The sequence below is a fragment of the Lycium barbarum genome, chromosome 7, assembly GCF_019175385.1.
Source record: "Lycium barbarum isolate Lr01 chromosome 7, ASM1917538v2, whole genome shotgun sequence".
Taxonomy (NCBI): domain Eukaryota; kingdom Viridiplantae; phylum Streptophyta; class Magnoliopsida; order Solanales; family Solanaceae; genus Lycium; species Lycium barbarum.
Genome location: NC_083343.1, coordinates 116,920,901 through 116,992,989, shown reverse-complemented (window position 1 = coordinate 116,992,989; position 72,089 = coordinate 116,920,901). Strand labels below are relative to the sequence as shown.

Genomic DNA, 72,089 nt, shown 5'->3' with positions numbered 1-72,089 from the left:
CGTTGGTCATCTTTGTGATTGCGAAGACCAATTCACTGGGCAGAAATTCTAGTTTCTTCGTTTCAGCTCCTTTTTGCCTCGTTTTCACTTGATTTGATCTCAATTCTCTTCATGACTCAATGCGCCTGAAATAGTAGCTATACACACCAATAATAGCCTAATATCATAGATAATGGAAACAAAAACCAAAGCAAAGAGGCTATAATAAGTGGTAAAATCGCCACTTATCACATTGTGACTCACAGGAGGCAATTGAAATTGCTCAGAGAAGTGTGTACAATGAAAAAAAAGGGACACATTTGCGTTAGACATGATGCTGTCAAGCATTTGTTGAAGCTTGGTGTTATTTCCTTGAAATTTGTAAGGTCCGGGAGAAATTTGCGGATCCCTTAACCAAAACTTTGACAAAGAGAATAATACTTGAGACGTTGAGGAGGGGTAGGGCTAAAGCCCATGGATTGGGGTAATATGGTGGATACCCGTTTGTGATCAACCGAAGCCATATAGGCCGTCAATATGCACTACATATCCTATCCCTATAGTGTGGGGTAGTGTTTTGTAAGGTTGAGTTTTACTCTTAATCCATAGCCCGTTGTGGTGGTGAATTTGGGACGCACTTGATAGATTCACTTGAGTTTTACTCATAATGTTTCCATAATCCGTTGTGGTGCTGCTATTGAGAAGCACTGAATGGATTCACCGCTTGATATGAGAAAGGTTGAGCTTATTTTTCTCTTAATGATTTCATAGACTTATGGTAGTCTATGTTGAAGATAGACTTAATGGAATCACCTACGTGAGTGTAAAGGTTTGACCGCCTTTTATGAAAAACTTGGGCTGTTTTTCTAGAGTATTCATGAGACCCGAGGATTAGTGCATGGCCATAAAAGCACTATGTTTTTATTGCAGAGTTTGCATGAAATTGAGGATATAATATGTGTTGTGGGGGTCTCAATTGAAGTCTATTCAGTTCAAGGGTACTTCACTTTTTGGATATTTGGTTGTTGCCTCACTTCACTACGTATCAATTCAAATCGAAAGATATTAGCGCTTAGTTATACCATCCTTCATTTGCCCAGAAATTATTCTTATTCTTTACCATTGCATTAGTGGGGATTGTTGGAATATGTATTCCTATTGTAGAATTCCTACATTGTTAATGCAATGATTATTATAAAAGTGTCTTGATTCATTATTTTTGACATTAAGTATGACTTTATTTTATATATGAATGAATCATTATTTCATATTTGTAACCTACTTTTCAATTTTCCTTTAATGACTGAATTAATTTGCTGATTTGAATTCTCTTTAATTGCTGAGTTAATGGCTCGTTAAGTCCTTTTTGAGACCATCCTAACTCCTGATTTCCTTCACCTATATAAGCATACATCCTTCCTTTTGATGAATATATATATATATATATATATATATATATATATATATATATATATATATATATATATATCTTTTTCCTCTCTCAAATATTATTTTTCATGAGTTTCTGAGCAATTGTATTTGTGCAACTCCAAACTTCCAACCACTAGTGCAAGTGCTTGGGAGTGTTGTGGAACCTTAGGGAGTGACCAACCTTAACGATTTGCACCGGAGTCGGGCCGAAATCGCTTTCAAGGCAATGGCTTTCCACGACACAGCGTTCATCCGAAAATTTTATTCTATCCTTCTGTTCGTTTTACTGAGTAATATTGCTAATATTTCCAACAATTGCAACAATTATGTTAATAAATGACAAATGATATAATTTATAAGTCACATCTCTTTATTTAGTTTGTTCTTGCTTAGATGTTGTAGCAAGAGCAAAAAAAAAAAAACGAAAAAAAAAAAGGAAGATTGATTAACTAATAATTGTGATTCAATATGTTAAAAAAACAGGAGAGTTGTTATCCTCTCATATTTTCTCTAATTTACTCCTTTTTTTTAAACCAAGAGAAAGTTAAACTACGTAATTCATTAGGTCACTTATGAGACCATATACAAGTCTTGGAAAAACTTAGAAAAGAGGAAGTCTTAAAAAATAAAGAAGTGATATTGCTAACATTATAGGCGTGGAAGTCAAATTATCGAGAAAATGATAAAAATGGTCCTTTATCTTTGGTAGTAGTTTAAAAGTAGTCCCTTAAGCATTACTTCAGAAATTTTGATCCTTTAAGTTTGTCAAAAAGTCTTTGTCAGATATTCACCAAACTCTAATTGTTAGATTTAACTGATCATCTGGAAAATAGAAAATATTTAATGGGAACTCACATTTGGAAGTACAGTTTTTGCAGTTTATTATTTGTGGTCTAATTCTAAAGTTTAGTGTAACTTTTTGAGATGTAATTTCTGTTATGTTGGGTCTATATTTGGTGTCTGGTGCATTTCTTTTATGTTGCAGTTTCTGAGATCTTGATGTAAATTTCTGGTGTTTTTGGTTAAATCGTTTTTTTTTCTTCACAATTTCGATTAAATTTTATAGTCAAGTTTGGTAATATCTGACAAGGATCAAAGTGCTCATTTTATTGTCAACTTAAAGGACCAAAGCTGCTCATGGTGATACTTAAGGAACTACTTTGAACCTACAACAAAAAATAAGGGACAATTTTTATCATTTTCTCTCATATTATCCACACACTTTCCAAAAGATAAAAATATTAATCATTCCTTCCATTTTGGGGTGGGTGGTGGGAACCTATTGAATTTTCTTTTATTCGTTAGTAAAATATACTAGATGGTTCAAAATGGCCTTTCCTTAAAAAGGGAATATGACTCTACCATTTTACTTGTAGATATACCAAGTATAATAAAAAGAATTATTGAAACCTTAATTGTTGTCATTCCACCTTATCATCGATCTAAAGACATCTCCAGCGTATGCGGAAGGTATAACTGGAAATAATAGCACGTTATTATATTTAATTGCCAATGATTATTCAACAACAAGAAAAAATAATTGTGAATCATTAAGCCAAGTTCATCTTGTGGTGATATTCCATTAATAATACATTTGAAAAGAGAGGGGAAAAAAAAGAATGACGCTAATGTTTGACTTAGGATACTCGTGGCATTTTTAACTTCAAATTTGTTATTAATCAAATAAGATTAGAGTTAATAATTATCTTAATTAAACAAATTGAAAACCAAATTGTCGGCCTAAAAGTATAAAATTTGAGACATCAAAATTAAATACTTGTATTCGTTCAAATAATTCACCAATTATTGATACTAGTGGCCGACCCTTATAACTTGATACTGATACGTTGACAAATCTTATACAAGCTATTTTATGAATATCATATATGTATTATTGCTCCTTTTATTTTTAAATATCAATTTTCCCTTTCTAATATTCGTGCATATATTATAGTTTATCCTATAGTTGATACTAAATACTACATTTCAACGACGTACTGATAGTAATGGCCAATGTATATACAAATGAAAATACTATAAAATTCCATTCCTATTCTATGGTCTAGCTAATCTCGTACAATTGAGAAATGTAAATTGTGGTCATTCGTAATATCACAAGTTTAAATTATTCCATTGTTTTGTTTGACGGAGTTAGAATTATTATTCCATTGTCATCAATAATGGGAAAAGGGTAAAAAATGCCCTCAAAATTTCATATGAGAAATTATATGTTATTATAAAACCACGTCGGTTTGCATGCATGGCAAGTAGAATTAGAAAAGAACAAATAAGCTAAGAAAGTTCACTCAATCAAGCTAAGGTATCAGGTGTCAATCACGACTTGTTCAGAAAATGGGTCGTGACAATCTTGACCCACATGGCTTTAAGATCTACTGCTAGAAATCTTTATATGCTAGGTTAATATTTCATCTGTCGATATGATATTTACCTTGTGTTACATACACTCAATCTCTTTTAAAAACGTACCATCTTCATTGAGGTTTGCCACACCATTGCATGCATAGTAGCTCTCATGTCGTATGCCAACTTAATAACTATTGTTATTGTTCACTTTGGGTCTAGACCCATACAGTTTCAAAACACATTATTATGGATTAAAACTTACTTTCTCATATACCTAACATTTTTATGTGTTTTATTAATATGAGATTTGTTTAGGACATTGTTACAATATGTAAATCTAGGATTAATTGGGACAAATATTATCGAAAAAATAAAAATTGGCGACGAATAAATTCTATAGCTAACAATAAATTCACTCGCTAATTTTATTTAACGACAGGTTAATTAGCGACGGATTATCAAATTATTCTATGAGCTATGAGCTATCTAGCGGCGAAGCTCATATCTAATTTTCTTTTTTCTTTTTTTTATGCGGTTAATTGTCCACGTGCTTGTTTAAGAAGAAAAAAATATGGATTATAGAGTTGACAAAGTTAGTGGATATGGAGTTTAGAGCAAATATGATAGGTTGAAAGATAAGGTAATGTGGCATAGAATTAGATGTATACCTGAGGTTGGATTTACTGCTTGACTTAAAATTTAAAATGAAGTCAACAAATAGTAGATATTGTAGTTGAACACATGACACCCTACTACCCTAGCACAAACTTTGACCATCTTCTTCGAGCGTCCACATTGCTCCTTTTATATTTGCTAACCAACTAACCAAGTGACCCTTCAAGTTTTGGAACTACTTCTATATGATTGGTTGAAAAATAACTAAGGCGGTCGATTGATAATCTAAAATAAACGGTAAGTAACTGATTATAACAGACTAAACTAAATTGATCATGAAAACATGTATAGTTAAATCTCTCTATAATTGTCATTTGTTATAACAGCATTTCACTAAAATGACCTGATTTTCTTCGGAATTGATTTTTCATATTATATTTTACTTCTCTATAACAACATTTTGCCTATAACAACAATGCATCCATTATAGCGGTACACTCTTTATAAAATTACCTCTCTACAACAGCCATACTCAAATAGCGTATAATAATATTTTGTAAGAAATATATTATGTGACAACAAAAGTGTCGATGAAGAGCCTCAACCTACTGCAACTTAGAGATAGAAGAGTCAACTGTTAAGCACTTAGATAACCTTCAAGGGAAAGCTATTGAATTTCCTTTTGCTGAAAGTTTGGACAAATTCTTCGTTAGTTCAAGCGTTATATTATCACTAAGAGACTAGAATTTACGAAACAACCTACAATTGTAAAGTTCTTACGTCAAAGTTCAAATATTTAAATTCTCAATTAATTTATAATGCATATGTTCCAAAACCGGTAAACCGGAACCGGAACCGGCCGGTTTCCTAACCGGTTCCATAACCGGTTCCGGTTCCAACCGGTTGCCACCTTTACATGTAATGTGGATATAAATAAATAATAGTTAAATTGTTTAAAATGCCCTCATGTGGGTCCTGAGTCGCGTGTCCCGTGGCTTGTATTATTGGAGTTTAAGGTCTACACATTTTTCTGCTATAAATAATAATCTGTTAATTATAAGGACTAAGGAGGGAAAGAGATATAAACTAATTTACTTCAAGCTTGATAGCACCTTTGGTCCTTTAATTAGTGATAAATCATAATTTTAATCTTCTAATATCTAATTAAGCACATTTAATTTTTAATTAGCTGAAGTGTAGTACTGTACACTTTTGATCCCTTTAATTTGTGAATATTCACATAATACTATGATTATTAACTGTTCTATCACTTAATTATTCATGTGTTATGTAAGTTTGTATTGTTTTTTCATATTTGACAGTAATGTAGTTTTAAAAATAATTCTTTTCTACATGAAGAGATAAAAACATATATTATAATTAATTGAAGATTATATGTGTTGAGACAAATATCACAAAGTCTAATCTTAGAATTTATTTGTAACAGAAGGACCAAAAATGTTATTTTTCCTTAATTTAATGTCTAACGCGTCTGCTTCAAAAGGTAAAATACTAACATTATCCTCGTACTTATCCCAAATAGATAAATGAATCATTATATTTAAACCTTGTTATTTTCCAATTTAAAACGTCGATATAAAAGACATCACCAATGAATGCGAAAGGTATAGCTGGAAATCACGCCACATTATTTTTTATCCATAAATATATGCCAATGATTGTTAAAACCAAACCAAGTTCACCTTGTGGTGTGTATTCCAAAAGTACATCTTTAAAATTTAAAACCCCACCACCCCCCCCCCCCCCAAAAAAAAAAAAAAAAAAAAAGAGGAAAGAAAGAAGGAGAAATGACGCTAATGTTTGACTTGAGAGGCTTTGTGCCATCTTTTAACTTCAAAGTAGTTAACAGATAAGTAAGTGTACAAAATGTAATGGAAGATGATTTGGAAATTTTCTGTGTGTATTCTTGAAAAGAAGGTGCATCTATTTATACATGTATCCTAAATAAGAATAAAAGAATAATGTTTAATTCCTATACAATTTTGTCTAAATCCTATTGGCTACTCTCTAACTAACTTTATTCCCTTCTATGTAGATCTGATAGTGACTTGTCCTTGTTCATCAAGATTAATTGATCACATGACTAATATTCATTTATCAACTTTTGGAAGGCTAAGATGCAATCTTGAGAAAACTATGATATTGGGCCATATCCTTGTTCTGCTGAATTTTGAGCCCAATAGTTCAAACAACCCAATACACGAAATAATTGCAGCAGCCCATTAAGACCACACGAAAATTGCATCAGCCCATTAAGACCACTTTGAACACTTAGGACTTTTGTTCGATATGTCCTAAGTTGTTCTTCGGTGAAGACGATATCCTCTCTGTTCATCATCATCGTCCTCTCTGTTCATCATCATTGTTAATTTCAGTAATTCCTACACCCCCCCCCCCCTTCAAGTTGGAGGGGATCGTAGTGACTCCCAACTTGCGAAGAAGATAATGATGCGATGGCCCAGATAAAGATTTTGTAAAAATATCGGCAAGCTGGTCCTTTGACAGCACAAAAGAAAGAAAAATCAAGCCGGAGAGGTACTGTTGCCGGACAAAATGGCAATCGAGCTCAACGTGTTTCGTTCTTTTATGAAATACGGGATTCCGAGCAATGTCAATAGCCGCCTTGCTGTCAGAATGTACAGGCACCAGAATCGGAGAAGGAATCGATAGATCTGAAAGTAAACGAGTCATCCAGGTCAATTCCGCAACCAATCGCCACATGGAACGGTATTCAGCCTCGACGGAGGATAAAGAGACGGAAGCTTGTTTCTTGGACTTCCAAGAAATAGGCGATCCACCCAAGCTAATAAAGAACCCACTTACAGAACGACGAGTGTCACGGCAAGTCTCCCAATCGGCGTCACAGAAGGCAGATAAAGAAAAACTCGGTGAAGCATTGAGGAGAATCCCATGACAGGGGTATTTCTTAAGGTAACGCAACACTCGCAATCCAGCATTAAAATGATCCATAGTAGGTGTTTGCATAAATTGACTCAATGTCAAAACAGCAAAAGATAAATCCGGCCTAGTATGAGTCAAATAATTCAATTTTCCAACAAGATGTCTATAAATGGTGGAATATGATAATACTTCTCCTGTTGTTGCAGACAGTTTTGCTGATGGATCCATTGGAGAAGAGACAGAGTCAAGGTGGGAAAGATCAAATTCATCCAGGAGATCCAAGGTATACTTTTTCTGACTGATAATCATACCATGATCTTCCCTTAAGATTTCCATCCCCAAGAAATAGTGGATGAGACCAAGGTCCTTAATCTTGAATTCTGAATAAAGGAACACCTTAAGATCCCTAATTTCGTGATGATTATTGCTAGTAATAAGTATCTCATCAACATACACTGCAACAATCGAAACCAAAGACCCTGTATGTTTAAACAAAAGAGAGTAATCATTGAGTGAGGCTGTGTATCCTTTAAATGTTAATGCACCAGCAAGCTTGGCATACCACTGCCTAGAAGCTTATTTCAAGCCATATAAAGACTTTCTAAGTCTGCACACCAAACCAGGAGTAGGTGGATCTAAACCAGAAGGAAATTTCATGTAGACTTATTCTTGCAAATCACCTTGCAAGAAGGCATTATTCACATCAAATTGTGAAACATCCCAACCTTTCTTTACTGCAATAGCTAGCAAACATCTGATTGTAGTCATTTTAACTACTGGGGAGAAGGTCTCATTGAAATCAACTCCTTCAGTCTGTATATCTCCTCTTATGACTAGTCGAGCCTTTAACCTCTCTATAGTACCATCTGCATGTTATTTGACTTTGTATACCCATTTACAAGGAAGAGCTTTTCTTCCTAGGGTAAAGAAACTAAATCCCAAGTTTGATTGGATTGTAGTGCCTCTAGTTCATCTTCCATGGCCTTCATCCATCCAGGATGATGACAAGCCTGATTAAAACTGGTAGGTTCTTTAATGGTAGAAACAGAGTCTAAAATGAGTTGATTTGTCTTAGAAAGGGCATTGAAAGATAGAATGGTGGGTGTAGTAGGAGTAGCAAAACAGGACTCTGTAACATCACTAAAAAAATAGTATTACAAAAGTATTCATTAAGGTGGGAAGGAAGAGTTCCTTTGTTTGATCTGGCTGACATTCTGGGTTCTGGTTCAAGTTGAGTGTTAACAGTATGGGTTAGATCAGTAGAGATAGGAGGAGATACAACATATGTAGTAGGATCAGAATGATCAGAAGGGGAATGAGAAGATGGGGAAGGATTAGGTGTAGTTGTCAGGGAACTGGAAGAACTAGGAGTAGACTGATCATGTGTTGCATCAGGATTAGTTATATCAAATGGTGAAGAAGTGGTGTCCAAAAAGATATGTGATGAATGATCTGAAAAAATAGGCAGCTTAGAGGCAGTAGAAACAACAAAAGGGTAATTATTCTCATGAAATTTGACATCCCTAGATACCACAATTTTCTTGGTATCTAGCTCTAACAATTTGTATCCTTTTTGAGTTAAAGGATATCCTAGCAACACACAAGCCTTTGCCCTGTGATCAAACTTACTCCTTCCCTGAGTTAGAGTAGAGGCATAACACAAACACCCAAAGTTCCTTAGGTGATAATAACCAGGTAGTTGTTTGAAAATTATTTCATAAGGAGTTTTCCCTTTGAGAACACTAGAAGGCAATCTATTAATAATGTATGTAGCTGTTAGAATGCACTCCCCCCAGTAAGTAACAGGCATGTTGGACTGAAACATCAGACCTCTTGCAATTTCTAAGAGATGTTTGTGTTTCCTCTCAACAATGCCATTCTGTTGAGGGGTCCCTACACAAGACATTTTATGAATGATACCTTCTGAAGCAAAATAAGCTGCTTCTTGTGTTCCTTTTCCTAATTCTAGGGCATTATCAGTTCTTATCATCTTCACCTTCACATGGAACTATCTTTCAACCATAGAAAGAAAACTCTTGAGAATAGGAAAAGCATTACTCTTGGTACTTAACAAAAATGTCCAAGTTCCTCTACTAAAATCATCCATGATAGTTAGGAAATATCTAAACCCATTGTAAGTAGTTGATTTGTATGGTCCCCATGTATCAATGTGAATGAGTTCAAATATTCCTTTTGTTTTGATACTACTCATAGGAAATGGAAGCTTAGTTTGTTTAGCTTTAGGACACACATCACAGATAAAATCAGAAATAGAATCACAATGAAGGAAATGTAAATGCTTCATTGCTGAAAATGGGAGATGTCCCAACCTTACATGCCAAAGTTTTACATCAGAAGTAGCTTTAACATGTGCAGAAATAGGAACAGACTCTGAACTGGAATTTCTTCCTTTTGGAATTGAAAGAACATTTGCATTAAATAAACACCTAGACTTAGAATCAGTAGGTTCCAGTAGATATAGTCCTTCTCTAACCTCACCAAAAACTTGAGGCCTCTTTATTGAATGGTCCTGCAAGAAACACTTACTACATGTAAATATTGCATCACACTTGATTTGAACACATAACTTATGCACAGATAATAAGTTATACTGGAATTCTGGAACATGAAGAACATTTTTCAAAATAAGACCTGGCAGAATAGGAATGCTTCCTGTATGAGTAACACTTACCTTGAAAGAATTAGGTAAATTAATGTTCAAAGGTATAGGAAGAGGAATGAGAAACATGAATGAATTAGGATTAGAACACATGTGTTCTGATACTCCTGAATCAATTATCCAGGTGCTTGATTTGAGACTGCTAAAAACTGAACTAGAGTATTTAAGAATAGTACCAGCCACAGCATTAGCATTTATGCTTGGATTTCCTGATTGTGCCAGTTTTGCTTGCTTGTATAAATGCATCATTTTCTTGATTTCTTCCTTGGTGTATTGTTGTGCCAGATTGTTGTTGATGTCATTGTTATATCCACCCATTCTTTCTTCCTCCTCATGTGTCACTGCTGTATTTCCCTTGATTGTCCCTTGATAGTCTTTAGAGTTAGTAAACTCAAAATCAGGTGGGAATCTATGCAATCTGTAGCAATCATCATGTGTGCGTCCTGTTTTCCCACAATAGGTGCAGTTAACATTTGGGTTATACTTCTTCTTTCCTTTAAACCTTTGTTGTGGCTTAACAAACCTCTGAGTAGAATTGTTAAACCTCTGTGGTGTGTTTCCTCCTTTGAATGACTGGTTCTTAAATTTCTGAGCATGTTTGCCATTCCCTGTTGCCATGAATGCTGCAAACTCAAAAAATAACTGAGCATGGGCTGTTTACTTAATCCAACAGCCATAAAAGATGCAGAATCAGATGTTGAGTGTGCATTTGCATACACTTCTCTCTGGTTCTCATCATGTAAAAGTAGTGAGTATGCAAGGTCCATACTAGGCAAGGGATTCATCATTAGAATGTTCCCTCTTGCCTGTGTATAAATATCATTTAAACCCATCAAAAACTGAATTAGTCTTTGATCCTGTAGAGATTTTGTTAGTTTTGCTTTACCCTCACACACACAAGGACAGGAGCAGCATACAATGTGTTACGGGCTGCCTTCATTGTGCCTTGGCGCCCGCAACCTGGCGCGCCCGAGTGGGCCAAACGAGTGTCAGCCGCACAGGCAGTGCCAGCCCACAGGCAGTGTCAGTCGCACAGGCAGTGCCAGCCCACAGGCAGTGTCAGCCGTGCGGGAGACGTGCACCAACATGGGTGCCGACGGACGGGAGTCCACAATCATCATAGATACGCTCCATTGCATATCCTAAGAGTAGCAAGGAAGTTCCACAAGTATCCGGGATGAGCCCACGGGTCGTCGACGCACGAGCGACCCCGTGCGAGCCTGAGTGTCAGTCCCGAGCGTTTCCGAGCTATGGATGGAATCTTGGGATTTCGGGTGAACACACCCTTCCTAGGATATTATTGAATGTGCTTACCAAGTTTGGCGTCATTTGAACATCATTTACCTAAGGGCTTGACTTAGCCAAGGAGCAGTGTCAGTGTCAAAGCTCCCCAAGGCCATATCTCGTTCCACGAGCATGGGGATGAGATGAAACTTCATGGAGGAGTGAAGGAAGTCAAGAGAAAGAGTTAGGAACAGACAGCGCCTCATTTGGAGTTCGGATCATTGAGAAAGGCCAAGTATGATTCTCGGGCAGAATCATGTCCAGTGCTAAAACTTGGGCTTTTATTTTTAAAGCATATATAAGGGGGGCAGAGATGTCTCAGCTCAGCCAGCCTCCCCCGTGCGTGCCACCATCAAGCCGCACCAAGTGAGCATCCTTGGGGGCCAACCTCAAGGGCCTGCCTAGGCATCCCCAAAGGGTCCTAGGTACCCATACGAGTTACATAACTCTATGGGCGGCGCTAGGCCACAGGCCAGCGTTGGGCGCCCAACAAGAGCCGGAGGCTTGACGTATGGACCGACCATGCCCTGCGGGCTATCCTTGAGAATGAGAAAGCCCTCCGTGCCGATTGGACACTCGAGGCACCTCTCCTGAGAACCTCGTGTGTTGACTTGTGAGCTTGGCTCAGGTTCAGTCTAGCGAGCAAGGGTCCGTTGGCCTAGAGGTGCAGTCGTAGGGCGACGCTGCACCATGCAAGACGGAAGTATGTCGCGAGGGCCACATTTAGCAAAGCCTCATCATAGGCATACTACAAAGGACACACATGATACAGGCCAAGGATTCAAGAGTTGCCCTACTCAGGTGTCGCACCGCTCAAGTGCACAGGCACCAGACCGGTGTCAAGCCTGAGGATTGGACTGTTCGTGCACCAGCATCGCTCAACACCAGGCGAGGGACTGTCATATCCGTAGCCAACCCCAGGTGTGAGTGCAGGCAAAGACACAACATATGAAACATGCCACAGGGGCATACTAGCAAGGCAAGGCCAAGGCCTTGACATCGACCCAGCGGCACCGCTGAAGCTAAGCCTCCAAAGCCATGGACACAAGATCGTGCCATGAGTCCTGGGACTATCATTAGGCTGGCTCGTAGTCCGCCTGGACTACGGGCGCCGCACGGGCCATTAGTGTACCGCTGACACTATGAAGGAGGCGGCCCGTGACAGTTGGTATCAGAGCACAGAGATCATATCATCAGCGCATTATTGAATGTCAGTGCAGAGTTCCTATTAAGGCAGGAAATGATGTTCTTAATGCCAATCAAGTCAGCGAACCTGATGCCACTGACAAAAGGAGATTGGTTGCATTCAGTTTCCGTTAAAATTTTCTTCATCAACCATAAACCACATTTTTTTTTCCAGAATCAGGTCATTCCATAACCGTTGATTCTGCCTTCGGTTGCATAAGGTGATTTCATGTTGAAGCATCCGAATTTTATCGACGTCCTTCAAGGATGGCTTTCACACAATGAGCACTAAATTCAGAGGGATTCCATTGAGACGCACCTGGCCAGTAGGTAGCACCATTGGGGTATGCTGCTGGGGATACGTCCACATCCATCATTGTTATATAAACTCTGTTGGCAGTCGGTTACAGCTTTATTCAGAGAATCATGGACTCGCTAAGACATCAGAAGGAGACGGTGAGTGCACCAAAAACTTGCCCAGTCAAGGTCTTTTTGTCCATGTACATGACAACTGTATCTTTTCGAGTGTCCTCGATGAAGGGTGGACCATAAGCATTGCCTGAGGGCACACAATTGCGGGAACTACAAACATCAGACGCCTAGCCGTCATAAAGGTCGCAAGCAATGGAAGGCAAGTCCATCAACATCAATGGGCTTATACGCCTAAAGCAAGGGGTAAAACCCCAGCTTGTGATCGTCAAGGTTGCGTGTTACGGGAGGCGAGCTATCGCCAATGACCTATCATCGTTGCGTGTTACGGGAGGGAGAGCGACCTCTAAATTTTGAGCTCTAGACATTGGGTGATACCGAGCTAGAGCGGGGCGCGCCAACAAGCCGCGACAACGTAAGGAAGGACCCGCAAGCAGGCTTCTTTGCGGGGAGTTCATATGTCATAATCAGCAGGTGGAACCATCCACCACGTTTGTAATGGAATGCCAAACCAGTTAAAGGGGGAAACAGGATCAGGAAAAAGCCGAACTACCATGTAGGGAGGCAATGTCATCAAGGAGCCAAACCACTGAGCGTGGGGAGGCACATGTCGCACATTGTGTTGTTAAACTGGAACAACACCAAAACTAAGCTGATTGCATAGCAGGAGGCATTGCGGACAGTCACCAATCCACAACGCGTAGGTTAGGAATTCCATCATGCTGAATCACTAAGGTGAGGAGGCAAAGATCATTGAACAACATAAGAATGGGGAATAGCTAAGCTTCAATTTTGAGAATGTGATCCATCCAAAGTATAACCAGGGGATACCGAACAACCAGGACGGTAACACAGGTACCACACTGGAGAATCGGGCATCAAGCATATGAGGATCAATTTGAGAACAAAGACCTCTGGTCATGCATATAGGAAGCTATCTCCTCTCAAGCAGAGAAAAACATCAAGTACTCACCAGGAGTACGTTGCAAGAGCTCTTCTCAGTACCACAGGGTACTAAACATATGAGTTACCGAAGAGGCCATGGTGCAGCATGGTCTTTCCAGAGGCCACATTATATGCAGATTGGGTTAGAGTTAAGCGTCAAGCAACCACCAATGCCATGGAATAAGCAAGCCGTTATGTCGGTCACAATTTGTCCATCAGGACATTGGCTCAAATTGCAAGTCACTCCGAGTCAAGATATCAGTACTTGACCTTGCTATACACCCAACGAGGTGAGTTGCCCACAAGAGAAGAGGGTCCCTAATAGCATGGTTGGCGAGAGCGCCACACCAAGGGATGCCCACAATAGCCATCAGGCTATCATGTCATGGGTGGCTTTACCGCCATGCCCAATGACCCCTTGGTCGCACCCCATGGCCCCAGTGTCATGGACGACCCCGTGGTCTCGGTCGCACCAAGCGACAAGAATGCCTATTCCAATGTCGCCCCATCGTTTGCTCAGGACCGAGCCCACCAGCCGGCATTGCCCAAAGCGCCCACCTGCAAGAAGCGCCCTCAACGCTTGCCTGCAGTCAGCGCCCAGGTGCCCATGCCAGGCAGCCCGCGCGCAGTGCCCGACCCTCTGCGCCCCAGCGCCTGCGCACGACAGCCTGCGCCCAAGCACGCCCGACCGTGCCCGCACCCCGGTGCGCACGGCAGTGCCATGATCCGAAGCTGCTGTAATGGACCTGCTCTAGTTTAGGTCACTTTTGATGTAAATATAGAGTAGTTTACTTCCTGTTCTTGTATTATGATTTTCTAGTTTTCTTATGTCTACTCCTGTAACTTGGGTTATTTTTTTTAAAGCATTATTAGGGGGGATATAGTCGGTGAAATCAAAAAGCATTCAAATCTTCTGCAAAGGTGTTCTCTCCCCCTCGAACACCCCAACTCTCTTGTAATCAATTCTCTGTTAATACAAGCAAGCAATTTTCGTTTTCAATTCTCTCATTGCAATTGTTGACGACACGATTTTCCTACACGGCACTGACAGTCTAGTCTAGCGTGTAGAGGGGACCTCAGGTTGGCGGATAGTGATCACACGGAAGTCGGATTACTTAGCCTTACGTCGCCCTTCTAAACATCTAAAGAAGGCGCCGCGTAACAATCATCACGATATTGGTGCCATACCAAGGGATTCGCATATGAGTCATCATATCATCAGATCATCGCCAGTCATATGGTCATCAAGTCATCGGCAAACATAGGTTCAGCAGACATGCACCCTCATCATCGGCTATCAGGCCGCCATCATCATCGGCCATCAGGCCGCCATCATCGGCTATTGCCCGCCAAGGGCTCGCCCATCGCTAGCCTAGAGCGCCATTGCTCACCAAAAGGCTCAGCCATCATCCGCCGAGAGCTGCATCGTCCACCACGGGATCAGCTATTACCCGCCTAGCGCGCCAGTGCTCGCTAAGGGCTCGAACATCGTTCTCCTAGAGCGTCATCGCCCGCCAAGGGCTCAGTCACCAGCCGTCGAAAGCTGCATCGCTCTCCTAAGAGCGCCATTGCTCGCCAAGGGCTCCATCGCTAATGTTTCACCAAGAGATGAGATATCTTGGAACATCGGCACTATCATTTCAGTACTGCCGCCATCCATGTGGGGGAGTATTCATCCATTGTAACAACATTGGGTCCATGCATTTCCAATTGGAGGAAAATCTTCCACAAGCAAAACAAAGAGACCGCACCAAACATAGTGGGGGGTTGCATGTGCCATATCAAGGGGTGACAATCCTAAACCGGGCTAAAGATACAAAGGGAGCAGTACATCCACTGGCTGTAAACTAAGTGCCTTAGTCGGGAGAAGGTCTCATATGTAAACTATCAGTTGGAAGCAGACTTCCAAAATGGATTTTCCATTTTGCTACAATCATCATGTGGCTAGCAAGAGTGCCACCACTCAAAGTTAGCCCACCAGAGGATGCATCAGTTGCCGTGAGGATCATGGCGTGGTTGACAACGAGGTCACCACAATGTTAGCCACCAGAGGGTGCAAGCGCGGAGGCGCTTTCCAAGTGAACACCGGGAGGTGAAGTGCAGAGGCACGCTTGGGAGAAACTTGGGGGAGCAGTGCACGGGCACGACTCCATTTTTAAGAAAAACACACAAGGGTTGCGAACCCGCAAGATTTGGGGCCGCGATGTAAAACCCCGAGGGGTCAAACTCCGGGTTGTCGTTGGCGTTATGAGGCATCGGGGACGATGCCTAGCTTGAGTGGGGGAGAATGTTACGGGCTGCCTTCATTGTGCCTTGGCGCCCGCAACCTGGCGCACCCGAGTGGGCCAAACGAGTGTCAGCCGCACAGGCAGTGCCAGCCCACAGGCAGTGTCAGTCGCACAGGTAGTGCCAGCCCACAGGCAGTGTCAGCCCCGCAGGCAGTGTCAGCCGTGCGGGCGACGTGCACCAACATGGGTGCCGACGGACGGGAGTCCACAATCATCATAGATACGCTCCATTGCATATCCTAAGAGTAGCAATGAAGTTCCACAAGTATCCGGGATGAGCCCACGGGTCGTCGACGCACGAGCGACCCCGTGCGAGCCTGAGTGTCAGTCCCGAGCGTTTCCGAGCTATGGATGGAATCTTGGGATTTCGGGTGAACACACCCTTCCTAGGATATTATTGAATGTGCTTACCATGTTTGGCGTCATTTGAACATCATTTACCTAAGGGCTTGACTTAGCCAAGGAGCAGTGTCAGTGTCAAAGCTCCCTAAGGCCATATCTCGTTCCACGAGCATGGGGATGAGATGAAACTTCATGGAGGAGTGAAGGAAGTCAAGAGAAAGAGTTAGGAACAGACGGCGCCTCATTTGGAGTTCGGATCATTGAGAAAGGCCAAGTATGATTCTCGGGCAGAATCATGTCCAGTGCTAAAACTTGGGCTTTTATTTTTAAAGCATATATAAGGGGGGCAGAGGTGTCTCAGCTCAGCCAGCCTCCCCCGTGCGTGCCACCATCAAGCCGCACCAAGTGAGCATCCATGGGGAAAAACCTCAAGGGCCTGCCTAGGCATCCCCAAAGGGTCCTAGGTACCCATACGAGTTACATAACTCTATGGGCGGCGCTCGGCCACAGGCCAGCGTTGGGCGCCCAACAAGAGCCGGAGGCTTGACGTATGGACCGACCATGCCCTGCGGGCTATCCTTGAGAATGAGAAAGCCCTCCGTGCCGATTGGACACTCGAGGCACCTCTCCTGAGAACCTTGTGTGTTGACTTGTGAGCTTGGCTCAGGTTCAGTCTAGCGAGCAAGGGTCCGTTGGCCTAGAGGTGCAGTCGTAGGGCGACGCTGCACCATGCAAGACGGAAGTATGTCGCGAGGGCCACATTTAGCAAAGCCTCATCATAGGCATACTACAAAGGACACACATGATACAAGCCAAGGATTCAAGAGTTGCCCTACTCAGGTGTCGCACCGCTCAAGTGCATAGGCACCAGACCGGTGTCAAGCCTGAGGATTGGACTGTGCGCGCACCAGCATCGCTCAGCACCAGGCGAGGGACTGTCATGTCCGTAGCCAACCCCAGGTGTGAGTGCAGGCAAAGACACAACATATGAAACATGCCACAGGGGCATACTAGCAAGGCAAGGCCAAGGCCTTGACATCGACCCAGCGGCACCGCTGAAGCTAAGCCTCCAAAGCCATGGACACAAGATCGTGCCATGAGTCCTGAGACTATCATTAGGCTGGCTCGTAGTCCGCCTGGACTACGGGCGACGCACGGGCCATTAGTGTACCGCTGACACTATGAAGGAGGCGGCCCGTGACAATTGACATGAATTGCATCTAATTCATCCCATAATTTCTTGAGTTTGGTGAAATACTTAGCAACATCATCATTACCTTGAACCAGACTTGTTATCTCCTTTTGTAAGTGATAGAGTTTGGCACCATTTGACCTCCCAAACCTTTGCTCTAGACTTTCCCATAGTTCCTTTGCTGTCTTAGAGTGTATCACACTATCAACAATGTCTTTTGTCAATGCATTTGTCATCCAAGTAATGACCATATCATTGACACATGACCATTGCTCATATTCTGCAGAGTTCATATCTGGAGATTTGCAAGTTCCATTGATGAAACTAAGCTTCTTCTTGGCTGACAGAGATAAGAGGATAGATCTTCTCCATCCCGGGTGTCCCCTACCATCAAACACACTATTAACTAGTGTCATTCCTGGTGAATCTGAATTATTGAGATAATAGGGGTGATTGGCGTCATATGTGATTGTTCTTTCAGTGCTGCCTGTTTCAGCAGCAGTTGGTGTTGATTGAGGCATTTGACTTCACTGAAGAAGAGACACAGAATACGAATTATGATGATATTTGGATTGGATCGAGCTCACTGCTTTGATACCATGTACAAAATGTAATGGAAGATGATTTGGAAATTTTCTGTGTGTTTTCTTGAAAAGAAGGTGCACCTATTTATACATGTATCCTAAATAAGAATAAAAGAATAATGTTTAATTCCTATACAATTTTGTCTAAATCCTATTGACTACTCTCTAACTAACTTTATTCCCTTCTATGTAGATCTGATAGTGACTTGTCCTTGTTCATCAAGATTAATTGATCACATGGCTAATATTCATTTATCAACTTTTGGAAGGCTAAGATGCAATCTTGAGAAAACTATGATATTGGGCCATATCCTTGTTCTGCTGAATTTTGAGCCCAATAGTTCAAACAACCCAATACACGAAATAATTGCAGCAGCCCATTAAGACCACATGAAAATTGCATCAGCCCATTAAGACCACTTTGAACACTTAGGACTTTTGTTCGATATGTCCTAAGTTGTTCTTCATCATCGGTGAAGACGATATCCTCTCTGTTCATCATCATCGTTAATTTCAGTAATTCCTACAGTAAGATATAAGATTACAAAACTCGAATAGAAAAACTAAAATTGTTTGGCCTAGAAGTTTTAATTAATGATCTCGAGATTTAATACTTATATACATTCCAATAGTTCACCAGTTATTGATATAAGCAGTGACCTAACTTTACATTTTTTATTTTGATACTTTGCTAAGTTTACTAAGTAGTAGTTTTTTTGCTCTAATTACGAATATATTTTTATGGATTTGAAAGTCATGCATTGTTGTTCAGTATATTTTAATGCCTGTTCATGCATATGATAGCTCATCCAATTGATACTATAGTCTATAGCTATAAGCCTATAATGTATATATGAACGGAATATGATACGCAACAGTTTAAAAATAAAATACTATTGGTGACATTTTTATGCCTATTTTAAGAGGGCAAGGCGGTTAAACCTGGTAATTAAATACAGATAGGGTTTAAACGTAAATTGTGACTCGTTCATAGTATTAACATTTAGAAATAGTACTCTCACTTTCAGGCGGTTATCTACTAGACTACTTCCCACTTTTTTGAAGGTTTATTTGATAATTGTTTTTTCTTTGTGGCAGAAATCAGTTTATTTAATCAGAGATGATATGAGAAATGTTAAAAGTTGAATATGTTTTTCTTTCGAAGTGAAAGTATTTTAAAAATTGTGTGGTCGATGTTTAATATAACTGATATTCTCTAAAAACATAGAATTGACAAGTCGATTGAGAATCTTTCTAATAATAACACTTTTGATCCCTCCATTATTGATAAATTATGATATGATCCTTTTAATATTTATCTCTAAGCATATTGGATCTCCAATTAATTGAAGTAATTCACTTTTAATCCTTCGGCTTGCGACGTTACAGAATTACCAAATCATCAATTATTATATTATTGTACTTAGTAATCCATGTACAATATTAAGTTTGTATCTTATACAATATTTAAGGGTAATATAATTCTAGAAATAATCTAAATAAGTAAATATGATATGTTTACTACATAAAGGAACTGAAACAAACATTTTTATTAATTGAAGGTCAGAGATACTAATTAAGATATCACAAAGACTAGAATCAAAATTTAACAATAATTGACCGACTAAAAGTGCTTTTATCTCCTTTTTTTTTTGATTTTTTTTTTATTGACAGTGTTAGAAACAATTGTTGATTTTCATGAATCTACGGAAATACTAAAAACATGATTATCATAATGTGGCAAATTATTACTGATCATCAACAACTCTCATTGCAGCTGGTAACTGAAACGAATAACAGTTAATTTTCTGAGATAGATTCGTCGTGACATATGCTATTTTATAATTTATAATAATAATGAGTCCATAAGTCATGGCCAATAAAAATTTAAATATGCCGAAGATACTAATTAAATAATGTATCTTGCTCTTACAATAATCATCTTGAAATGCATTATTTTTAGGTCACTGAACTTTCAGACAAAAACTAGACAAATTGCCGATGTATCAGATCGACCAACCATCTTTCATGATGTCCAAATTTTTTGAGATAGACAAAACAAGACACGAATTTCATGCGAAATATGGTTTTTTCTTTTTGCTAACTGAAAGAAAATACATTACTCCATCCGTCTCAAATTATTTATCATTTTTTTTACACCCCCCTTTAAAAATATTAATTATGAGGGGTATTTAACTAACATTACTCATATCTATGTCTAATAGCCTGTTTGGCCAAACTTCTAAAATCAACTTATTTGGAAAAGTGGTTTTTGATAAAGTACCTCTAGCAAAAAACAGTTTGTGTTTGACCAATTAATTTTAAAAATACTTTTGAGTAACAATAAGTGTTTGATCAAGTTTTTAAAAAGTGCTTCTAATAGCCTGTTTGGCCAAGCTTCTAAAATCAAATTATTTTAAAAATTACTTTTAGCTAAAAGCAGTTTGTGTTTGGCCAATTAATTTAAAAAATACTTTTGAGTTGCAATTAATGTTTGGTCAAGCTTTTAAAAAGTGCTTCTAAGTGTATTTCTCAAAAATACTTTTAAAAAAAGTGTTTTTGGGCAAAAACTATTTTTTTTAGCTTCTGAAAACTGCTTCTGCTACTTCCCAAAAACACTTATTTCTCTCAAAAGCTTGGCAAACACCTCACTTTTTAAAAAATAAGCACTTTTTAAAAAAATAAGTACTTTTGGGGGAAAAACAAGCTTGGCCAAACAGGCCATTAAGTATATTTTTCTCAAAAGTGTTTTTCAAAAAGTGTTTTTAAGCAAAAGCTATTTTTTTAGCTTCTGAAAAACTGTTTTTGCTACTCCCTAGAAGCACTTATTTTCTCCTAAAAGCTTGACCAAACATATCACTTTTTTGAATAAGTATTTATTGGAAATAATAAGCATTTTTGGGGAAAAATAAGCTTGGCCAAACAGGCTATAAATTATAATCTCTCTCTATTAAATGTATACTCTATTTATTTGTCTTCTCCTATAATGACAAAATTATATTAAGGGTAAAATGGAAAATGATAATTAATTGTGTCTTGAACTCCTAAAACGACAAATAATTTGAAATAACTATTTTTAATAACCACGCTAAATAATTTGAGATGAAGAGAGTAATTTAAAATGTTAATCTGGTTCATTACAAATTTACAGTAGTTAACTGAACGAAAGTTATAGTTCAAAATCTATCCTCACAGAATTATAACAAACAAAAACGGAAAGAATCATCAAAGATTAACGATTATCTGGAATCTACTACTCAAATAGTCACTTAACTATACAAATTTATTTACTAAAGTAATGTTTATTTTATTTGTAACAGAAAATCACTTATTTTGGGTGCGACCCTTTTCCGGACTCTGTTAACGCAAGATGCTTTGTGCACCGGGATGCCTTTTATTTTTATTTTTATCCCACACTACTGGAAACATAAGTTTTTTCCACCGACATTCAGTATATTTGTGTTATAAAACATGATTTTCCCACCTCATTCCCACCAAACCAGCTCGCTGGAAATACACATGGTACGTGGGAAATAGGTTCCAATTGAAACGCTGTTCCCATTGAAACGCTGGAAAACTTCCTGATTCTTTCGTGTGAAAACACTACTACTATTTAGATTTTCCCACCAACATTCAATAAAAATAGTCACTAGAACATTTTTCAGTGAAAAATTTCAATGAGAAAATAGTAATAGTTTTTTTAGTAGTGCGAACGTTCATCACCAAACCTATATGCCGATCAAACACTCCATTAATTATGTTAAGATTACTTATTCTGATATGGTTCATCAAACACTGCATTAATTATATAAAATTGTTTTTCTTAATCCCTTGATGCAACCAAAGATTACATTGTTTTAAGGTAATATTATTTAATTTAGTCCCTCAAACTAAAATGACCCCTTAATATTAAAATTGATGCGAGAATATGTCGAAAATCGACAACCTTCCCCTTATCATCCCGTGCCTTCACAAGTTTCCATTTAGTATTAAAACAATATCTCTAACTTTGAACTATCATAGTAAACCAAAATCAAATTACGACATTCGACTGGACAAAACTCAGGAAAGAGACATCTTTTAACAGATTGCAAGTAATTAAAATTCAAATTATTCTCCTTTACTTATCACAGTACTATTCCATTCAAACTGACATTCAATTGAAAATAGGATTAAAGGAGTCACGGGCTAGCTCATGAATTGCTGCGGACAGAATTGATATGTGGGATTAATTATAAAGTTGTCAATGAACGCACTACTAGAAACAGATGCGTTTCCCACTGACAATCAGTGGAAAATTTATGTCATAAACATGATTTTCCAACCTCATCTTCACCGAACCAGCTCATTGGAAAAACGCTGGGTTTCGTGTGAAAACACGCATTACTATTTTTTTTTTTTTATAGATTCAATCAAAATATCGGTGGGAATAGCCACTGAATATTTTTCAATGAATAATTTCGGTGGAAAAATAGTAAATTTTTAGTAGTGTCGATTACTCACAGAAAAATAATTTCAAGATTGAAGAATAATATGTGGATAGAGTTTAACGTGAATATTATAGTTATAATTGAAATAATAGGAACGAGGACATAGGATCGTCAACGTGTGGCTAGTTTTGCTGAGGTATGTACTGACTGGCACTACTTACTCTGAAATTTAAAATGAAGTCAAATTATGGTAGTAGTTCTGATTTTGATTATTTTAACACGTACAAACTTTAGATACTCATCTACTTTGTCTCTTCAGCCTTGGCCGCTCTTATTGCTCCAGTGCTCCTACACAGTTATAATTATAACTATTATTGTTGTTGGGGTAGTTGTTGTTATTATTGTTGGTACCGTATTGAAAACTTCAGTTCGGTAATTTCCGTTTTCAACAACACTAACAACATACTCAATGTAATCCCACAAGCGGGGTCTGGGGAGAGTAAAGTAAGATAGAGAGGTTGTTTCCGATAGACACTCGACTCAGAAAAGCAAATCAAAGCTGTCCGAAAAAGGAAACAATAGAAGCCAATGCAACATACTAAATAAAGCATGAAAAATTAGCAGTATGAAAAAAGGAACAATAACGTAACTACCACCAAATTCTTCAAGGAACAGTTCTTCAAGCTTCAAATTCTTAATCTGTTAACGGAACTTCATGTCAGTTCAGTAACATAATCCTACTAAGAAATAGCTACAAGCAACCAATCATATATAATAAGTCGGACAAATAACTTTGACTAATGAGACATGTAATCTGCTAATACATATTAAAGTACACTAACAATGTAATTTTCATTTTAAAATCCAAGTAGAGTTATGACGAATTAATCTTACCCAAGATGTATCAACAGCTTTCATAAAAGGATGAACAGAAATTTAAAAAGAACTCATCAGAAGCAACGATAAGAAGAATGAGCTTGAAAAAACTATTCCTTTCCAGGAAATATATGCCTCCGTGTGAGTGAATGAAATAATAACAATAATTGCAAGCTTTAATTAAGTTTGGAGGAAAATGGGGGACCTGGAACCATATTTTACTGTGAGATAAATGGGTGTCAAGGCAAAAAATTAGTTGGAAGGAACCATTTTCACAAGTTCATAATGTCACTAGTTATTAGAAATCTATGAAGCTCTCTCACACATTTTTATTGCACATACTTTTGTAATTGAAATCACAATATCAAGGCCACTAGGCAAACATATGCACTAAGAGAAGACTCTATACATCTCTTCTAACAGTGATCACGCAAACTGCCAAAAATGTGGCATTAGAAACTAATTAGCACCCCTATGTGCATTAGATAATTTTCACCTTAGAAGCTACTATGCTCTAAGGTTGTTCATGCCAGAAAAACAAGTTAACTTTAGATGTTCCCCATCTAGTAGTGAGTTTCGCCCAAAAGACGAGTTAACTTAAGATGTTTACTTATAAGTTCTCCAACTAGTAGTGTAAGATTCTCTTACTTTCTACTTATCCCTTATTTTTAGCACATGTGCACATTGTAACATAGAAACTGAAATAGATTAACCTCACATTCAACAGGTGGAGTAAATGCTAGATCAGAAATTGTTTTAGCATAGGCATTAAACAGGAAAAGAAAAAAAAAAGTAAGAACTGAAGCAATACTGGTGTGAAACTCTCCTGTAGTTTGTTTCTTGACCGGTGGTTTTCCATTTGTATTCCCAACTTGTTCTTTCTCCCTTTCCTTTACTCTCTATGTCATCCATGCGTCTTTTTAATTATATTTGTTTTCTTTTCAACTCCTATGTTTACAACGCACATCAAAGTAATAGTCTGCCACTTATAATAACAAGAATCCATACCTTCAATTTTTTAGTTAAAAATGCTCCTTGATGAACTATTCCCAATTGCTCTTGTCTACTCCCTCTGGCACATCTTTTCTACATGTCAAACAACACAAGTAGAAAATATAGAACTTAGACTATATAGATAGGGATTACCTTATAGCATCAAGGAACTGCTTCTCGCAAGCATCTGAGCTTTTCATTTATTTTCTCCTTTCACAGCAAGGTCACAAATAAGATACTGAAGATCATATATGATGATACATGTCTTTTTCTACTTTGGATTTGATAGAATTTGTTAGTGATTAATACATGAGATAACTCGACAGCAGTAACACTATATATTGAATTTAATGCAATCATGTCAGGACTAAATATGAAGAATACTTAATCTTTTTGTCAAACTATGATCTCAGTAGCTTGGCCTCTGTTTTCTGAAACATGAAAAACTTCTCTTGGCTTCTCCCTTCCTGTAGTAAATGAACTTGAACATTATTTACTAAAGCTTGACAATTTAGAATCAAAAAGTATTCCTTGTTGAAAAAAAGACCATATGGACCCAATAAAATTTCATTTCAAATGAAGTTACGATGTTCCAAAGACAAGTTATAAAAAATGGGAGAACTTCACTCAATATAGAAGGCACTCCATGTTTAATAAATCCCAACAGAATCATTAACTGATTCATCCATCTATTATTTTTTGCCAACAATGAACTAACAAGTTATCATGCAAATGAAACAAATAATCAGATATTGCAAACCCTACAGAAGATCATTCATCTCTTACCCATGCTGATCTCACAATTTTACTCATATCATTCAAAGCTCAAAATACAAGAACATTTCCAATCGTATTTTAGAAATCGCATACTTTCTAATAATTCCAAAAGAAAAAAAAAGAGTTGTTTAGTCTATTAAAATTATATTCCATATAAATTAAATAGAGTTAAATATATTAAACTTGTAGCAGTTGACATTTACCTAAATTGACAATTGATTTCTACTTTCTAGGATAGGGAAAGAGAATTAGTTAGGGACCAGCGCGATAAAGACTGCTGAATTCTAAGGCACTCTCTTTAAACAGTATGAGCATTAAGCCCAATAATAAGAAAGTTACATCACTTTAAGGGCAATAGTTTCAGCTAAACAATTGTCTGGATGGAGAAAAAGTGACTCTTGGATAATGAGCTTAATTTGGAACTGATGGAAAATAATCTTCAGTCCATCATCCTCAACAGCTAAGCCAAACGACAAAGCACAATTTTTCAACTTCTGTTTAACTTACTTTTGACTAGAAAGAAAAGCTTGTCATGCAAAGGATAGGTAACAGGGGGAGAAGGTATCGGTCATATTCTAATTTACATGCAAGCTGAGATATGGTCGTTTTAGCATTGAAGTGATAAGTAGGTATCAAATATTTTGAAATGCCACTACAGTGATTTTTATATATATTAGATAAGGTAGATATGACTCATATGAAAGCCAAGTTGAAAATGAAAACATTAAAGAAAAACTCATGAAATTGAACTTTCCTCTTCTAAAATAAAGTGATAGAATAGAAGTTTATCACTCGTCTTGCTATAAACCATCTTACAACAAAATGAACATTAAATTAGTATTGCTCCGCAGAAAATTAGGGGCAACTAAATCTTTGAGGTGAATAAGAAGATGAGCGAACAAGATAAATATGAGTTAAAGGAAAACTGCAATCTTTGAATAAACTTCTCCAATTATACCAATTATATATATATATATATATATATATATATATATATATATTTTTTTTTTTTTTTTTTTTTTTTTTGTGGCATCAAGCATGGCCAGCCTCCCTTCTCCAAAAGGCATATCCACTAAAGATTTTGCTAGCACAACTTCCGCCCAAATTTTTAACAAAGTAGAAAATGAGAAAAATTAAAAGCTTGAGAGTGATATTCTCCTCGGCGGTGGAGATTGAGAGGTCAATCTTAGGTACTCAGGCTCAAAGGAAACAAAAGTAGAAAATCCTAACTTTTAGTGACTCTTATCTTATGCGGTTTAGTATTTAATTTTGTGGAATATATCGCGCCTCTGATTTCCCGCTTAATTGTTAGAATTACCGACCGGATACTGTAACTTTTATAGGTGAGCTAAAAATTAACTTAACGACCAGTAAATAATTTGGTCGTTGTAAATATACATGTAACGACCGGATTCACATCCCTCGTTAAGCGATGGTCGTAAAAAGTCAGATTTCCTATATATATATATATATATATAACAACAGAAATCGAAGGACAAGAAACTACAAGAGTAATACGAAGCGTGACAACGCTCAACTACCTACTAGCCTTCTACCCTGATCTGTGTCCTCCGATCCATGACCTCCTATATACGGTCATGTCCTCGGTGAGCTGAAACTGCGCCATGTCTTGCTAATCACTTCTCCCTAGTACTTTTTGGTAGCCAACCTAGCTCTCACACCTCCGTATAGGAGCATCTGTCCATCTCCTCTTCACATGCCCGAGCCATCTCAACCTCGCGTCCCTCATTTTGTCCTCCATTGAGGCCACCCCCACCTTGTCCGGATTTCTTCATTTCTAATCTCATTTCTCCTTGTGTGCCCACACATCCACCGCAACATCCTCATTTCCGCCACCTTCATCTTCTGAATGTGAGCGTTCTTCATCTTCGATTTTTTATTGTTAAAAAAAATTAAATTATTACCATACCAAATTAATTCGGTATGGTTCAATATTTTTAAGTTCGATTTTGATATTTTGTGGTACGATAAATCGGTAATTATAGTTTGTTCGACTTCGACTTACATATACTCATATACGAAAGAATTATCACTTCGACTTTTCAAAAAACATCTCAATTACATTATACTAGCACCTTACACATATAAAAATATTCAACAGAATACAAGCAATTCCCTTCGTTAATAAACTATACAAAAAAGACATTTCAATCAAGATGAGTAATCAAAGTTCCAAAGTATTTACAACATTAGCCAATCCTTTGTCAGATAACAAATGGCGTTAAATGAGATGTGATATGTAGTTTTGTTATAATACTATTTTATATACTTGTTACTTTGTTAGTAGTAATAATATAATTTATATGGGTTAGAAATGTAACTAGCTAAATATTTCGGTGCAATAATCGGTATTTTTTTTTTATATAAATACCGAATACCATATCGAATATCAATTTTTCTGAAAATGCATATCAAATACTGTAATATCAAAACCACGATTTCGAAAATTTCAATTTCGATGTGGTAATTTGATATCTACCGAAGTACGGCCCACGGGATTCAACCAATTGTCTTGATCGTGGAATATCATTGAGAAATAGAAATTCAGGTTATCAAAGAATTTCCTGCGATTGTTTCTAGTATGGAATGAGTCAATCGTCTAGTTGTTATTATTGTTGTAGCTGCTACTCAATACCAATGCAATGATGTGTTTGACGATAGTTAGACGAAATGCTTAGTGCCAATTTAACTCTCTGTTGTGCTCTTACTAAGTTAGTTTAAGGATACGAATTAATCTATTTTGTACATTGTGGATAAAATTTACTTTTTCTTGAAGGTTACGTTGACATTCTCTTTTCTTCTTTTTTAAAAAGATTCTCATTATTGATATAGAAACGGTTGAAGAAGACCAGAGATCCAATATTATTGGTGATCAATCATGTACCCCTCTTTTCTCTTCTTTCCCTTTTAGAACAAGGGAGGAAAGAGAGAATTGACAAAAAAAAAAAAAAAAAAAGGACTCAACATCTAGGCTCATAAGCGAATTAACTTAATATGAGTAATAATAATGGAAGATGGGGTAAGGTGAGATATTTGATGTATCGAAGTAATTCTAATGATTCAACAATCTTATTATTTAAATCCGAAGTTTTTAGTTATTTTAACTGAATGATTTTGAGCAAAAAAAGAATTAAGTGATCAGTTCTTTTCTATGATACAAGGAATACTTACTGTGAATTTACGGACTTTTGTTTTTTACTGAATTAGATGTAGGGCTTGCTCAAGGGATTATTGCTGGTCAAGCTATAGAGAGAGTTCTTGATTCAACACACTTCTACTGTAATGATTGGGTAGAAGCACTATTATTTAATATGATTAGATCATCAAATCTTTTATTTCTCATAAGAATTCTTGAATGTTCAATTATACTGGCCATGGGTCTTTTTTCCGGAGGTTTACGGCCATTATGTGGCATAGGAGTTACATCCCTTACAAAAGTTAATAGAATACCAAACAATGAAGTAATTGCTGTTATTACTTATTTGCACTAACAATAATTATAATACACTAGTGTCAATAATTGCTAGTATATTTAATCACACAGACTATTCCTTTATACTATGACTTGACTTGTAAATAGAATATTGATTATTGTTATTATTTGCACTAACGTGATAACGTAAGTGCCTTCCTCAATACTGACTAGACAAAAGGTTCACGTGGCTCCTTAGTATAAATATTGAACACATGGTTAATAAATCTTGATATATGAGAGCATTTAGTTCAAGATTCAACCAAAACACTTCAAAGAGAAAGTAAAATAAAAAATAAAAAAATGTGTTCATTGCCTAATAATGAGAGCATCAGCATCGAGCTGCAACAGTTGCAGCTCGATGTTGATGATACTAATGGAAGGCATCAGAGAACTCAGTGGCTACTGAATTCTCCAGAGGCACCAAGTTTTTGCAATGAGCTCAAAGAATCTGTTTTGCCACAAAAAAACAATTTTTTTCGTTCAAACTCAAAGCCATGCAGAGCTGGGGTTTTTTCATTCTTGCAAGGGTTATTTCCAATCCTTAGCTGGGGAAGGAATTATAAAGCTACCATGTTCAAGCATGATTTGTTGTCTGGCTTAACTCTTGCTAGTCTCTGCATTCCTCAGGTATAGCAAATAAAGATATGGTTTCAATTCTTGAGTAGCGTGTGTGCGACCAGTTCATCAATTAATATTCTTAATCTGTTAGAAAGAGCACACTTTTATTTACTTAATTACGTCTTCAGTTCTCTCATGTGTGTGCCTGATTATGCAAGAACTCTGCTTGTTCTGATGCCATGTTGTTTGTACAAGAATATTTGTAACGGCTTAAACTTTTAGATGGGATGGTCACACGATTTAACACTAATATATATGTTTTTGCAGTTTTTGTAATGTTGAATTTAATGAGTATACTTCTTGCAGAGTATAGGATATGCTAATCTTGCAAACCTTGATCCTCAATATGGCTTATGTAAGTTCCAAATCCAGTTGTAGCTTCTTTTTCTCGTCTCCTTTTTTGGTTGGGTTTCTTTATGTTTAGCTTATATCTTTTTTCATTTTTATATCTTTTAGACACTAGTGTTGTTCCACCATTGATATATGCCGTTATGGGGAGTTCGCGTGAGCTCGCTATTGGCCCTGTTGCTGTTGTATCGCTACTGCTTTCTGCAATGATAACCAAAATTGTAGATCCTACAGTTGATCCTATTGCTTATACAAGCCTTGTTTTTACTGTCACTTTTTTCGCCGGTATATTCCAGGCTGCATTTGGCCTATTAAGGTAAAATTTTCTTATAAAATGTTGAAAAGGTTGTCCTTTCGGAATTTATAAGTTTTAATCTTGATGTATGTGCAGATTGGGATTTCTTGTTGATTTTCTTTCACATGCTGCTATAGTTGGATTCATGGGAGGTGCAGCTATTATAATTGGTCTTCAACAATTAAAGGGTCTCATAGGAATTACTCACTTTACTAACAAAACTGATGTGGTTTCTGTGCTGAAAGCTGTTTTCAGGTCATTTCATGATGAGGCAGTAAGTTTCTGATCTTTTTTAGGGACTTTTTCATTTTTGACCCATCGGCCGAAATTATGGGTGCTAGCCGAATATACAATACTTATACACTGATTATATGTATATTTTAGGTATATTATATGTATATTTATACTTGATATATATGAAACCTATGCAGTTGCTGGCTATTTTGTTAATTAGATCACCGAAAGGCATTGGACTGTAATTATCTCTCCTTTTTTTTTTTTTTTAATTGGTCTTTCACTTTTTCATCTTATTCTCTGCTTACTGATTTCTATTTGACTTGTTTCAGTTGTCTCCTCTGAATTTCATACTTGGTTGTTCATTCCTCATCTTCATCCTAGTAACCAGATTTATAGTAAGTAATAAGGTCTACGCGTTTTTCATCGATCTATTTTGGCGATTTTTTCCTGTTTCATTTAATTAATATATTGGCCACCTGAAATACTGCAGGGTAAAAGGAATAAGAGACTATTTTGGCTACCAGCTATTGCTCCTTTGTTATCAGTGATAGTATCCACCTGGATGGTTTATTTAACCAAGGCTGATCAACATGGAGTTAAAATTGTAAAACACTTCAAAGGGGGTTTGAATCCAAGTTCAGTTCATCAATTACAGTTCAATGGTCCACACCTTGGAGAAGTCACGAAAATTGGACTAATTACTGCTCTCGTGGCTCTAACTGTCGGTCCTTACTCTTTTTTCTCCCTTGTTTTATTTCCTAAAAATAAGTAAATTTGGAGGATTCTTAATGTGGAAATGGTCTTGGTTTTCCTCAGGAAGCTATTGCTGTCGGACGATCTTTCGCTTCGATGAATGGCTATCATCTTGATGGGAATAAAGAAATGGTAGCCATGGGTTTCATGAACATTTTGGGATCTTTAACTTCTTGCTATACAGCAACTGGTGAATTCTCAATTCTTTACTTATTTTTTAATATACAGTCAAACCTCTCTATAACAGCATCCTTTGTTCCGATATGCTTTGTCTATTATAGCGAAATGTTGATATAGAAAACATATAATATAACAAAACATGAAAGATCGGCTCAACAGAAAACATGGCTATTATAGTGAAAAGTTGCTACAATAGAGTGACTGTTATAAAGAGGTCTGACTGTATTATACTCAAAATCTTGAATATCAATATGATAAGTCATACAAATTCTGTTTTGCTAATAAATTGTTACAGGTTCGTTTTCAAGGACAGCTGTGAATTTCAATGCAGGATGTGAGACTGTGGTATCAAACATAGTTATGGCAATCACAGTTTTCATATCCCTGGAATTGTTAACCAAGCTTTTATACTACACTCCACTAGCTATCCTTGCATCGGTTATCTTATCCGCGCTTCCTGGATTGATCGACATAAATGAAGCGTATCATATCTGGAAAGTGGACAAGATGGACTTTATTGTTTGCATTGGTGCCTTTTTTGGAGTAATGTTTGTATCTGTCGAAATTGGCCTTCTAGTCGCGGTAATTAAAGTCTCCGTCTCTCTGGATTTACAAGAATTTACTCAAAATTATATAAGAAAACAACTTGCACTAAACAAATGTTATACTTGTCCCCTCAAACAAACATCTTGTGACTCACATGTAAGTAGTCTAATTAAGTAAAAACAGAAGAAATGCCAAAAAGATGGATAGCCCTCTGAGTCATTTGTGGGTTCCATGCTAAAATGGAATTTTGGCTCTTGTCCTTAAAAAATAGAAGACTCATGTCAACTCTCTGGTCATCTGTCTTTTTCATTGCAACTTGAAACTAAACAAAGAGTAAAAACATCATCCAATTAAAATCAAATCACTAATACCTGATTGATAGTATAATTTTAGTAATGTGTATTTGGTGTATTGCAGGTTAGCATTTCATTTGCTAGAATAATACTGGACACGATTCGAGCAAGTACAGAAGTACAAGGAAGGCTTCCTGGGACGACAGACACATTTTGTGACATTACACAATATCCAGGAGCCACTAGAACTTCAGGCATCTTGATCATCAGAATCAACTCTGGTTCACTTTGTTTTGCAAATGCTACTTCCATAAGAGAAAGGTATATAATTATATAACTCAAGCATTTTTCGAGGTGAAAATTAAAGAAATAGAAAAGAAATAAACTTAAAGCCTACTTAATTGTCACTTATTTTGTAACTTTGTTTCCAGGGTGCTGAAATTGGTGACACACACAGGTGATAGTGAGGAGAACACAAAGGAAAAGGTTCATTTTTTGGTTCTTGACATATCCAGTAAGTTTCATCACTAGTAGAATTTCCAAATGCTCTTCTTCTTGTTTTCTATTTTTTCCCCTCAGTTTGTTGTAACTACTAAGAATATCTTGATTTCGTTGGTTTGCAGATGTAATGAGTGTGGATACATCAGGAATATTGATGTTAGAAGAGCTGCACAGCGAATTGATTTCACAAAGCATACAAGTCAGTCTCTCATATTTTTTTCTCAAACTTATGCCAGAATCATACAAAGAGTTTATCTCACAGTACACACTAATAATAGTATCTAACAAGGTGAGCCATTAAGTAAAAGTAAAGTTGCCTCCGTCTAACCTATAGGTTAGGGGTTCAAGCCGTAAAATCAGTATGCATGCAGGGTACTGGCTACACTACACCCCCTTCGGGAGTAGCTCTTCCCCAGAGACTGCATGGATGCGGGATGCTTCGTGCACCAGACTGACCTTTTACATTAATAATATCTAGATTGTTATAATATTAGTTGTAGCATGTTATCTTACTTTTTAGGTTACTAATTCTACTTATTACCTACGTGCAATTACCTGTTTATACTAACCCTCATGGTGTCTTTTTCCATTCTTTTTTGCAGTTAACCATAGCTAACCCAAGATTAAGAGTCATTAACAAAATGAAGACAGCAAAATGTTTCGACAAACTAGGAAAAGAATGGATTTTCCTTACTATTGGTGATGCTGTAGATGCCTGCTCGAGTCTCAAAATAGCTGATCATAGCTCTACCAATTGTTGACATCTTATGTTATTCATGTTTAATTTCCTGTGTATATAAAGCATTGAGAGCAAAGGATGGAGCCACCAATTATGTATTTTATGATATTTATAAAGTTGATAAAAAAAAAAAAATCTTGAAGGATTATACTCTATCATGAAATTTGGTTAATCCGAAGAATAAGAGGAAGAAATAATCATGGGTTTGGCAAAAAGAAGATTTTCCTCGTTAGGAGTATCTCTAAAAAAAAATATTCAATACCCTAACACACAATATCTTGGAAAATTTTCCAAAAAAATAAAAATAAATAAATAAAAAAAATCAAATCCCAAAACATAAATACTAATGTTTTTAAACTTTTCTAACAACACTCACTTTGTTTAAATTCACTTTTAATAGGGGAAGGAGGAAGCACGTGCTTTGTCTGATGTTTGTCAAAACTGAATACAGATTAGATAATTTTAATAAATAGGTACAAATTAAATGGTATGCAAATATGTATCCTTGAAATTTTTACCTTTCAATTGGTTAAACTCTACGGCGTTGTAAATGTGATAACTAAAACAAAAAGGTTCATCTCCATACTTCCTCAATTCCACTTTTAAGTTGCTTGAGTTAGTGGTCAAAAATATACTTGAACTATCACTCTTTTGCGAGTTTCAGATCACAACTATCAGATGTTCCCTTTTCCTACTTAAACCATCACCATCTATCTATTAAATCACACCTCAACTATCAATTGTTCCATTTTTCTACCTGATAAAACACACCTCAACTATCAGTTGTTCCCTTCTCCTACCTGATAGGGCTTAGGGTCTTCGGGTAGGAAAAAGGAACAATTGATAGTTGAAGTGTGTTTTAATACATAAATTGTGTTACACCTCGAAACTTTAGGGTTGCTGAGCGGTGAAGGGACTAACGTAAGTTAAGGTGAATATGAAGTCCCCATAAGTCAGAAGGGACAATTAATAATCCTAATTAAGATTCCAAAGAAGTTAGCAGCAAGAAAGAACAGTTCGTAGAATGAACTCCGACACAGTTCAGTGAAAGGGGAGTTCGACGGCCGTCTCTTGTACCGTCGAACAAGTCGACGCTTCGTCGATTGTACCGTAAAGTTGATATGGGGTGAAGACCACTCGACGGACGGATCGACGCTCCGTCGTTCATATCAACGGACTGTTCTTCTCACAGTCGAAATGAAGAAAATGACAGATTGCTCACTGGAAATTTAACGTCATCGACGACCAGATCGACGCTCCGTCGATCGCTCCGTACATCTTGATCGGGACTGATTTCATGAAATAATATAAGACCCTTCCCTCATTTTATTTCATTTCATTTTCATTCTCTCCACACCCAAGAACTCTCTAGAACCTTCTCCACCATTCATCCACAAGAAATCAAAGGAAAACCATGATCAACTACACCAAATCCATGAAATCAAGTGTATGAAACCCATCAAAAGCTCATCTAAGTCAAGAAAAATTCAAAAGAAGTGGGTTAGGGTTTTGGTGCAAGGAAGGGGGTTCCACTCAAAAGCTGTTCATCCATCATTAGGTAAGTTTTATAACTCTTCTTCAATGGTTTGAGAGATTAAATGATGAAATACTTGAATTGTAGAAAGACATAGCAAATGGGTCATAAATGGGTGAATAGTGCAATGGTTAAATGGTAGTCGGATTGAATCATGAATGTTGATGTGTTGTGATTGTGAATACGTTATAAATGACGTTTGTATCATGAAATGAGTATTATATACGCGAAAACGCAATAATGAATTATAAGAATAAATGTGGGGAAAATGGAGAAAAGTGGTGGATTGTGGTCAATGTATATAAGTGATGATTGTTGACTACAATATTGTGAATGTTGTTGTGAGCGTTGGGAGTTGATATAGATTATGAGAAGAGTAGTATAAACAAAGGAAGTGCTGCCCAATTTTCTCTAGAAATAGTAACGCGTTCTCTTAGTCGATTAACTAACGTTAATACGAATTCTCTCGTGAAGGTAGCAACGTGACATTGGAGGGGCACAAGTGAACGAGAGATTAGTTAAACGATAAAGGTATGTGAGACTAGTCCTTTATTTCTATGGCATGAATCTTGTAGCATGATTTCCCTTCTCCTTCATGAATTTCCCAAATACCGGAAAGCCTATGACCCCAATTTGCTACACAAGGTAATGAGTTAGAGTATGCAAATGCTAGATGTTCATAATATGATGTTTCTAAAAATGTAAATGATGCTATCCATTGCCTACACTCACCTTATACATCATTCCCTTCAAGGTGAGGCAGGATGTAAATGAGTGCCCATAAGGAAAATCGGGGGATCACGACCTTACGTCACCCCGATCCAGTTGTAGTTGTCCTCAAAGCTTAATGAATGCTCCGGCAATGAATGTCAACTATGATAAGATTATGATACATTCTTGAGATGCGTAATGATTGATTTTGTGATAAAAAGATTCCACCGTACCTATTTCGCCGGGCATGTCACCGCTAAGGCGGGCTGCTATGTTTTACACCGAGCCTAATGGGCCGGGCATGATCACCACTAGTGGGCGGCTTGAGATGGTATCCCGGACGCGGGAGGCATGGACGCGGGCTGATGTTATTGACTATTCCACCGTACCTACATGGTCGGGCATGTTTATATTTATGTGTTATGTATACATGAGATGATAATTATTACGAGAGTAAGCCAGCATGTATTAGTTTCTTTATGATTCACAGTCAGTACATGTTGCTCTCCATTGACACCTCCTTATTTCATTGATGTATTGTTATGGTTTGTGCCTCTCATACTCAGTACAATATTCGTAATGACGTCTGTTTTCTTTGGACGCTGTGTTCATGCCCACAGGTAGACAGGGAGGTGAGCTTGATCCAGACTCCTAGCCGTTGTCAGCTGATTGAGAGCACTCCATTGTTCGGAGGTGCCTATGATCATGTTTTGATATATATGTACATGTATGTTTTGGGGCACGACGGGGTCCTGTCCAGTCCATATGTCTAGTACTCTAGTAGAGGCTCGTAGATACGTATGTGTGGGTAGTATGGTCTCATGATGATATGATTATACGTGTATGTATATTATTATTTCAATGACCAAAAGGCTTGTGTATATGAAACTACTTATGCTATGAAAGACGTTTCTTATGAAATGAACATGATAGCTAGTACGACGAGGGATGCTCGGTGGTTAGCCCCGGGTACCCCGTCGCGGCCCCTAGGCGGGTCGTGACAAATTGTGACAATTCAAGTAGGAAAAAAGAATAGCTGGTAGTTGGGATGTGAAAATCGCTAAAAAATAATAGTTCAAGTGTGTTTTTTTTAAAACTATTATCTCTTAATGTTGTTGATCAATTTGACACAGTTTTCGTGATGCATTGTCCCCTAACTCTTTAGTTACTTCCTTGCCTTTTTTTAATATACTTATCCAATTTTCAGAAAATAATTATGCATGTTCATTAAACTAGATAATAGTGATGAAAATAATTTAAATTTTGATTTCCAAAAGTTAAAATATTTAGTGTAATTTGATAGCCAACTTTTATAAACTTTACCATCAAAACCAGCTTAGGGTAAAAAATGCCCTTAAGCTATTCAGAATTGAACAAAAATGCCTTCCATTAATAGTTTTGCCTAAAATCGCCCCTGTTGTTAATAATTTGACTAAAACATGCCCCTATTGTTACTTAAATGGAAAATGCACTTTTCCTAATAAACATGTTGTTTCTTTTCTTTTTAAACACATTCTTTTCTAGTAAAAATATTATTTTTAAGAAATCCTTTTCATGTTTCTTTTCTTTTAAAATTTAGCGGGAAGTAAACTTTCTTCTTCTTAATCTCATTTTATTAATTTAAATAAAATAACCCCGCATACTTTTTTAACTAATAATATAGGTCATATATATAAGATCGTAGTAACCCTATCATTAATTTTCATTTAGATAACAATAAATTCTTTTTTCTAATAAGGAGATATTTTATTTCTTAATCTTTTCTGAATTGAAGTTGATAAACATTTGCTAATATATTTCCAGGTTTTAAAGTTAAAATGAAAGAAGGTCAACAATAACTCAACGATATATTAAAGATATTTTATAATTTGAAGCAATGTAATCAATTTCCGTGTTTATGGCATTATAATTGTTGTATCTTACTTTAAAACTAGACATTATATTAGCAAATGCTTATCTTTCCTCAATTAGGGAAAGATTAAGAAAATAAAAATATTTCCTATTTTATTAGAATTCTTTTATTGTTATTTAAATGAAGATTAATGATGGGTTAGGGTTATAATGATTTAATATATATAACCTATATTATTAGTCAAAAAAGTATATGGCATTAATTTATTTTAATTGATAAAATGAGATTAAGAAGAAAAAAATTACTTCTCACTTTTTTATTAGTTAAAAGATTTTAAAAGAGAAGAAATAAGGAAAGGGTTCTTTATAAACAATATTTTTATAAGGAAGAGAACATGTTTTAAAAAACATAAACAATATGTTTATTAGGAAACAACATTTTTTACCCAAACTATTAACAACAACAACAACAACAACATATCCAATATAGTCCCACAAGTGGGGTTTTGGGAGGGTAGAGTGTACGTAGACCTTACCCCTACCTATAGAGGTAGAAAGGTTGTTTCCGATAGACCCTCGGCTCAAAAAAGCAACTCCAAACAGGCAAAAAAATAAATAACGGAAGTGAAGAAGCCATGTTAAACATACGAAAAAAGAACAGTAACTACAAGTAGTACAAGAAACAATAGATAATAACAAACCTCGAATGGCAAGAAACTAAATGAGTAATACTACAACTACTAGCGAGACAACACTCTACTACCTACAAGCCTTCTACCCCAATCAGTGTCCTCCACAACCTCCCCAAACTATTAACAGCAGGGACATTTTTGGACCAATCAATGGAGGACACTGCTATTCAATTTCACAAAGTCTAAAAGCACTTTTCACTTTTTTCCAATTTCAAAATCATAGAATTATCGAAAAAGACTCATAAATACCCCCTAGCTTATGAAAAAAGGCTCATAAATACCCTCTTCCACCTTTGGATCTAAAAATACGCTTAAGATTTGTTTTAGGGCTCAACCATACTCTTCAAACTAATAGATCAAATTTGACTATTTAAAAAGCGCGACATGTTTAATTGGTGGCATGTTTTAATTCAGAATAATTAAAGGGATAATAGCATTTGGTCCCTCAGTTATTGATGAATTATGATTTTGGTCCTTGTAATATCTATTGAAGCATATTTCACCTTCAATTAATCAAAATGTGTGTTTCTGGTCCTTGTATGTAAGAAGGATGTTGTATTTGAACTACTTTTAGAACATTATTACCGACAAATATGGAGTAGCAATACAAGTTTTACATAACAAATGGGTAATTAAGTGATGACATGACTAACAATTATGAAAAAATTATGAATATTCACGAGCAAAGGGATCAAAAGTGCACAGTTCAATTAATTGGAGGCTAATATATTTAGTCAGATATCAGCAAGACTAAAATTAGAATTTATCAGAAATAATTGAAGGACAAAAAATGCTATTAACCCATAATTAAAACCCACCCAAGTTGAAAGCCCAAACCTGTGGCTGACCCGACCCGTTCTCACCTTCAAAATTAAAGCGAAACATTCTTTTTCTCCTCATTAGAAATTAGAACTCAACGATCTGGAGCACCTGTGATTAAATGATACATTCAAGGTAAGTTCCTTCCTCCTCTTCTTTTTACTGCTTTCGTTTCTCAAAATTCTCCATTAAATTTAAGCTTTGTTATTTTTCCATCAGTTGCATTTCCAAAATTTGTTTTCCAGCCTTTTATCAAAAGTACAAATTTTTGTACTGTTAATTCTCAAAATGGGAAAAGATAACTTTTCTTATGAGAAGACAATTTCTACTCTCATAATAAATAAAATACTATTTATAAAAATTCCTCATATGATGAATATAATTTAAAGCAAATCCAAAAAAGTAGTAATAACAATAACTACCTGAAATCATACTTATCAATTTTTTACCAAAACTTCTCACTTAAAAGTTAATATTTACCATATCAAAACAATATATAATGATTTCAAAATTTATCAAATTCACTAGGTATTTCTAAATTACGATCCGTAAAATGTTGCCAACATTCCGAATTTCAACGAAAATTGTTGTCTTCCATTCATTTAACCTCCAATCCTTACGAAACCTCTTTAACACTATTTTAAACCATTTATATCCTTATGAATGATCTTTGTCCTCCGAGTTCATAGAGGGTACCCGGTGTTCATGGGTCGGGTTGGGTTGGTTTTTGGCTAAACCAAAATCAAAACAATTTAGTCGGTTTTAAATTATTAAAACCATACCAAACAAAATATAATAAATATTCATCGATTTTGTTGTTGTTAGTTTGGTTCGATTTTTAAGAAACTTATTGGCATTTTTCTGTTTCATTTTTTTATACTATTAGGAATGACTTTTCCAACATATAATCCGTTATTATCCTTTTATTGGGGGAGCTATAATTGTCACACCCCGACGAGGAGTATGACGGGCTCCGCCCCGTGGGACGGAGACCACCTAACTTAACGGTTACTTTGAACATCATATACCGTAATTCAAAGAATACCTGCACGCAGAAAAGGCCCAACATAGAAATATCCAATAATCCAACATCTCTATGCATAAGCGAGCCGACAAGGTCGCTACAACATCACGGGTATCATAAATCCAGCAAGGCTAACAGGATAGTATCACAGACCAAAACAATGTCAACATGGCCATATACAATACTTACATACCCCACTGTGTCCATGAGCCTCTAAGAGTGTACATATAAACATCTATTACACTACCAGATAAGTACCAAAATAGCAAGCACGGAGTAGTGGCACTTATTGACACCGCTGAAGCTGGAAAATCCTACTGCGATCGCTCTTCAATAACCCTGTCAGAGCCTGCAGCCCGAAATGCAACATCCCATGCAATGAGACGTCAGTACGGATAAAAGTACTGAGTATGTAAGGCTTGAAGCAATAACATAAGTAGGACGGTAATATAAATAGAGTAGAGGTAACCTGTCATTTGAGAACTTACAATATGCAATGCATGAATCTTAACACCATAGGTAAGTAAGCACATGTATATAATGTATATATATCATATAAGTGTTAGTGCTGCGGAACGTGCAGCCCGATCCATAAACGTTAGCGCCGAGGAACGTACAGCCCGATCCATATATATCACATGTTAGTGCTGAGGAACGTACGGCCCGATCTATAAATATAATATGTTAGTGCCGAGGAACGTACGGCTCAATCCATAAATATCACATGTTAGTGCCGAGGAACGTACGACCCGATCCATAAATATAATATGTTAGATATACATAATGTAAATAGTGTGCATGAAAGCTCATATGAAGGCTACAACTTTATTGGAGTGACGTAAGGTCGGTAGCCTCCGATTTATATTATGGAATTCGTGTCGAATCCAAAGAAATAACTTAGCGATGACAAACCTGGTAACATTCCAAGAATCAGTCAAATAACTAAGACGTTAAGAGTTGAGCTACATGTCATAGGAATGGAGTGAATTTTATTATGGAACGCTCATATTCATGCTCTAGTTGGATCCGTGCCAAGGAAAGAGAGAAATGAACACCTTACATACCTTATTCGTCAAGTCACCACTTAAAGTATCCTTTACTCCGATGCTCGCACTTCACCCGAACCTATATAGCGAGGAACATATCTTTAATCATACTTCCATCATATTCCTATCTCAACTTAGATGTACTAGTTATTGAAGACTAACTTTGGGTTATGAAAATTTGGGCAGCATTTCCCCTATATTATCTACTTCCTCCAAATACCAAAACAACTCCCAAACAATACCAACAACATCGACAGCAATATCATCAAGATTCTACAAGATAAATATGCACAATTTCATCCAAAACTTTCTTCAAACCTCAATCCATACGCCAACAATACCAATGCAATAATTATAACACTTATTCTCGTAATATTCCTAAATCAATATTAATAAAAAGAGATTCATACCTTAATTTTGCTAGAATAGCAGAATCTTCAATGTTTACTTGAATCCAAGTCAACTCCAACACAAAACAAAACTATAATCGCGACTATACGTTACCCGGACCTCGATTAATACTCCGTCACTTGAAAATTATGTAAAATCCTTACTTTGTGGTGTATATAAGCTCTCCTATGTTGGTTGAGCTTTCTAGAATATTTGGGAAATTTATTATGGAGAAAAAGAGGGGTTTTAGCCCTTATATAGTGGGTTAGAGTCAGTTGGCACTGTAGCCCTGCTCTGCCCGCCTAACTTGTAACATCCATAATTCTCTACTCCGACGTCGTATAGTCGAGTGGTTTGTTGCGTTGGAAACTATACTTCATAACTTCAATTTAGGCTTTTATTTCACTTCAAAAATCCTCGTGTACCATAAGTTATTCATTCCTCAAGTAGGGCCAAAGTTACCCCTCCTATTTCCTTCAAAATCCAACAAACTTAATTTCCTTGATTCACTTGCCCTCCAATCCTTCTGCAACCTATTATATAAACTTAAACCCTCATAAACATAAGATAAGCACATCTAATCTCATATACCTCCTGAAGGGTAACTCGAATCTCAACATACGAAACTACAGGGTGTAACATCCTCCCTTCCTTTTAAAAAAAATCATCCTCGAATGTTGGAATACTTAAGGGATAATCATACATTTCAAATTTTACGAAACTTTAATAAAGTATATTTTACAATTGGGGCACTGCTAATTTCCTGCTTATCACAACTTCCCATTTATATGTCTATCGTACTCAACGACACATAAATATGCAGTAATTAGAATGATATTTCCCATCACAATGATTCTCAAGGGACTAAATATGACTTTTACCTTGTAAGTGATTTGCGGATAAAGCAGCATCTTGTAAAGATTCCTCCGAAATAGTATCATCTGTGGCAGGGAATAAATGGGGACACTGGACTTCATTTCTGCTTCAGCTTCCCACGTCATCTCTTCCTTATCTTTACTTATCCATAGAACCTTTACTGAAGCCACCTCTTTATTTCTGAGTCTGCGGACTTGTCGATCAAGAATAGCAATTGGTTCTTCCTCGTATGTCAGATTTTCTGTAACTTGTATATCATCAACAGGTACGATTCTGGAGGGATCTCCAATACATTTCCTCAGCATGGACACATAAAAAACTGGATGAACCGCTTGCAGTTCTGATGGCAGCCTCAACTCATAAGCCACCTGGCCTACCTTTCAGACAATCTTATGACGTCTGATATATCGGGGACTGAGCTTCTCTTTCTTACCAAATTGCATCACACCTTTCATAGGTGATATTTTCAGAAACACCCAATCTCCTACCTGAAATTCCAATTCTCGTCGTCGTACATCAGTATAAGATTACTGACGACTCTGAGCTGTGCGTAATCATTCCTGAATAAACTTTACCTTTTCAATAGCCTGATGGACAAGGTCTAGCCCGAATAAGCTTGCTTCTCCGACTTCAAACCATCCGCTAGGAGACCTGCACTTCCTGCCATATAAATCCTTATACAGAGTCATTTTGATACTGGCAGGATAGCTATTGTTATAAGCAAACTCTATCAGAGGCAAATGATCATCCCAACTCCCTTGGAAATCCAGTACACAGGCTCATAACATATCTTCCAAAGTCTGAATAGTCCGCTCAGCCTGCCCGTCTGACTGTGAATGGAAATCCGTACTAAGATTTACTCGAGTCCCAAGGCTTTCTTGAAAAGATCTCTAGAACTTTGCCGTAAACTGAGCGCCTCTGTCTGAAATAATTGACACCGGAACACCATAAAGATTTACAATCTCCTTAAGATACAACTTAGCATAATCTTCAGCAGCATAGGTAGTTCTTACTGGCAAGAAATGGGATGATTTAGTTAACCTATCAACGATCACCCAAATAGAATCGAATTTACGACGAGAACGGGGAAATCCCGTGATAAAATCCATATTAATCACTTCCCACTTCCACGCTGGGATCTCCATTTCTTGCAGTAAGCCACTGGGTTTCTGATGTTCGATATTTACCTGTTGGCAAGTGGGGCATTGAGCTACGAAGTTAGCAATATCATTCTTCATACCATCCCACCAATAAAATCCCTTGATATCATGATACATCTTGGAGGATCCGGGATGGATTGAATACCGGGAGTAATGAAATTTTGACATGATCTTGTCCTGAAGCCCGCTTACATTTGGAATGCACAACCGACCTTCATATTTAAGAACCTCATTTGAATCCAGTTCAAAGGCTGAGATCTGATTTTATTTCACTCCATCTTTAATGCTAGCTAAAACTGGATCCTCACTCTGCTGAGTCTTTACATCCGACGTAAGGGTCGATTGGGATATATTCTATAAGGTAATCTCAGTGTCTTCTGATCCCAGTAGGCGAACTCCCAAATATGTCGGGAGTCATAAGCAATCACCTTACCATTTTGCATCAATACACATCCCAGGCCGGTGCGTGACGCATCACAGTATACAGTGTAACCCTCGGTGCCTTCTGGAAGGGTGAAGACAGGAGCAGATGTTAACTTGTCTTTCAATTTCTGGAAACTCCGCTCACATGCTTCTAACCATTAAAACTAGGCCCCTTTCTGAGTTAATTTTGTAAGGGGAGATGCTATAGAAGAAAATCCTTCCACAAATCTCCGATAATACTCCGCAAGACCCATGAAACTTCAGATTTTTGAAGCTCTTGTTGGCCGGGGCCAATTCCTAACTGCTTCGACCTTCGCGTACAACCTTTGATCTCGCAATGTTTGCAACACCTTTCGGAGATGATCAGCATGTTCCATTTCTGAACGAGAATATACCAAGATATCGTCAATGAATACAATAACAAAAACATCCAAGAAGGGCTGGAATACTGTGTTCATTAATGCCATAAACGCCGCAGGAGCATTGGTCAGTCCAAAAGACATAATTAAGAATTCAAAATGCCTGTATCTCGTTCGAAAAGCTTTCTTTGGAATATCTTCTCCTTTTACACGTAATTGATGATACCGTGACCTTAAGTCAATCTTCGAGAAGCATTTGGCGCCCTGTAGCTGGTCAAACAAATCATCAATTCTAGGCAACAAATATTTGTTCTTGATAGTGACCTTATTCAATTGCCGGTAGTCGATACACATTCTTAGTGAACCATTATTCTTTCGCACAATTTACACTGGCGCTCCCCACGGAGACGTGCTGGGCCTAATGAAGCTCTTATCCAGCAAGTCCTGCAATTGCACCTTTAATTCCTGCAATTCAGTAGGGGACATGCGATAGGGTGGAATAGAGATAGGTTGAGTGTCCGGATACACGTCAATATCAAATTCAATTTCCCTTTCGGGAGGGAGACCTGGCAATTCATCGGGGAATATGTCCTGAAATTCATTAACTACAGGAACGGATTGCAAAGTCGGCGGTTCGGCTTCGGTGCTCCTAACTCAAACCAAATGATAAATATAGCCTTTGGAAATCATTTTCCGGGCCTTAAGGTAGGAAATAAACCTACCCTTTGGAGCCGGAGTATTACCCTTCCATTTGAGGTCTGGCTCACCCGGAAACTGAATTTTCACAGTTTTGGACTAACAATCCACATTGGCATAGCAAGAGGCTAGCCAATCCATACCCATAATAGCGTCAAAGTCCACCATTTCTAGCTCTACTAAATCAGCTAAAGTTTCACCATCACATATCATAACCACACACTTGCGATAAATTCGCCTCGCAACAACAGGTCCTCCGACCGGAGTAGAAACTAAGAAAGGCTTAGACAAAGATTCGGGCTTAATACCAAACTTATCAGCAATATAAGGAGTAATATAGGATAGTGTGGAACTCGGGTCAATCAACACATAAACTTCATAGGAACAGATGCATAAAATACCTGTCACAACATCCGGGTATGATTCAAGATCCTGTCACCCGATAAGTGCATAAATACGGTTTTGGCTGTTGTCGGAACCTACCACCTCACCTCTTCCCCTGCCTCTACCAGCTGGAACTGAAGAACCTTGCCCGGAAGGGTGAACAGAAGATGAAGAGCCTACGATCGGACCTATTGGCTGTGCTGGACCGCCTCCGCCGTGAGTCGGACAGTCCCGCATAACATGACCAGGCTTCCCACAAGAGTAAGACACCTCATGCCCTGGCGGCACTGGCCAAAGTGGCCCTTACCGCACTAATCACAACGGGGCAGTGGGGGCCTTGCCTTGTTATACCCTATTTTAACCAGAGTCAAAATAGTTTACAACATCCCGGTAATTTCGGGGTTAATTAAAGTTAAGGGAGTCGCCACCTAATTATTTATGGTGAATTAGGGCACCTAAGGTAATTAAAGTAATTATCTAAAATTGATTTTATTTTAAAGTCTACGAAACAAAAAGATCTGAGTAAGGGTTCAACTAATCTAGAGGGAAGGTATTAGGCATCCTCTAAGATCCATTAACAATGGTTAACCGACCGGACTTATGTTAATTAATTAAGGCTAAAAATGCAGATATAATATTTTAAATATTTAAGAAAATATCTTGTAAGTATTGCTAAAGTTATAGATAGAAATAGAATGCTATGTAAAATAAAACTTTTAGGAAAGTAATAATTGCGTAAAAGAGTTTAGTTATGAATAACTGAAGAAAGCGCGGGATGGTGCAGCGTTTTATAAATATTTGGAGAAAAGAAGTTATGCCGTCTAACAAATTTAAAGAGTCATTGTAAGATTAATATTAATAAAATTTTGAAGGTTTTATAGAAAGTCTATTAGTTCAATATAAACTGTGTAAAAGGTTGTTTTAACAAATACGTATTTCAAATGTTGGAAAGGAGCTGAAGTGGAACAGTTATCCATGAAAACTATTTCATTTTTTTTATTTCTCGAAACAAACTAACGTTAGTGTGTAAAATTTCTGATGCTTTGGAAGTCTATCTTTCTTTCTAAAAATGCCAAACTTATGAGGAATAATTAAACTCACTTGATTTAAGACCTAAATTTGCTAATTAAGACATCCTAATATAAAATAGGCTCGGTTAAACATAAGCCGCAAAGTATTTATTATAATCACACAGCTAGGTAAAATGTTAGTCACACCAACATTTAAACAAGCATCGGAGAATAAAATAAGATGACTAAAGCCATATTTGGCTTCCATAGTAGAGTAGAGTTCTCAGCGGTTCACCGTTTGGCTAGCCACTCTCTTTGTTTTCTGTTCGGATAAAGGTCGAGAGAACGAGAGCTGAATAGAAAGACGCATGCAAAGTCCAAATGCCGCATAGTCTCAAAATGAGACTGTTCAGATAATGAATCTTTATGAAGACTCCATTTCGCTCCGAAGTGTACATGTAAAAAATAAAATAAAGATTAGTGATATCATCTAACAGTTCTATTGAAATACACAACTAGTTGAAGGTAAAACAAGAATGCAAAGCATGACAATGACAATGAGGCAGATCGTGTTTGGACCTGCCCTGTGATCTCCAAACGTAATCAGATAGAGGACCGAATGAAATGTAATTTCGGATGTGAAATAGGCCAGCTCAAGAAATGGAAACAGCATTCATGCAACCCAAATACACTTGAAGAAGCGCCGGACATAGAGGGGTGAAGTTTCATTTCCAGTTTTAAGAACTAAGTAATTAATTATTACTACCAGACTGGTTGTATCATCCACTGTATGAATCACTTACATCCATTTTGCCCGCAGATTTAAATAACACAAGGCATAACCTATCTTTCTTATTTATCTTAGTTATTAGACTGAAATCAGTAACAAAGCATTTAAGCATAATAAATTATATGAGTCAATGATAGAAGAAGGTGTCCAAACACCATACCAACCAAACAACCCACTGAGATCAAGCATATCAAAAGAAGTGGGATTTCGTCTCTTTTCAAAGATACAAGATCAAATAGCATTCTAATTTTGTAAAGATCTAGTATACTGCCTGCACAACCTAGTCTTAGCTATTTATTTAGGCAGCCAACAAAAACATGACATAAGGGCAAAGATAAAGCCAAATATCCTTAAACTTTCTACCAAGGGCAAATTTGTTATAAGACAGAGAACAACTTCACTTTAAAAAACCAAATGATGGACGACAGAACCACATAGGGTCTTCTAATGCATTTCAAGATAAGAAAAGAACAGTGGGGTTGAGATCAAGAAAAACTAATTCCCTTAGAGGTCACTTTTTAAAACTATAATATGAGCAGCCAACACTTGGAATAGGTTTTAATATTTAGAAACATATCAAGTCAAGCTCTTCAAACACCAACTGAGATTAAATGAAACCAATTGCAGCCCGAGACTTAAAAAAAACAGAAGATGTTCACTGAAAATATAGAAGTTGAATAGAGGATGACACTTTGTGTTTGAAAGACAAATGATTTAACACTTTGCAACAGAAAAGCACCTTCGAGTAGTAATCTATTCAAAGCAGAGATTCTCCGTTTCCATTCAAATAACTCAGAAATCAGGCTTCGACAAGTTGTAGGGAGAGATTAATCTTAAATTACTACCAAACATCACTTCCGAATAGAAGACTAGTAAGGAATCAATAACTTCAATTGCTCTAAGCCGAATAGAAGACTAGTAAGGAATCCATAATTTCACTTTCAAGATTGATTATGAAAAAGACCAGATATTTTAACAGTACCAGTTGTTTTAACAGCAGCCTAACACAAAATAGGGACTTAAGACCAAATGAAACCAATAACCAACATAGACAAACAAACCCATATTAACTAAAGGACAGACTTGTAATGCTAAATTACTAACAATGCCATACTAACAACTAATTCATAAATATTCACAAACATATAGTAAGCAGACACCGAAATAAATCCATAAGTAGAATAAAACAAGCTAATCAAACTGCCAAACAAGACAGACACACATAAAGGCCTAATTGGAAGTAAAAAATGATTTAAAGGAGAGGAAATCACCTTTGTTGGGTGCAGTGAACAGGGGTATGAGTCTCGAATCTACATTCGAACACGACGAACCCGAACTTGTAACAACCTTTCGAATCGAAAATCTCAATATCAGAAAAAATAGTATCCTCTTGTTTGAAAAGAAATTCTGTTTATCTCAAAAAAAATTCAATGTCAGTCCCCCCTCAAAAATAACCCGAGATGAATATTTATAGTAGAATCCCTGGGGTTTTCTATGGTTCGAATTTTTTGGGCGGGGTTTCGAATTTGAATTCCCTTTTCAAATCAGAATGTTGGTGACACGGATCAGCCATAAAGGGAAATGGACAAAAACCGTTTAAAACATGTACTCGAGAAAATCACAGGAGTTGATAAAGAAAGATTTTCCCTTCCTAAATGGACAAAAACCATTAAAGTAAATTCAGATTGCGAACAGAAAAAGAGGGGAAAAGAATAAAATAAGCCCTTCAAGGCTGTAAATCTGAAAGAGGGACGTTGGGATAATTAATTTTATCCCTCAAATGACCATGCACGGTCTGTATTCAACAAAAGCTACTGTGAATCTTGCTAAATTTATCGAAGAAGAGAGAGAGAGGAGACAACAAGGTGTGGTTGTGTGTGAATTAAGTTTGATCCAAAAATGGGGTAGCAAAGTCTTGTAATGGTGAAAGGGGATTTGGGTTTTCACTGGAAATTGAGGGGAGAGGAAAGGTAGAGAGAAGGGCTGAGCAGAGGGGGTGTGCGGCGGCGTGAGGGTTTCAACCCTAGTAGAGAGAGGGAGAGAGATGGCCTTTTAGGGCTGTTTGGCTGAAGGCTTAAGCCTTTTTGTATTTCGTGGAATTGGGCCGGGTCAAATCCTTAAATGGATTGGGCTCGGTCCAGATTGGATGGAAACAGAATGGGGCCTATATACAAGTATATATACTTGATATACAGGTATATGCGTGTATATAGGTATATATACAGGAGGACTTGACACTTGTTTTAATTAATAACCAAAATTTAAGAAAAGACTCGTTAATTTAGACTCTTAATCATGACTAAACAAGGTTAATTAGATAGACCAAATTAATATTTTGGGCTTCTAAATTAGATCAAATATATTATGTAGTAATAATAATAATAACAATAACAATAACAATAACAATAATAATAAATTTCATAATTAGCGTTAATATGATAATCTTATCATTAGTATATAAAATATAAGCAAAGTAATAATAGAGTAAAAATATTACCTAAGTTATATCTTATGATCAATACATAATAAGTAAGTAGCGATGTACGACGTATTAATACTTAACAATATTAATATAGTAGTAGAAATTATAATAAAGTAAGGACGAAAAATAAGATATTTGATTTATTAATAACTTAGAAGCTCAAGAAAATGAATTGGAATAAGGAGGGACGAAATTGGGTGTCGACATGCCTGACTCGATTCTCCCCTGTAAGAAGGGGCTGACGCTTTCGAGCTCTGGCCTAGTCCAGAATAAGTGGCTCGATCATAATGCTGCCTCTGGGACCGGGAAGGTGTGCTGACTGCTAAAGGGGCTGATCTTCTATAAGAATAGAGCCTATAACTTTCCTGATAAGCGCTTAAATAACCTGCGGATCTGGCCCGCTTATAACGGCCCCTATTCGGGTCTTGCTCAGTCTGCTGTTGACGTTCAAGGTCCTCCAAATTTTGAGCATACGCCTGGATACGAGCAATGTCCATGCCACCTTGTAATGAAGCCGTTATACAGTCCTTAATCAAGTGAGGCCCAAGTCCAGTCACAAAACAGTGTACCGTATCTTCCATGTCAGCTACCATCATCGGAGCATATCTAGCCAAGGAGTTAAACTTCAAACTATATTCCCGGATACTCATATTGTTCTGACGAAGTAATAGAAACTCATTAGCCCTAGCCCGGCGAACCTCAGCGGGTAGGTAATGATCTAGAAAGGCCCTGGTAAACGCATTCTGCCCTCTCGACTGTTGCCAGGACTCATATCATACTGCGGACACATCCCACAGTCTATAAGAAGCTAGCTCCACTAACTTTGTATCTGAAGCATGCATTACCCTTAAAGCGCGACCCATTCGATCTATGAAGTTTTGAGGATCATCCTTCGGGTTTGTCCCCGTGAAAATCATAGGGTCCAAAGTGAGGAAGTCACGCACGCGGGAACTAACAGCCCTGTCCGGAAGGCCAGCCTGTCGCTGAGTTTGAGTAGCCACCAATCTAGTCAATAATTGGACTACATCTCGCAAGTCCTGTTCTGTAGCAGCGGGAGGAGGAGCTGGAGGTCTGAGGAGCCGGAGGGACTGGAGCCCTATCCTGCTCTTATGTAACTTATTGAGTAGAGGTAGCATGCGAGGAGGCAACACTCTGAGCCTCGCTATGCCCTAATTCAACTGGGGGTACTCGGCTCGGGCCATCCCCAGCAGTGCCCAGTATTCTGCTGACTTTCTTCTTCCTCGAAGGCATCGCTGAAATTAAACACGGAAAGATTAGATAGTTGCATTCTTAACTTAGCTCTATCGCACGATCTAACTCATGAAGAAAAGTGTCTTCCTAAATGCCCTGTAGCCTCCTGGCTATAGATATGGTGCACGACATACCGATAACCAGGACTCTACTGGACATGGCTTATAGACATCCCGGAAACTAAACTGCTCTGATACTAATTTGTCACACCCCGATGAGGAGTATGACGGGCTCCACCCCGTGGGCCGGAGACCAACTAACTTAACAGTTACTTTGAACATCATATAACGTAATTCAAATAATACATGCACGCAGAAAAGGCCCAACTTAGAAATATCCAATAATCCAACATCTCTATACATAAGCGAGCCGACAAGGTCGCTACAACATCACGAGTATCATAAAGCCAGCAAGGCTAGCAGGATAGTATCACAGACCAAAACAATGTCAACATGGCCGTATACAATACTTACATACCCCATTGTGTCCATGAGCCTCTAAGAGTGTACATATAAACATCTATTACACTAGCAGATAAGTACCAAAGATAGCAAGTCCAGAGTAGTGGCACTTGCTGACACCGCTGAAGCTGGAAAATCCTACTGCGATCGCTCCTCAATAACCCTGTCAAAGCCTGCAGCACGAAATGCAGAGTCTCATGCAATGGGACGTCAGTATGGATAAAAGTACTGAGTATGTAAGGCTAGAAGCAATAAAATAAGTAGGACGGGAATATAAATAGAGTAGAGGTAACCTGTTATCTGTGAACATACAATATGCAATGCATGAATCATAACACCATAGGTAAGTAAGCACATGTATATATGTATGTATATCATATAAGTGTTAGTGATGCGGAACGTGCAGCCCGATCCATATACGTTAGTGCCGAGGAACGTACGGCCTGATCCATATATATCATATGTTAGTGCCGAGGAACGTACAACCTGATCTATAAATATAATATGTTAGTGCCGAGGAACGTACGGCCCGATCCATAAATATCACATGTTAGTGCCGAGGAACGTACGACCCGATCCATAAATATAATATGTTAGATATACATAATGTAAATAGCGTGCATGAAAGCTCATATGAAAGCTACAACTTTATTGGAGTGACGTAAGGTCGGTAGCCCCCGATTTATATTATGGACTTCGTGTCGAATCCAAAGAAATAACTTAGCGATGATAAACATGGTAACATTCCAAGAATCAGTCAAATAACTAAGACGTTAAGAGTTGAGCTACATGTCATAGGAATGGAGTGAATTTTATTATGGAACGTTCATATTCATGCTCTAGTTGGATCGGTGCCAAGGAAAGAGAGAAATGAACACCTTACATACCTTATTCGTCAAGTCACCACTTAAAGTATCCTTTACTCCGATGCTCGCACTTCACCCGAACCTATATAGCGAGGAACATATCTTTAATCATACTTCCATCATATTCCTATCTCAACTTAGATGTACTAGTTATTGAAGACTAACTTTGGGTTACGAAACTAACTTTGGGCAGCATTTACCCTATATTATCTATTCCTCCAAATACCAAAACAACTCCCAAACAATACCAACAACATCGATGACAATATCATTAAGATTCTACAAGATAAATATGCACAATTTCATCCTAAACTTTCTTCAAACCTCAATCCATACGCCAACAATACCAACACAATAATTATAACTCTTATTCTCGTAAATATTCCTAAATCAATATTAATAAAAAGAGATTCATACCTTACTTTTTCTAGAATAGAAAAATCTTCAATGTTTACTTGAATCCAAGTCAACTCCAACACAAAACAAAACTATAATCGCGACTATACGTTACCCGGACCTCGATTAATACTTCGTCACTTCAAAATTATGTAAAATCCCCACTTTGTGGTGTATATAATCTCTCCTATGTCTGCTGAGCTTTCTATAATATTTGGGAAGTTTATTATGTAAAAAAAGAGGGGTTTTAGCCCTTATATAGTGGGTTAGAGTCGGTTGGCACTGTAGCAGCGCGCCCTACTCTGTCCGCCTAACTTGTAACGTCCATAATTCTCTACTCCGATGTCGTATCGACGAGGGGTTTGTTGCGTTGGAAACTAGACTTCATGAACTTCAATATAGGCTTTTATTTCACTTCAAAAATCCTCGTATACCATAAGATATTCCTTCCTCAAGTAGGGCCAAAGTTATCCCTCCTATTTCCTTCAAAATCCAACAAACTTAATTTCCTTGATTCACTTGCCCTCTAATCCTTCTGCAGCTTATTATATAAACTTAAACCCTCATAAACATAAGATAAGCACATCTAATCTCATATACCTCTTGAAGGGTAACTCGAATCTCAACATACGAAACTACAGGGTGTAACAATAATTTTCTTGGATTATGGAGAAAATGTCTTAAGATCCATAAGGTTTAATCAAGTGAATAAAGTTTATAAGAAACAACTTCTTTTTAGGTAAATCTCATTGTTTTTTTTTTTTTTTGAAAAAATGAGTTTGAATTCATGAATTTCTTTTAAGAAATGGGCTTAAGGTTTAAAGTTCATTAGCCTAAGAGAGACAAAAAAAAATTGATGAAAAAGTAAATAAAGTATTTAAACTATCTATAAAAATTAATATGTTGTGTATATATATATAAAAAAATAGTGTATATTATTTTACCCGTTTGGTTTGGTTTTTTCTTCGTTTGCTTTAGGTAAAACAAAATCAAACAAAATATTATTGATTTTAAAAAAAATTAAAACCAAGCCAATCAAAACCACACAATTTATTTAATAAGCTTGGTTCGGTTCGGTTTGGGGTTTGGATCGATTTTCAATCAAACCGTAATTAGCACCCCTGTGCTTCAAACTAAAAGATCAAATTTGATTCTTTAAAAAGCCACGTGATATTTTTTAATGGGATAATCTCTATAATATAAGATCCAGCATAAAATATTACATCCACTTACTTATATTTTTAATTTACATATGAATAGCAAACTTTGTTTTTTGCAACATATTTATACTACGATATGTAACATTATACACTTAATGTAGACAATATATCAATCTTGTATAAAAGTGTATAATAATGTATAAGAGGGTCATCTCGGGTAAATATTTTCTCCAAATAGACATAGAGCGTTATTTTCCCCTTTGTAATTGATCCCACAGTTTAATTCAGCTTAATTAAAACCCAAACCTATGCCTGACCTGGCCCAACCCGTTTTCACCTCCAAAATTAAAGCGATACATTCTTCTAGAACTCATCGATCTAAGGTTGTGCTGCTCCTGTGAATTAAACAATACATTCCTTCTTCATTTTCTTTTTACTGCTTTCGTTTCTCAAAATTCTCCATTAAGTTTTGCATAAAGCTTTCTTATTTTTGCATCAGTTGCATTTCCATAATTTTTTTTCCTTAAATAGGCGGACCCGACCCGACCTGACAATAGAAGAAATAATGGGCAAAGAAACCAAAGAAGAAGCAATTAAAAACCCTAATAATTTCAAATCGCTAACAAAAGACCAATTTCTCTCACGGAAGCGTCAAAAGATAACTTCTTTATTTACCGTTGTTAATTTTTACTTGTGTGAATTGCGCAATTATAAGGGGATTATGTTAGGCTTTGTTTTTCCGGTGTTTTTATTTCAGATGTATTGAGTTTTATGAGATTACACTGGGCATGCTGTTGTTGTTTAAAACGGAAAAGTGTTAGTTTTGCCCTTGTACTCTCAGAAATAAGCTATATTTGCCCTTTCTTATACTTTTTCAACATATTTGTCCTTGTCATCCAACTTTAAGGTCATTTTTGCCCCTGTATTCTAAAAAAAGGTCATATCTATCCCTACCTAGTTAAATCTTCATGTCCACCTTGATTTTTCTATGTTGCGCCTACATGGCGCCTTCGTGGCTTTTTTTTGAATTAAATCCACTTAACCATTTAAGCTCTTTTAACCCGCCTGCTTGACCCGTCCCACTAACCCACTGAAAATTGATGAAATAATTTATCATGGTGATTGGTCAGTTTTGACTTTTTAGACGTCAGATCTTGGCCATCGGTGTCTTAGATTGAAAAGTACTTAATTTTTACATTTAGATTCAAGTTTATTCTTCATTCAATTAATTTTACTGTTTTTGGAGTTGAGAGTCCAGTATTGCAATTTTCTGTTCTATGAAAAACAAAAACTAAGAAACATGTATTTAAAGCCTTGACTGTTGTAGCACGGCTGGATTTCCATATTCAGGACAAAGAAACTAAAATCCAGTGAGACTTTGTATGAAATAGCACTGGAAGTGTTACATGGAGGAAAATGCGCTTTTTAGGAAAATATAATTATGTGGAGAACTTCTTACGAAATGACAATTTGGAAGTGGAGAACTAAATGATTAAAAGAGAAGGAGGTGAATCTGAATTCAGCAAGGAATTAGAAATTGATAAAGAGGGGAGAAGAGTCGTCGGAGGTGTAGAGACTCACGGCAGGGGGGAACTAGATGAAAGAAAGATTATTTCATTAACTTTTTAGTGGGTTGGACGGGCGGGTTAAAATAATCTAAATGGTTAATTAGATTTAATTGAAAAAAAATCCACATAGGCGTGACATAGGAAAATCAAGGTGGACATGAGGATTTAACTGAGTAGGGATAAATATGATCTTTTTTTAGAGTACAAGGGCAAATATGGCCCTAAAGTTGGATGGCAAGAGCAAATATATTGAAAAGATATAACGAAGGACAAATATAGCTTATTTATGATAGTACAAGGGCAAATCTGACCCTTTTCTGTTGTATAAATTTAGTAGTAAATTTGGTTATAGTGTTGTTTTATTTCCTTTCAATAAGATAAAGAAATAATTATTGTGGTATTGAGTAGGGCAAAAATCTTAAGCCCTCGGACTTTGTCATATGCATCTTTCATATAATACTGCTGACAATGGTCTTAATGTTGGCTAAAACGGTCGAAAGATACTCTTAATATGATGTGATATTATCCGCTTTGAGCAAGCCCGCACGGTTTTCCCCAAAAGGTCTCACACCATTAAGAGTATCCAACACCTTATAAGTTGTTCTTTTTCCTTTTCAGCTACAAATGTGGTACTTTGTTCGCACACCCAACAATCTCTCCCTCGAACTAAGTTCCACATGGCTCATTACCATAATTCACGGGTTAGAGATTAAACATGTTTGTGTGCCACCCACATGTTGTGTATGTGTCTTCAAAGTTATGGTCATAAACCGGCCCATAGACGGGCAAAGACACTAAGAAGGCCTACGCCATACTTCACCATCTTCATACTTGTCCCGCTAAACCATTGACTCTGATACCAGTTGTTGGCTAAAACGACCCAAAGATACTCTTAACATGGTGTGATATTATTCGCTTTGGGCCAATCCCGCACGGTTTTCCCCAAAAGGCCTCACACCATTAAGAGTATCCAAAACCTTATAAATAGTTCTTTTTTCTTTTCAGCTACCAATGTAGTACTTTGTTTGCACACCCAACACTTAAGACATTGCCAGACATTACCAAACATTGCCCCCACAACATGCTTCCTACCTGCATAGTGCGGTGTTGTCCCACTAGTGCACATATAGACCAATAGACCATTGCTTGCAAGGCTGACCCAAGTCATGCTCACAAGACAACACACGAGGCTCTTAAGAGTGGTACCTCTAGTGCTCAATCGGCACAAAGGTCTTCAATATATTAGTTCACGAGAAAAATTCACACTAAATCACCCAATATGACTTCATAATAAATGCATAATCTTTCTTTTGCCTGGTTGTCAAAAGAATATTAGTACACACATGACATGCATATCTCCTTATCAACAAAAGAAAAACGTGTGACACGCATATCTCCTTAACAAAAACAAAAAAATGTGTGACGTGTGTTATACCCCATTTTAACCGGATTAAATTAGAGTACAACACATTGGTGATTCCTGTTTTCTTGTTTATTTTACGGAGTCGCCACCTAATTATTTATGGTGAATTAGGACACCTAAAGTTTATTAAAGTTATTTTTTAATTTAGCTCTGTTTAAGGTCTGCGAAACTTTAAGATTCTAGGTAAAGGTTCAATTAGTCTAAAAGGAAGGTATCAGGCACCCTTTAAGACCCATTAACAATGGTTAACCGACCGGACTTATAATTAATCAGGCTAAGTGTAAATATAGTATTATAGAAAAGAAAATAGCTTTATAAATATAGCTAAAGTTACAGATAGATATATAGAAATGTTGTTTGAAAAAATAGGATTTGTAGAAAGTAATAATTTGTATAAAAGAATACTTCTAATGCTATTTTAAAATACGACTTATAAATGTTGTTAAGGTTTTAAACGAAAGTGTATTGTTTAAAATAATACTTGTGGAAAACATAATAATTTGCGTAAGAGAAGATTCTAAATGTTAAATGATACTTAAAGATATTGCTAAGGCCCTGAATGAAAAATATTGTAATGTTATTCAAAAAATAAAATTTGTAGAAAATAGGATGATTTTCCTATGAATAATAGCCTTTTAAAAGATAATTTGATAAAAGTGATCTTTAAGTAAAAATGATATTATATGAATATGAATGCCTGGATTTATGTTCTTAAATATGATGAAAAGGCCATGAATTTCTTTCCGTTTTTATCATTCTTTATTTAACAAATTTCGGCTAAAATTATGTATAATTGGGTAAATCTTGAAAATGTTTATAAAAATACAATTGGATTCCTATTTAACGACGTTTTGAAATTCATGAGATAGTAAGAATGAAAGATGATTCATTTAACTCAAAAATATATAGTCATATTATTTGAAAATCAATTACTCGAATAGATGTTATAGATACTATAGATAGTTTAGAAAATAGAAGTGAATGTAATTTTGTGGATTTAACTACCCATTACTAAACTAAAACCCTTAACGTCACTAAGGTTTATCTAAATTAACAAACAAGGAAAAAAAATGTTAGTCATACAATACACATCAAATGCACACAAAAAATAAAAATAGAGGAATAGGTATGATGTAAATGGGATCAGCCCATTAAGGAATGCTGATGTCCGCTACTGTTGGGCTTCGGCCCAGCAGATTTTATTCATATGTTGTTGTGGGCTGTCTCTGTCTGTTGGGCTTTGGCCCAGATGTTTATTTTTTCCTTGTTTGGCTGCGGATTGGGCTGATGGGGAGAGAATTTCATGTTGGGCTTTTAACCCAACACCGAATGTGGGAAATGACAAGTTCCTAGGACTCGCACGCGGTGGTCATGCATAAAACGAAATAAAAGGATTAGTAAAGTGAAAATATACAAAAAAACATTAAAGTGAAAATATACAAGACATTCTTCAGATAGAGTGCAGAATAAGGACAAGATGTATATATGCCAACAACAGCAGAGGGAGTCAATCGAATCCATGACAGAGCAATACATGCGGTGACACACTTAAAGGCAACAGAACAGTCATGATAGCATTAGGAGACATAGATTTAGTCATGGTGGGACTAGAAAGAAGCAAATGTGAAGAATTAACAAGAAATGCATAGAGAGATCAAAGACTGATTTAAAATTAAGGTAGTATGATATATGGATGCATTTGAAAGAGCTATAAACTAGGCATAAGATCACAAATTGATGGAAAGTTGATCACGGTACCGAAGAAAACAGTCACAAACCATATACAGAAGAAGCATGGCCAACTTAAGTCCAGAACATGAGATATGACATACGAATGGAACAGAGTGACATAGTGTTAAGTTGAGAAGAGTGCAGTGATCCAATTAGCACAATCCAAATAGCACAGATAGATTATTAAAAGGGTAGGAATAGTCACAGAGATTTCCTTATATCATACTTCAAAAGTGAAACCAAATAAACATTTTCTTACGGACACTTCACATGATTTCTGATTTGGTTCAAGTTCCCGAAAGAACTTCATCCAAACAAGATTATCAGCTTTGCACAACTTTATTCGAATGTAAGCCTAAAGTTTTCAATCGCAATACTGAAATAAAATCGTTAATGGCTGTTGAGACAGAGGCTGGGAGATGACAGAATTCCTACTGATTCATACTTGACTTGAATAAACTATATTTGACTTCAATTTAACCAAACTAAGCAACATTTAAATACAAACAACCTGAACAGTCGTAGATAAGTGACTACACATACTCGAACAGACTACCAGTCGCACTAAACAGGGAGGAAACCTGAACAGGCTCGCAGACTAGCTAAATTGGGCATGGATAGGTTTAGACTAAACCAAACAGTATCAAGAAAATGAACTGATTTACACACATAGCAACAATCATGAAGCAGAAACTCAGATTAAACTAGAAAATACAACAAGGCTAGTCTAATAATTAGCCAAGACAATAAGCTAAACATGTTAGGTGGCAGATTGAGATTAACCATTCTGGCAACTGAGCTAATAGTGAGATAATGCAGGATCAAATACAACTAATCTGGTTTGAAAAAAAATATACTAATCGAATAAACTAGTATGCCAAACTAAACAACATCTACCAAATGAGCTAAACTAATCATACGAACACGAAGCAGAAATTAAATACCAAACAAGATGAAATGGATGTCTGAGACCAACTCTCTTTTCATATAGGCTTTTATAGGAAATTCTTTTTAATGAACTGAAACCAGACAACATTCGGGTTCACTCGTTCTCATAAAGTTTAAACATCAGCTCCAGCAGACACGAACAGAAGCAAACAATCATACATGTGATGAAGCAAGCATACAAAATCACATCTAGATTATACGGCACATGACTAAAAGATGGCATCAACAGGTGACTTCAAACAACATTATAAGATTCAACAAAGTACTAACACGATACCTAAGATATACACACCATGGTGTGTATACCGGATGTATATCGAATATATACCTACTGTAGATCCTATGTATATTCGGCTTTAAACAGATTCTAAGTCCTGGAAATTCAGTCTAAGCATCCAAACTACAGTATACATCTTTCAAATTCGGTTTACCAAATACCAACCTATCCTAACAGCATCCAAACATCAAACAGACAACACGACGACAAGGAAACTACATAATTAACTGACCAGAGCAAAAACTAAAGACCGAAAATGAGAAACGTATCAAGATTCACCTTTTTTGTGTGCAGTGAACGGGATGTCGAGGCTTCGAATCTATACTCGAACGCGACAAACTCGAACTCGAAGAACCCGATTAAAGTAACAAAAGTTTCCAACCAAGAAAAGTGATTATTGGTTGTTCTTTTTTTTCGAATAATGCTATCTTTGATGATTCAAAATTGTGTTTTGTAGGGAATCTTTGGTTCCAGATCCTTTCAAACGTTGAATAATCCCCCCTCAAAACGATTCCCCCAAGATTATATTTATAGGGTTTCATTTGTAATTGAGGCAAAGAGAGGAGCGTATGAGAGAGACGGCGTGGTGGGGAAAAAGGGAAGAGGAGCGGCGGTGGTGGGGTGAGTGAGACGAGGGAGATGAGGCGGAAAAGAAGGAGAAAAGAAAGAGAAAGAGGCGGAGAAAAGGGGAAAAGAAAGAGAAAGAGAAAGGGATTAGGTTTAGGAAATAAAGGGATGGGCTTGAACCGAGTCGGGTCGGGTCATGGTAAGTTTTTGGGCTGGACCGGGTAAAAGGGTAGTGGGCTGAATTATTTTGGGTAGGGGAATGATGTGGGCTGGTCTGAATTAATTAGAGTATGGGCTGATAATTTGGGCCATTTATTTGGCTGAAAATTGTTGATCCTTCCTCCTTCATTTAAATAATTTTGGGCTTCTAATTTAATAACTAGTACAATATATACTATGTGAAGACAATTAATAATTAATATGTAGAAAAAATAAGGTTTTAACAAAGTGTTGTCTTGTAATTAATTTAACGAGTCCACCCGAAAATGAAACGATGACGAACATTTAAAATTTGTGATAAAGTAATGCTCGTAATGTTGAAAATAAAAGTAGCGAAAAGAATAGTAGTGAAAATAAAGTATTTAGCTCGTCAGTAAATTTAGACGCCCGAGTTAATAAAAATTAAATAAATGAGGGACAAAATTGGGTGTCAACAACGTGTATATCTCCTTAACCACAACCCCCCCCCCCCCCCCCCCCCAAAAAAAAAAAAAAACAAAGAAAAAATGCGTGACACGCATATTTCCTTATTAAAAAAAGAAAAAAACGCGTGACACACATATCTGCTTATCAAAAAAAAAATGCGTGACACGCATATTTCCTTATTAAAAAAAAGAAAAAAACGCGTGACACACATATCTGCTTATCAAAAAAAAAAGCGTGACGCATATCTCCTTAACAAAAAAAGAAAAAAAGAAAAAGAAAAAATGCGCGACACGCATATCTCCTTATCAAATAATGAAACAATGTGTGACACGCATATCTCGTTAACAAAAAAAGAAAAAATGCGTGGCACGCATATCTCCTTAACAAAAAAGAAAAAGGCTTGATAAACATATCTCCTTATTTAAAAAAAAAAAAAAAAACGCGTGACACGCATGACTCCTTAACGAAAAAAGAAAAAACGCGTGATTCGCATATCTCCTGTTAAAAAGAAAAAACGCGTGACACTGACACACAGCGATACAAACACTACATCATCATTCAAGGTAAAATATAAACTCCTTGTTTTCTCTGTTAACACCAAAATCAATTTCACAAACACATTAGAAGTAGAAAAAGGTAATGGAAAATTTTGTTTCTTCTACTCTATTTTATTGAAGTCTTGCACGACTATTATATAAAATGTATACTTATATTTCACATCTCATTTGCTTCTTTTTAAAAAAATAAAAAAATAAAAAAATTCAAGAGGAGTGGAGGTTGGTCGTTACACATTAAAACTTGTTCTATGTAAGGTTTATACGTTAATTTTCATTCCTTAATGGTTTCACCTAGTTGTTTTTATCAGTTTAATTCTTTTTGGATATTTTAGGTAAACATAATTCTAGTGCTATTTATTTTGATGTTTTCCCTTTAAAGATTTTACCATGTTATTAATTCTTGAGATATGATTTTGGACAATGCACCAAGTGGGAAGTTGGTACCACCAAAGGATGTGGTGCAGCGGATGCAGCTGCTCCTCTCTTAATCAGAGGTCTCGAGTTTAAGTCTTGGGTATGAAAAAATCCTTGGTAGGGAGCGCTTCCCCCCCCCCCCCCCCCCTCCCAAATGGGGCCCTACGCGGCACGAATTCGGATACAGTCGGGCTCCAATATGGGTACTGGACACCAAGTGGGAAGCCAAAAAAAAAAAAGTGGGAACTTGGTCATTGTTTTTCTTTTACTATATGTTTATAAATCGTTGATTCTTATCCTCTCTTTTTCTTCACGTGGCGTCATGTACCCTCATTCGGATTAATTTGGATTTGCGCCTGAAAGTTTTATTTTGGAGGTATAACTATCCCTACCTTAGGTAACTCTATTTTCAGGGCTCAAAATAAAAATCTTTTGGAGGAATTAATTACCGCAACAACCTCCGGTGATTTCTTATTGTTGATAAATTGCATTACGATAATTTTACAACTCAGGTTGGAATCAAGGAAGCATTTTTCATGCACTTAGATAGTTGTTATTGAAATTAACAATTTTTAGATAGATTGACTTGGGTTATGTCAAAATTGTCCCGCCCAAACTACAGAACTTGAATGGATTGGGTTAATCATATTTTTATTAGCTAATTTTATCTTTCATAACTAAATATATTTGAGTGAACTAAGACAAATCAATTCGATAAGGTCAAAATGGAGCAACTTATCGGAGAAGAAGGAGGGGACGGAGAAAGCAGTGTTGTCATGCAAAACCAGCAAGACATCTCTTTACAAGAAAATAACCAACATAACCTGGAAGACCAAAATTCAATTAACTCTGAAGCAGTAAGATGATACTTCTAATGTGTTCAATTTTCATATGATAATTTATTGAGTAGTATATTCCCATTTAAAGTTATCACTCTCCCTCTTTTTATTTTCACATTATTCTCTTTTTGTTTTTACATAATGCTAGACAACAGAGGAATTTTTTGATGAGAGGTCATTACAAGAACTCATGCAAATGCTATCAGACAATCTTGTCAACCTGATGAATTCGCCACTGCACCTAAAATTATTTTTCAATATGTGATAATTATCAACCTTAATTTTAATCAGTTAAACCACACAGATTCTAAACTAAAGTAGCAAAGACAATAAGTCAAGAAGTCCACCTTGGTACAAGATCGTCTGATAGCATTTGGATGAGTTCTTGTAATGACCTCTCATCCAAAAATTCCTCTGTTGTCTAGCACTATGTAAAAAGAAAAAGAGAATAAAGCGAAAGTAAAAAGAGGGAGACTGATAACTTCAAATGGTAATATACTACTCAATAAATTATCATATGAAAATTTAGCACATTAGAATGATCATCTGACTACTTCAAAGTTAATTGAATTTTGGTCTTCCAGGTTATGTTGGTTATTTTCTTGTAAAGAGTCGTCTTGCTGGTTTTGCATGACAACACTGCTTTCTCCGTCCCCTCCTTCTTCTCTGATATGTTGCTCCATTTGACCTTGTCGAATTGATTTGTATTAGTTCACTCAAATATATTTAGTTATGAAAGATAAAATTAGCTTATAAAAATATGATTAATCCAATCCGTTCAAGTTCTGTAGTTTGGGCGGGACAATTTTGACATAACCCAAGTCAATCTATCTAAAAATTGTTAATTTCAATGACAACTATCTAAGTGCATGAAAAATGCTTCCTTGATTCCAACCTGAGTTGTAAAATTATCGTAATGCAATTTCCAGAGATCAACGATAACAAATCACCAGAGGTTGTGGCGGTAATTAATTCCTCCAAAAGATTTTTATTTTGAGCCCTGAAAATAGAGTTACCTAAGGTAGGGATCGTTATACCTCCAAAATGAAACTTTCAGGCGCAAATCGAAATTAACCTGAATGAGGGGACATGATGCCACGTGAAAAAAGAGAGAGGATAAGAATCAAAGGTTTATAAACATATAGTAAAAGAAAATCAAGGACCAATTCCCCACTTTTTCTTTTGGCTTCCCACTTGGTGTCCAGTACCCGTATTGGAGGCCGACTTTATCCGGATTCGTGCTGCGTAGGGCCCCATTCGGGGGGGGGGGGGGGGGGAGCGCTCCCTACCAAGGATTTTTTCATACCCAAGGCTCGAACTCGAGACCTCTGCTTAAGGGAGGAGCAGCTTCATCCGCTGTACATCCATACATCCTTTGGTGGTACCGATTCCCACTTTGTGCATGGTCCAAAATCATATCTCTAAAATTAATAACATGCTAAAATCTTTAAAGGAAAAACATTAAAATAAATAGCACTAGGATTATGTTTACCTAAAATATCCAAAAAAAAATTGAACTGAAATAAATGACTAGGTGAAACCATTAACTATTAAGGAATGAAAATTATCGTATAACCTTACATAGAATAAGTTTTAATGTGTAACGATCAACCTCCACTCCTCTTGAGATTTTTTGTTTTTTCAAAAGAAGAAAATGAGAACTGAAATACAAGTATACATTTTATATAATAGTCATGCAAGACCTCAATAAAATAGGTAGAAGAAACAAAATATTTCTACTTCTAATGTGTTTGTGAAATTGATTTTGGTGTTAACAGAGAAAACAAAGGAGTTTGTATTTTACCTTGAATGATGAAGAAGTACTTGTATCGCTATTCTTTTATAGTAAGTAATAATAAGGTGTACGCGTTTTTCATTGATACATTTTGGCGATTTTTTCCTGTTTGGTTCATTAATAGATAGGCCACTTGAAATATTGCCGGGTAAAAGGAATAAGAAACTATTCTGGCTACCAGCTATTGCTTCTTTGTTATCAGTGATAGTATCCACATTGATGGTTTATGTTAGCGCGGAAACGATAAAAACATAGTAATTAACGTGGTTCAGATCGATGTGATCCTAGCCCACGGAGAACGACCGGCACTTTTATTAATATCAAGGGAGAAAGTAAGTTACAAGATTGAATCCTTTTAGGTTTTATATTTTATACTACTAGGTCTAATCCTTTCCTAGAAAGATCTAAATTCCCAATAACACTCGAAAACTAACAAAGAAAAAGTTTCCTTTTATTTCTTTCCGCTTTTGAGTAGGAATTGGCTTGAATATCTTCTCAACTTCACAATCTCCACCTTGAGATGAATTTCGAGCTTCCATATGAACGTCATTCAGTCCAATGTCTCTAAGCCTACGTGAGCTAACTCTGTGTAGGAAACCAGAGACACTAACTGAAACCTTGTACATACTAGTAGCTCTACCTTGCCCTGCCATTCTCTATCCCGGCGCATCAGTTGATGCGAACTCCCATCAAATTCATACAATGACTGAACTTGACAAGAGGAACCACTGTGGTCAACATATCTGCTGCGTTGTCCTTTGTGTCAACCTTTAAGACCTTAATTGTGCCTTGTTCAACAACAACACGAATAAAATGGAATCTTATATCATATGTTTGGTGCGATCATGAAATCTCTGATTTTTTATCAAGTGAATAGCACTCTGGCTATCACATTTTAGAGTTGGTTCATGTTGAACCCTGCTTAATTCTGACACCAAACATTTCAACCATATAGCCTCCTTTACTGCTTCTGCTGCTGCCATATATTCAACTTCTGTTGTAGACAAAACAACTATAGACTGGACAGTTGCCTTCCAACTTATGGCAATACCTACAAGAGTAAAGATATAGCCTATTGTTGATCTCCTTCTATCAAAATCATCAGCAAAATCAGAATCCACATAACCAAGGACCGAGAAGCCTTCATTTCTCATCCTACAAAAAGTTAGACCAACATTCGAAGAACCTTTAAGATATCTCAATATCCACTTAATTGCTTCCCAATGTGTCTTACCTGGATTAGACATGAATTGACTTATCACACTCACTGCTTGAGCAATATCAGTCTAAGTGCAAACCATAACATACATAATGCTACCAACTGCACTAGAATAAGGAATTTTTGACATGTACTCTACCTCTTCCTTTGATTACGGTGCCATAAAAGAAGAAAGTCTAAACTGTTGTGCTAACAGTAAAGTAACGGGTTTACATTTATTCGTGCCAAACCTCTGAACTACCTTCTCAATATACTTTTTCTGTGAGAGATGTACCTCACCGTTCTTCTTGTGAATCTCCATTCCAAGGATTTTCTTAGCTTCACCTAAATCTTTCATGTCAAACTCCTTACTTAGCAGTTTCTTCAAATCATTTATGTCTATCATACTATTAGCAACAATAAGCATACCATCAACATATACTAGTAAATAAAAATTTGAATTACTAGATACCGTCATGTGATACATGCAGCTATCAAATGCACTTCTCGAGAAACCTTTAGTAATCATGAACACATCAATCTCTTGTACCACTGTCGTGGTGATTGTTTCAAACCAGACAAAGATTTCTTCAATTGACAAACCTGGTCTTCTTTTCCTTCAATAAGTAAACCCTCGAGCTGATTCATGAAGATCACCTCTTCAAGTTCACCATGTAAGAATGCAGTTTTGACATCAAGCTGATGAAGCTTCAAGTCATAATGGGCAACCAAAGCTAGCAATAAATGAATTGAGCTTCACGACTGGTGATAAAATCTCATTGTAGTAGATTCCCTCCTTCTGACAAAATCCCTTAGCAACCAATCTTGTTTTGTATTTAGCATCTTCTACAACCGGAATGCCATCTTTTTTTTCTGAAGACCTATTTACAACCAACAGTTCTCTTCCTCTTTAGTAGACTCACCAAATCTCATGTCTGGTTCTTGTGCAGAGACTCCATCTCTTCGGTCATGGCTAAATGCCATTGATCAGCTTCATCACACATAGTAGCTTCTGTATAGCTTGAGGGTTCCAGATCCTTTATTTCCTCCTCGATAGTAGCTGTTACGCCCTATTTTGAACGGGGGTCCAAGATAGTTTGCAACTTCACGGTTCTTCTAACTGGTTTTAAAAGGGTTAGAGTCGCCACCTAATTTTTAAGGAAAAATAGGAAACCTATATGTATTTGTGTGTCTACTCCATTTTTTGTCCACGAAACCTATAAGATTCTAGATAAGGGTTTTATTTACCCCGAGGGGAAGGTATTAAGCATCCCTCAGAGCCTGCCCAAAGACAGTCCTTAGACTTAGCTTAACTGAACACTAGAGGGGGATTATCTATCTGTTTATCATTATTATTACCTGTTTTCAAAATGTTATGACTTCATGAAAAGCTACACTATGTGATAACATCCTAAGTATGTATAGTGTATAAAAAATGTATTCATATCAAGTATTCATAAAGAATGTATAGTAAAAAAGAATATATAAAAGAGTATAAAGAGAATGTACCTCGTAAGTATAAAAGTATATCTGTTAGTACAAAGAGTGTATATATATGTTAGTGTAAAGAATGTGTAACTATATTAAGAATATATATAAAAAAAATGTAAGACTATGTAAAAATAAATATATCAAGGATATAAAGAATGTACGTCTATGTATATTAAAAGAATGTATATATATTAAACATATAAAGAACATATTTCAAGTGTAAAAGAGTGTACGTCAAACTTAAAATGTATAAAGAATTGTATAACTAGGTATATTAGTACATAAAGAATGTAAAAATAATTTACGAATATTCATTGGTGTAAAGATTTTATATAACGAAATTACTCAGAAAAGTGAAGTTTATTCGACTTATTTCTACCGTTTAGTTAAAAAGAGTGTTTGTTTAATGAATATCTTATCAAAAGAATAAGAAACAAAATAATTGTAAAAAGTATTGGTAAAAAATAAGTATAAGGAATTGTGGATAAAAAATGAGTGAAAATGTGTAATGCCTCTAAAGAATAAAAGATTTATAAATGCACGACTTAATATTTGCCTAGCGTCAAAAGGTGGGTTTAACTTAATTAAAATATGTATTAGTATACACGAACAATATAAAATGTAAGTTGTATTAAGAGTGTATAAAGAACATAAAATAAAGGATGGACTAGTATTTTTGCCTAATCGTCAAAAGTGTGAATTTATTTAACAAAGTATTTATACCAAGTCAATTTAATCTAGTTATGAAGTATTGACGGTCTAAGTCTTGCCTAAAGTGAATGACAATTTTAAGTTTAACAAACAAGGAGACAAGTAAATAAATATATCAACCGTCATTCCAAAAATAAAGTTTTCACTATACTATGAGTTTATGTTTGGTACAGTTATAAAAAATGCGGAAAGTAAATAGAAACAGTGATTTGATGAAGTCTTCGGATTCCTTCCGAATGTCGTCTTCGGGATGTATCTCCTGGTACCTGTATAAACACTTAGTAAAAGTGTTAGTAAGAGAATAAATAACTATCGAATGAATTAAAGAAATAATGAATAAACTTAAAATAAAAAACCCGTCTTTTGTACATGGGAGGCCTTGGAAATCGACGGAAATTTCCTCATCGGCCATTTGGGTTTAGTATTCGCCCAAATGAGTTTAAGTAAAATGATAAAAGGTTAAAAGTGTCATCCGCGGTCTCAGGTGGCCGCAAAAGGTTAATCACAGTACTATTGACCACCGGAGTAATATTTCTGAGCACAAACCAACATTTATTTAGCGAGAGAAATATTTAAAATCATTCGAAACAACCAGCAAATCGACTTGCTGTGAAATTTCTAGAAACTGATGAAATTAGTCAAACTAAATTAAGAGCATCTATCATGTGAACAAAAATAGAGCAGCAACAGATAAATTGAAACACATGCACGTCGCGGGGAAAAGCCAAAAAATAGTTACAAGAAGCAAGACGGAGATTCTCCGGCAACATAGAAGTCACCGGAAAATGCTCAAAAACATCCCAACAATGGCAGCAGCGGCGTAGAGCAGTAACGTCAAAGGTAAAACAGTGATGAACCTGTAACGCTCACAAATATGCACAAAAACAGAACCAAAAGGAGGTGAGAAAGAACCAAAAGGAGGTGAGAAAGAACCAAAAGGAGGTGAGAAGTAGTAAGAATAGATGGAGAACATTGTCATCGCCGTGGTGTTTCGTCGGGGATGGGTCTCATGGAGGAAGGCAGTGTTGCTACTGGCTGCTCCTCCCCCGCCGTTGATGGTTGTTCACCGGAGAATGAAAATGACGAGGCTCAGGCAACACTTTGAGAGAGAGCGGGAGACGAGGTGGCGGTGAGCGTGGTGGTTCGCAGCTGCTCGTCACTGGAGCAGTGGGGAGAGGACAACGAAGGAGAAGAGGAAAGGGAAAAATGGGAACGGCAGCGTGGCAGGTGGTGGAGGTGGGTTGAAGCGTCGTTGGTGGTGGCTGTTTTGCGGCTGCTCCGGTTCACCGGAGTAGCAAAAATGGAGACGAAGGGGGTTATGCGGTGGTTGTAGTTGTTTGGTGGAGGTGTGGTGAGGAAGATGAAGGGGGGAGCGAAAGGGCGAGACTGTGGTGGTGAGAAGTTCACCGGAGCTCGCAGCTCCGACATGGAGGGTCGGCGGTAGCTATGGGTGAAGAAGTGAGGAGGAGGAGATGTGTTTTAGGTTTTAGAGGAGAGAAAAAAAATTCTGAGTGTTCAAGTGTTGTGTGTGTGTCCAATAATTAAATTAACCCCTCTATTTTCTTATAATATAAACAAACACCCCCTTTTATCCAAAAAATAATTATCTTCCCTCTCTTGTCCCCTTTACCCCTTTAACCCTTATGTAAAAATACAATAACCAATGGATCAAGAACCCAACCCATCACCTCAAATGTCAACTTTTAAAAAGGTGACGAGACCTTGACTTAATCGAATTTTTGCTCTGCGTTTAAAAATAAATTGCTCCAATTTTCTCTACACTGACGGACTGTTCTAAAATATAGTTAACTAATACATGTATAAATAATAATGTAAGTATAAAATATAAATATTAATGTATAAGATATCAAAATGTACTGCTATAAAATTAAAAAATAATTATTAATTGCACAAAAATGGTAGTGTTCGTTGTACATGTACAAGAATAATGATTCTTGAAAAATGACAATAAATTGATAAAACTCCTAAAATGAGGAAAATTATCAATAAATCATCAAAAATGTAAAAAATATGTAAAAAGTGTATTTCGTGCTCTTTTAACTATCAGGGTTCCCCGAAACGTTAATTTTAAGCACGACGAGCCAAAATTAGGTGTCAACAGTAGCTAATGCATGGGCCACATGATTATCTTGCGAAGGCTGAGGATAATATTTTGGATTAGGCTTCAGAGTTTGTTTGTCCTTTCCAGTAGCTAGTGTATGGTTCACCTTCAGGTACTACTGTGTGAGCTTTTGCATTATCTGACTTCACCTGAGTCACTTGATTCTCCTGTTTAGTGAGTTTCACATTTTCCTCCTCCGTTTCTGTTGTAAGAACTCTCTGTCCTGCAAACTTAACAGAACTCTTTCTAGGATCAAGCATAGAGGCCTTATCAAAAGTAATATCTCTACTGATTACAAACTTAAGAGGATCTAAACTCTATATTCTATATCCTTTTACCCCTTCAGCATATCCTATAAATAGACCTTTTCGAGCTCTAGGTTCTAGTTTTCCATCACTTACATGATAATATGAGGGGCATCCAAAGATTCTTAAGTACGAGTAATTAGACGGTTTACCTGACCATACATTATTTGGAGTTTTGAAGTCATTCGCCAATGTTGGAGAACGATTAACAAAATAACGAGCAGTATTTACTGCTTCCGCCCACAACTCCTTAGGCACCTTGGCATTAGAGAGCATACATCGTGCTTTCTCAAGAAGAGTGCGGTTCATTCTTTCAGCTACTCCATTCTATTTTGGTGTATGCCTAACAGTGCTATGTCTCAATACACCATGAATCTTGCAAAAATTGTCAAACTCTTCATTGAAAAACTCCAAGCCATTATCTGTTTGAAGACACTTAATCTTTCTGGTCACATTGATTTTTAATTAATGTCTTCCAATTTTTGAAATTCTCAAAGACATCACTTTTAGCCTTTAAGAAGTTTACCCAAACCTTGCGTGAAAAATTATCAATGAAAGTAAGAAGATACCTCTTTCCACCCTTGGATGGAACTTGAGATGGACCCCATAAATCTAAATGAATGCAATCAGGTATCCCTTCAGTTTTGTGTTTGCCCGTGCTAAAGGTGACCTGTTTATGCTTTCCAAGGACATAATGCTCACAAAAATCAAGTGTACTAATCTTCTCACCGCTCAAAATTGCCAACCCCTCTCACTCATATGACCTAATTTCATATGCCACATCTTAGCCTTGTCATCATCTGATAACTGTGAGGTTGCAGCATTCGCAGTACCTAGAATGGTGCTACCCATAAGTACGTAAAGACCACCCTCCAGTTTGGCCTTTAACATGACCAGAAAACTCTTGGTCACCTTGCGGATTCCACCTTCACCCGCATGCTTATATCCGAGCTCATCAAGAGTACCAAGAGAGATCAGATTCTTTTTTATATCAGGAACATGTCGAACATTAGCCAATGTTCTTATGATGCAGTCATGACACCGTATATGGGCTGAACCAATGGCTGTTATTTCACATATTGCATCGTTACCCATAAGTACAGTCCCACTCGTCTTCTCATAGTTAGTAAACCAATCTTTTCTGAAGCACATGTGAAAGGTACAAGCTGAATCTAAAATTCACTTGTGTGTCTGAATGTCATCTGTTGAAGCACTTAGCACATAATCTTCTCCAGATGTTTGAGCTACCTGAACGGTAGATGCACTGGATGTTGTTTTATCAATCTTCTTATTCAGGTAATCCCTCTCAAAGTGACCCTTTTGATGACAACCCCAACATTCAACATCCTTCCTACTCACCCTTTTTCTAGACTTTGACCGAGCTACTGATTTGCCTCTCCCTCTTTGGCTCGAGCGAGCTCTAACCGTCAAATCCTCACCATGATCCTGTTTCTCACCATTATTGATATGGTTTCTTAGTTCATCTGAATTCAATTGTTGTCTTACCATCTGTAACGTGACCACCTCATCATTGAATTAACTACGTCTTTGTACGCCGGTGATAATGAAAACAGTAGAGTGAACGCTAGTTCTTCATCTCCCACTTTGGTATCAACATGAGTAAGATCCATAGCTAATTTATTAAAAACATCAAGATGATCCTATAAATTTATAACTGTCTTTATCTTGAAGGTGTTTTACACACTGCCTTAACAACATTCTAGTTGTTACTGATTTCTTCTGGTAGAGATCTTCAAGTTTCTTCCACAAACTCGCAGCTGTTTTCTCGGTACTG

The 72,089-nt window shown here is 36.8% G+C and overlaps 2 protein-coding genes and 1 long non-coding RNA gene across 3 annotated transcripts; 1 reads left to right on the top strand and 2 right to left on the bottom strand.

Moving 5' to 3' along the window:
* Window positions 1–17,643: 17,643 nt before the first annotated feature.
* LOC132601811 (uncharacterized) lies at window positions 17,644–18,177 on the bottom strand. Its single transcript, XM_060314874.1, has one exon. The coding sequence runs from the start codon at window positions 18,175–18,177 to the stop codon at window positions 17,644–17,646; it is 534 nt and encodes a 177-aa protein (XP_060170857.1).
* A 10,893-nt stretch (window positions 18,178–29,070) lies between these two features.
* On the top strand, window positions 29,071–33,344 carry LOC132603945 (low affinity sulfate transporter 3-like). The gene is made up of 12 exons (XM_060317247.1): window positions 29,071–29,439; window positions 29,737–29,785; window positions 29,887–30,094; window positions 30,170–30,347; window positions 30,640–30,705; window positions 30,801–31,031; window positions 31,127–31,253; window positions 31,539–31,825; window positions 32,207–32,403; window positions 32,514–32,596; window positions 32,706–32,782; window positions 33,186–33,344. Exons 1-12 carry the CDS (start codon window positions 29,113–29,115, stop codon window positions 33,342–33,344), a joined length of 1,989 nt encoding a protein of 662 aa, XP_060173230.1. The 5' UTR covers window positions 29,071–29,112.
* LOC132603946 (uncharacterized) lies at window positions 31,297–49,128 on the bottom strand. Its single transcript, XR_009568590.1, has 3 exons — window positions 46,593–49,128; window positions 33,278–33,371; window positions 31,297–31,846 (listed from the first exon to the last, which is right to left on the bottom strand). It is a non-coding gene; the product is annotated as an uncharacterized LOC132603946 (long non-coding RNA).
* Window positions 49,129–72,089: the final 22,961 nt, after the last annotated feature.

What these genes read in the sequence shown, in the direction of transcription:
- LOC132601811 (XM_060314874.1), bottom strand. Translation starts at nt 18,177, where the DNA reads ATGCCTCAATCAACACCAACTGCTGCTGAAACAGGCAGCACTGAAAGA.
- LOC132603945 (XM_060317247.1), top strand. Translation starts at nt 29,113, where the DNA reads ATGTGTTCATTGCCTAATAATGAGAGCATCAGCATCGAGCTGCAACAG. An exon ending in CTGCTCTCGTGGCTCTAACT is followed by an intron (nt 31,032 to 31,126) that starts GTCGGTCCTTAC and finishes GGTTTTCCTCAG; the next exon opens with GAAGCTATTGCTGTCGGACG. An exon ending in TTCTTGCTATACAGCAACTG is followed by an intron (nt 31,254 to 31,538) that starts GTGAATTCTCAA and finishes AAATTGTTACAG; the next exon opens with GTTCGTTTTCAAGGACAGCT.